Here is a 69,558-nt window from a genome sequence, read left to right on the forward strand (position 1 = left end):
GAGTACACTGCTATGATCTATGGTACGGTCTCCTGGGATTCTTTACTCTGTGCTCTTCCCAGGAGGAAGTTAAACCACCTCAGTACTCTCCTGGCTGCCTTTAGAATGTCTTCTGTGTTTGGAGGGTGTGAATGTTGCTGGATTGTAATCTTTGCTATCAGCCCAATGATGATTGGAGTTGTAAAAGCTTGCTAATGGCATTATAGAATGATCATTTGTTCTATACAAGCACTTTCTTCTGTTATCATCTGGACGAGTGACAAGTCTCATAGTTCACCTTCCTCTACGAATTTCTAAGGAAGTCATAAAAGGATTGTAGTAATCCAAATGACTTTATTTTTTCTGACTGCTCTGCATCTTCGTTGCTGTGTGCAGGCTTCCTCTAGTCACAGGGAGCAGGGGGTTCTCTCTAGTTACAGTCCTTCTTAATCCAGTGACTGCTTTTGTCATGGATCACGGACCCAAGGCTGAGTGGGCTAAGTAATTGTAGCAAGTGGGCTTAGTTGTCCCAAGGCATGTGGGGATCTTGGTTCCCAGATTGGCAGAAAGAGTCTTAACCACTGGACTGCCAGGGAAGTCCCTCCAAGCATTTTTAAATAATGCTTTCTGCAGCCTTCAGTATTCTAACCAGAGCTTTGGTGAGGCAGGGGCAGGAGGGAAGAGTCTCTCCTGCAAATAACAAGGATAGAAAAAAAGCTTACATGTGTGGGTAGAGTACGCAGAAAAATGTACAATGATGTGCAAGTTCAGTTCAGTTCAGTTCAGTCCAGTCGCTCAGTCATGTCCAACTCTGCCACCCCATGAATTGCAGCACGCCAGGGCTCCCTGTCCATCACCAACTCCTGGAGTTCACTCAAACTCACATCCATCGAGTCGGTGATGCCATCTAGCCATCTCATCCTCTGTCGTCCCCTTCTCCTCCTGCCCCCAATCCCTCCCAGCATCAGAGTCTTTTCCAATGAGTCAACTCTTCACATGAGGTGGCCAAAGTACTGGAGTTTCAGATTTAGCATCATTCCTTCCAAAGAACACCCAGGATTGATCTTCTTCAGAATGGACTGGTTGGATCTCCTTGCAGTCCAAGGGACTCTCAAGAGTCTTCTCCAACACATGCTTTTGAGTGTTCAACATCAACATACTTTTGATGTTCAAAAGCATCAATTCTTTGGCACTCAACTTTCTTCACAGTCCAACTCTCACATCCATACATGACCACTGAAAAAACCATAGCCTTGACTAGGAGGACCTTTGTTGGCAAAGTAATGTCTCTGCTTTTGAATATGCTATCTAGGTTGGTCATAACTTTCCTTCCAAAGAGTAAACATCTTTTAATTTCATGGCTGCAGTCACCATCTGCAGTGATTTTGGAGTCCCCCAAAATAAAGTCTGACACTGTTTCCTCTGTTTCCCCATCTATTTCCCATGAAGTGATGGGACCAGATGCCATGATCTTAGTTTTCTGAATGTTGAGCTTTAAGCCAACTTTTTCACTCTCCACTTTCACTTTCATCAAGAGGCTTTTGAGTTCCTCTTCACTTTCTGCCATAAGGGTGGTGTCCTCTGCATATCTGAGATTATTGATATTTCTCCCAGCAATCTTGATTCCAGCTTGTGCTTCTTCCAGTCCAGCGTTTCTCATGATGTACTCTGCATAGAAGTTAAATAAGCAAGATGACAATATACAGCCTTGACGTACTCCTTTTCCTATTTGGAACCAGTCTGTTGTTCCATGTCCAGTTCTAACAGTTGCTTCCTGACCTGCATACAAATTTCTCAAGAGGCAGATCAGGTGGTCTGGTATTCCCATCTCTTGAAGAATTTTCCACAGTTTATTGTGATCCACACAGTCAAAGGCTTTGGCATAGTCAATAAAGCAGAAATAGATGTTTTTCTGGAACTCTCTTGCTTTTTCCATGATCCAGCAGATGTTGGCAGTTTGATCTCTCGTTCCTTTGCCTTTTTGAAAACCAGCTTGAACATCTGGAAGTTCACAGTTCATGTACTGCTGAAGCCTGGCTTGCAGAATTTTGAGATGAGTGCAATTGTGTGGTAGTTTGAGCATTCTTTGGCATTGCCTTTCTTTGGGATTGGAATGAAAACTGACCTTTTCCAGTCCTGTGGCCACTGCTGAGTTTTCCAAATTTGCTGGCATATTGAGTGCAGCACTTTCACAGCATCATCTTTCAGGATTTGAAATAGCTCAAGTGGAATTCCATCACCTCCACTAGCTTTGTTCGTAGTGATGCTTTCTAAGGCCCACTTGACTTCACATTCCAGGATGTCTGGCTCTGGGTGAGTGATCATACCATCGTGATTATCTTGGTTGTGAAGATCTTTTTTGTACAATTCTTCTGTGTATTCTTGCCACTTCTTCTTAATGATGTGCAAGGAGGAATGTAAATCTTGACCACCAGCAACACGGAAGTGAAAACATCTCTATACATTGTTCTTAATTATTCATTAGAAAACATGTTTTGGAAAGGAGAGAGATTAATATATAGATTCTTTCAGAACAAATGATTTTTTTGGATTGGTTAATATTCTGTATGCTGATTTTCACTCTAGTGTGTCTTTTGAGCGAATAAGAGCCTTTGCCACAACTGGAATTGGGGGTTGGAGATGGGGATGTCGGGAAGTGAATAAAGCTCTTCCCAGATCTGACATTTGATCTAAGTATTATTTCGCCTTTTTCTGGAGTCTGGGCCCTGTAATCAGAAGGTCACAGTGTCATAAATCCATGTAAACAGGCCACCTGTGCCTTTGTGCTGGGCAAGAGAATTCAGTTATGCTCCCAAAAGAAGTAGCCAGCACAGTTTTCACCCCCACAAAGTTTCAGAGAGGACACCACTTTGGCTTTGGACCAGTGCTCTGAAAACTAGCCCATGCTTTCCAAACTAACTCGACTTTGTAATTCATGTATTTATAATAAAAAAGCCTTTAAGGTGTTCAAAAAGAAGACATTATTTTTTTGCAAAATGACCACATAGGTTATAAAATAATGAAAATTTGACAAGTATTTATTTTTAAATACAAGATCATTCCAGACATATCCTGAGTAAAATTGACTTTCCTTTAATCTTTCAAAAGGCAAAAGAAAAAAGGATAAAGAGCAGCAGACCTCAGAATAGGTGAAAACATTCAAAAAGGACTTTGGGGGAAGGTTTGATCATTGTAAGACTCTTGCTCCCTGTTGCTTTGTGTTAAGCTATTAACACTATCAGCTAATATTTACTGAGAATTTACTGCCTGTTAGGCACTTCAAGCTCCGTGGATTATCACACTTAATTCACATAATAACTTTATGAGATAGGTGCTAATATTCACATGTTTTAAAGATTAGGAAAACGAAGTTTCCAAAAGATAAGTAATCTGACCCACATCACTTTCCCAGTGAAAAGTACAACTGGGATATCAGTTTAGGGGAGTCTAATTCCAAAGTCTTTGTGATCAACCACAAGGCTATACTGCTTTCTGAGGAGCTGGGAGGGGAGACTCTAGCCAAGCACCAATCCTCTCTGCACCTGCATGCTAAGCTGCTAAGTCACTTCAGTCGTGTCCAACTCTGTGCGACCCCATAGACGGCAGCCCACCAGGCTCCCCCATCCCTGGGATTCTCCAGGCAAGAACACCGGAGTGGGTTGCCATTTCCTTCTCCAGTGCATGAAAGAGAAAAGTGAAAGTGAAGTCGCTCATTTGAGTGACTCTTAGCGACCCCATGGACTGCAGCGCACCAGGCTCCTCCGCCCATGGGATTTTCCAGGCAAGAGTACTGGAGTGGGGTGCCATTGCCTTCTCCCCTGCACCTGCATAGGAGTCATTCAACTCTGAGGGTGAGTTTCTGAAGGCAGGACTGCCACGCACAGTTCTTCACCCTGTACACTGCTCCAGGATGCCACAGCTGAGGGGAGGCCATCCACATGGTAGACGTGTTCCAACTTACAAGGGAGGCTCTAGGTATTCGCGAAGATCTAAAGGCCATGACCAGGTCCTGGGACGGCAGCACACACAGCTGTGCACAAATGAAACGGGGTAGGGCCCTATGGTCCCAGCCCCCCAGGTCCTCAGCCTGCCTTTTGTCCGCAGAAAAACTTTAGCCAAAGAATAAGTTTAATCAGAGAAGTGAGAAATGTAGAAACAAGGGAAAACACTCAAAGGAAACCAAATAATAATAATGTGCTCATTAAGAACAGTCAAGAGCCATTAGTTCCTTGTCAAGGGCTACAGGTAATATTCTGAGCCATATCCCATGAGCTTTTATAGATACCGAAACCCCCACCAGGTAGAGAAGTTAAGTACATGATGAGCAGACTGTAGCCATGACATAAGCTGCCACAATTCTGAAGTCCCCAAGAAATGGAAAAAAAAAAAAAAAAAACAGATCCTGGAACAGAAGATTAACTGTACTTAATCAAGATGACACTGGCCAGATCACTGATGACCAATTTCAAGATGACTATCTGAGCTGACCATGCTGTTTCTGCAAATAGCCCCTCCCTCTGTCTATAAAAGCTCTTACTCCTGATTGTCAGTGCCGGTGATAGGCCTTTGGACAAGTGTCCAGCTTCCCCAACAATTGCCTGCATCCAAAATAAAGCAAACTTTCCTTTGCACCAACCTGGCCTCTGTAATGGCTTTTGAGCGGCTCGCAGCCAGACCTGGGTTCTGTAACACAAGGACACTGGCATGCACAACTGCATGAGACCGTCTTGTCCCAGCCATATGCTAGGCATCCCCTGGGGGTATTTCTTTTCCTCTCCTATTGCTTTCAGTGACTCAGTTCCTATCCCTACTGTGTCTGCAAACCTGGAAGGGAGAAAGCATAGGCAATACATGCTGCCCCAGTGGTTTCCAATATGTAACAATACGCCAACTGCATCTATTTATTTTAAGGAAGAAGTGTCATTTCTAACTGCCTCAAGAATACTACCTAGTCTATCAGGGGTCCTGGTGAGAGCCTTGTGTCCCCTGAAGCCCTTTCGTTGTTGAGTGCTTGGGCTACGCCTGCCATTTTAATGTCAGTTTAAAGCCAAAAGAGGCAGACAAATTACATCTTGTGCAAGATATTTCCATGAACTATCTTCCACAGGGAAATATTGGGGTAATTTTGAAGTACGTCATCCACCTGGATAAGCGACACTTGCCAGTGTTCTCTTTCCATTGAGATCATCTCATTTACTCTATTGTGTTTTGTCCAGAGCATAAGCGGTAGCTGCCAAGCGTGCAGTTGAACTGGAGTCAGGGCCTCAAACTGCCTCCCCGTGGAAGTCGAAGGGGACCAGTCAGCTAGTAGGCACCAGCTGCCAGCCAGACAGCAGGGGAATTCCTTTCCTGAATTTTCTCTTCTGCCCAAGCTGTTGCATCACTTTACCCAGAAGAGTTCTGAATGAATTGGCTGATCTGGGGCATTCTAAAAACTCTGGGCCCTGGACTGGAGGGGACATAAGAGGTAGAAGGATATGTGTCAGTGCGTTTCCCTTAAAGCTACTGTCATCACCCCTGGGAAAGTTCTGCAGGAATGAGGGGTGGGAAGAATGACAGGGGGCCTGGACTGGCTCCCTATTATAAGAAATAAAAACCGAGGCCCAGCATGAAGTGCTGATGGGAGTGTAGAGTGGTGACCAGCAGCCCTATGCCTCACGCCTCCAGTTTCCAGTGCTAACTCCGGCTGCCTTCCAGCGCATCGGACAGCCAACTCAGCCTCAAGGTTTAAAGAAAAGAAACTAGAAGGTTTCCAATCACCAGCACGTCAAAAACAGAAAAGGAAAAGTCCAAGTGGATTTTATTTCTGGACTGAGATGGATCTAGAATCCCCAGCTAAGCCTGGAGATCCAAAGGTGAGACGAGGCTTTCCCCAAGGGGTTGGGGGCTTGTCTCCTGATGTGGGTGATGAGGGGCAGAAGCAACTGTCCCAGAACAGCCAGGCCTTGCTCCCAGGGGCCAGGGAAGGATTCTGGAGGTCAGGCCAGCATCTCCCTCCTATGGTGCTACTCTTCTCTCACTCCCACTCTCCCTCCCACCAGAGTGTAGGACTCCTTACAGTCCCCCGAGTGACTTAGAACCAACTAACGTTAAGAAGGGCTTCCCAGGTGCTACTAGTGGCAAACAGCCCAGCCTGCTGATGCAGGACACGTGAGAGACACGGGTTGGATCCCTGGGGTCAGGAAGATCCCCTGGAGAAGAGCATGGCAACCCACTCCAGTATTCTTGTCTGGAGAATCCCACGGACAGAGGAGCCTATGGGGTTACAGCCCTTAGGGTTGCAAACAGTCGGACACAACTGAAGCAACTTAGCACACACACATGTTAACATTAAGAAGGAGAAGGAAGCATGGAGCTCCTGCAGTCAAAGTTTTTGTGTGGCTGTGGAGAGGAGAGATGCTTTGCTCAAGGTCATTGCCATGGGCAACACGGAACCTCCTGAATCCTGGTTCTGTGCTCTTTCCTCTACACCTGCCTCCTTCCTTTCTCGTCTGCTGCCACAGGTGGGAGGACAAGAGAGAAGCAGGGCTCAAGGGGGCAGCAAGGACTTGGGGAGTTACACACCAGCCTGGGCTGAAGCTGGGGTAGAGCCCTTCCCAGTGGGACTGAGGGACAAGAGAATTCCCCAATGTGCCCTGTCCTCTAAAATGCAATGCACGATCCTAGAGGTATTTGGCCCCAAGCTACTGAGTTGGGGCTCCCTGTCTCCTGGAAAGAGGTTTGTTGACTTGGAGGCTTTCCGTTGGATGTTATCCTTGCAACCTCCAATCAAGGCTGATAACTCTTTGGAGGCATTTTATCTCACACCCCATGCTTCCTCATTGCCCCGCAGAGGCGGTTTTGCTCCTGTAGCCAAGAGATAGCTGCGCCCACTGGGGCTTCAGAGAAGCCAGGCAGTGCAGACTTTGGCCCCAATGTGTGCTGTGTCGGCACTTAGCACTTGAGAAAAACCTGCCTGGGGGAACCTGGACAGCAGCCCCAGAAATAGCCTGGACCTGGTGGATATTAATCAAACAACAGATTAGGTGCAGACACACCTGGGAGAGCCTCCAGATGAGAGCAGGAAGCCAGCAGCTTTGAGGGCAGGGAGGGCTTGAGGCTGCCATGATGGTGCCCGAGACAGGAGGCAGAGGGAACCTGTGAACCTTGCCAGATCCGACCACCCTGGGGGCTCCACCTGGGTACAGCTCGCAGAGGCTTGAGTGGACACAGCCAGGCAGAGCCATGCTGAGGTGACAAGGTGCCTCACAGAGCCGACCACGGACTCCGTCTCCTTCTCTCCGCTGTCTCCTCCCTTCACCTCCTGCCTCACCCTCCCTTCCCCCTTCTCCTGTTTCTCTGAACCACGCCCCCCCCACTCCCACCTTGTTCCCTTTTCTCCTCCTTTAGCCCAAGCCCAGTCTGGCCACTGGCCACATGTGGTTTTGTCAATTTGGAGAGGGAGTGGGGTGAGGGGACCAGATTATGACTGTATGAGATTGTTCTCAACATGAGCAGGACAGGTATTAGCGTGGGAAGAAGGAAACAATGGCTAACTGCAGTTTGATTTCTTTAGAAAAAGTATCCACAGGTCCCAGGAGCTGCAGGGAGTAGAAATATTCAAAGAAGAGATTTTTAACCACTCAAAAAGCATCCATGAAAACCCTCTGGGGACGACAAAAGAAGCATAATGTATTAACACAATCCTTGCCTTTTTTCCATCAGCAAGCAACAAAGGGCCACTGATAATGGTCAGTATGGTGTTTGTCAAAAGAATGAGAGGTTCTTGTTCATAACTTGTTTAGTTATGCTCAGTTACGTGCCTTGGGCACCTACACCAGGCTAGATCCCAATTCAGAGCCTGGAGGCTCAAAGTCCTACCTTCCAGGAGCTCCCTGGCCTGTGGGAGAGACCAGAGCAGGGGGAGATCAGCAAGGGCCAGGGGCCAGGGAGGGATTTCAAGAGCTTGTGGAGGAGAGACGGAACAGGACCCTCGGGCAGAAACGACTTGGCCTGAGAGTTGATTTTTAACTCCTGCTATTGCCTGGAGGCTCACATCAGTGAGAGAGATTTTTCCTTGTAGGAAGCAATCCTTCTGTGAAACAGAAGGGGAAGTGGGAGACTCGGCACCAGGCCCCCTGTGGACGCTTCTAACTCAGTCATTTAAGTGGCACAGCACCTGTACTGAGTCTCATTCCCCGGGAGAGGAAGCTGATCCCCAACACTGAGTAACCTTTCCAGGGTCCCACAGTTCCAACTAAGCCTTAAACTTCTGGCTTGGAGAGTTTCCACTACACAGATCTAGAGCCCCAGGCTGGCAAGCAGGTGCTGGGGCTGGCATGCCACGGAGGGAGTTTTTCCAGGCTTGGTGGCAGCGAGCCAGCCCAAATGTGGCGTGTCTGGGGCCATGAGGATGGAGCCACGCTTCTCTCAAAGGGCCGTGACATCCTGCTCTTAAATGAAGCTGATCCGGCCCCAGGGCTGAGCTCACCCCAATCCCTCAGTGAGAAGGTGACCAACCAGATCCCAGGGCTACTGGACCGGCGTCTCACTCATCTGCTCTCAGGCCTCCTCTTTGACAGTGGTTTTTTCTTGCAGGTCACCAGCCAGAGGGCAGGATGGAGAATGCTTGTCTTCCTCCTGATGTGCCTGCTACAGGGTGAGTCCCAAACAGCCAGATTCAGAGCTTGCACATCCAGACCAGAGCCTTCCAGGCTGCAGGCCGGTGAGCACCTCAGTGGCCTTCAGCAACCCCTCCAAAGTACAGGCATTCTCCATGGCTTTGGAGCGAGGGAGTGATTGGATCTGGGCCCAGGAAGAGGGTGGGAGGCGAGAGCTCACACGAAAAGGTGTATGTCCAGCCTGATGATCACTGGGATATTCAGTGTTTTGATCTGTCTCTGCCCTCTTCCATTCAAACTGACGACTGAAAGTCAGCTGCATTTTTGAGATATGGGTTCCAGGATAGCATCGCTCTATTAGCACTCATTCTAAAATAACTCAACTGCCAGGCCACAGTACCAGTCATGTAAAGACAAAGACCTTGCCTTAAAGAGTGCAGGGTCTACAAAGAAACCAGATGGGTAAATAAAAACCACATCGATGCATTTACTTCTTTAGTCAGTGCACACTTATGGAGGGCCTACCCTGTACCAGGCACTAGGGACAGATGGATGAAAGTCAAGTTGCAGGCTGGTGTGGTGATCAGGCTCAGACAGGGCAGCACAGTCCTGTCTCCATGCTGTGGTATCTGGTTTTATTCTGATGGTAATGGGGAGCCACTATGGAAGGCAGTAAGTCTGTGCCCAGAGTATCCAAGTAGATGCTTAATAAAAATGTTGAAAGAGTAAATTAACAAATAAATCCTGTGATAACACCCTGAAGCTGGGAAAGATTGAAGGCAGGAGGAGAAGGGGACAACAGAGGAAGAAATGGTTGGATGGCATCACCAACTCAATGGACATGAGTTTGAGAAAGCTCCAGGACATGGTGATGGACAGGGAAGCCTGGTGTGCTGCAGTCCACAGGGTCACAAAGAATCAGACATGATCTATTGACTGAACAACAAATAATAACACCAAAAATAATTTTGTTTGGCTTATAAACAAATCATATTTTAATGAATCAAAGGTAGCTAATATTGGAGCAAGAAACCTCTGTGATATAATCACACCACCTCTTTATTTTCATCTCTCACTGCCCCCTTTAAATTTTTTCAGTAGGAGCAAGCTTCCTGGCCCCCAAATGAAAACTCAGGCAGACCCATGATTTTTCAAGTCTTGAAAGTTCTAATTGAATCATTTTAAGTAAACAGTTAAATATTTTGGTCAACCATTTCATCTTCATTCAGAGATGTGCCCCCCGCCCCCCGGCCACCCCAGGCCTGCAGTCAGGAAGGCAGGGAGGGGTGTGAGGCTGCCTTCCCCCTCTCCCTTGGTCCTTCTCCCCCACTCGGAGGCAGCTGGCACCTGGGACCCCAGCAGGGTCACAGTGGCGGGTGGGAGGGGAAGCAGGAGGCAGGCTGCTCATACCTGATGGAGTGGCCTGGAACTCTCTGGCCTGCTAGGCTTAAGAGCTGGATCTTCCTCTTGTGGATGTCTTTGAGGACCCCTCCAGGGACCATCTCCCTACTGTGGTCCCTGCACACAGAAGACCCCATCTCAGATGGCTGCAGGCTGGTTCTCTACCGGCTGGGCCCCACCGCTGGGCAAAGGGAGCGCCCAGACCTTTCTCATCCTGTTGCTGGGGCAGAAGTGATCCGTCCCAGGCCCAAGCCGGCTCTCCCTGCTCCTGCCACATGCCCCTTACAACTCCTCACACCAAGTCAGGCTCCAGTCTGTGGTCTCCAACTGCAGGCCTCACTTCCCCGTCCCTGCCTGAAGCCACACAGCGGACACTGCTGGGAGATGATGGGTGAATGATAATAGGGGCATCACCTCCACAAGGGGCCCCTGGGAGCCATCACACTGACCCTAAAATGCCAGCCCTTTCTTTAATTCTCACAGTCACTAGTACAAAATTCCCCAAGCCTTTATCACATATAACTAAGAGCTTACATAAGAGTCAGGCCTCCTGAGTGGCACTAGTGGTAAAGAACCTGCCCGCCAATGCAGGAGACATAAGAGACGCAGGTTCGAGCCCTGGGTCGGGAAGATCCCCTGGAGGAGAGCACGGCAACACTTCGCTATTCTTTGCCTGGAGAATCCCATGAACAGAGCAACCTCTCAGGCTACGGTCCACGGGGTTACAAAGAGTTAGACACAGCTAAAGCAACTTGGCACGCACACGCAAGAGCTACCAGTTATCCACTGAACAAGTTCTTAAGGGTGCATGAAATTTGATATTGATAAAAGAAAAAAATGTGCATTGCAAAAGTTGATTAAGGATTCCTAATCAGCTCTCAACTGCAAAGTCAGAACACCCCATCCTGCTGATCAATGAGGCTCATAAATCCTCTTGCTCTGCCCCCTGCCCCACACACACATGTAGATCACACACAGATTCCAGAAATCAGAATGTCATCACTGTTGTCCTGAGATAGTCCTTGTTTGTAATTACAAAGATTCTTGCTTTTTATGATAAGTTGCTATGTAACTTTATCAACAGTGGCATAGTTTCGATGTGTCATTTAATTAAACCCACAGTGAGTATTGATTTATCTCTAACATTTATGGTCTTGACTCTTCCTATAATGAGACCTTAAGACACATGCAATAGGCAGGCCAGCTTTATGGGCATGTGCCCTGTGCAGTCACACAGGGCCTGGTTTATAAGGTGCCTGGTTTAATGCTCTACTATTTCCTTAGTTCGGAGAAGGCAATGGCACCCCACTCCAGTACTCTTGCCTGGAAAATCCCATGGACGGAGGAGCCTGGTAGGCTGCAGTCATGGGGTCGCTGAGAGTCGGACACGACTGAGCGACTTCACTTTCACTTTTCACTTTCATGTATTGGAGAAGGAAATGGCAACCCACTCCTGTGTTCTTGCCTGGAGAATCCCAGGGACGGGGGAGCCTGGTGGGCTGCTGTCTATGGGGTAGCACAGAGTCGGACACGACTGAAGTGACTTAGCATAGCATAGCATTGCCTTAGTGAACTCTTAGTAACTTTGGAATGAGAGGTCCTCCATTTTTATTTTGCACTGGGCCTTGCAAATTATGTAGCCAATCCTGGCAACAGGATTAAACTTTCTTGGGTTCAGAGGTGCTAAACACATAGAGCTTCCCTGATAGCTCAGTTTGTAAAGAATCCACCTGCAGTGCAGGAGACCCCGGTTCGATTTCTGGGTCGGGAAGATCCACTGGAGAGGGGATAGACTACCCACTCCAATATTCTTGGCTTCCTTGTGGCTCAGCTGGTAAAGAATCTGCCCACAATGCGGGAGACCTGGGTTTGATCCCTGGGTTGGGAAGATCCTCTGGAGAAGGGAAAGGCTTCCCACTCCAGTATTCTGGGCTGGAGAATTCCATGGACTGCATAGACTATGGGGTCACAATGAGTCAGACATGACTGAGTGACTTTAACTTTCACTTTCAAAGACATAGAACAAGTTGTAGATGCCAGGCACCCATATCCTAAAGCAAGATGTTATAGCACCGATACAGGACTGTGGAGAGAGATGGCAAAGCTGGTTGTTCCAGAAATAGCCCCCATATCGTTCCCCGAAGAATCATCATGGGTTGAAAAGAAGATCTCACAGTAAGAGCTTTCTGGAAAGAAGCAGTGTGATGTGCCCTGCACCACCTGTCCATAAGGGACAGAGGGCTCACCTCTTCCCCACTTTTAGAGGAGTAAGAGAAGGCACTTCTAGGAAGCCACTCAACAAGCTTGCTGTAGTCCCAGCAGTCTTCCGACAGCTCGGATCCAGCGGGGACCAAATGTGGATCCCAGATAAGGAGCTGCCCCAGGGCCTCCAGCAAGAGGGCCACCCAGGGGGAACTGTGACTTCAACCGAAGGGGCATGAGGCCCCAGGTCACAGGCTTGATGTCAAGGAGCTGTTAAAAGGCCAGCAGGAGAGGAGGCAGTTCCTGCCAGGTGGGAACTAACTGCAGCAAGAGGCCCCGACAGGGAATCTGGGAGGCAACAGGGAAGGACACGATGCTGGACACTGCCTTACCCAGAGGATGCCACCTGCAGGCCAGGACTCCTCCTGCCGTCCCCTCTCCCCTCCACGCCCAGCCCCAGAGGGGCCCCAACAGCAGCTCTGAGTAGAGAAGGGGGTCCAACAAAGCAAGGTACCCTGAGCAGTCCCCCTCCCAAACATCAGGCCTCCAAGCATAGCTGGAAGAAAGGAAAAAGGCTTCAACTGGATAAGAGACTGGAATTGCAACAATCATTGGGCTGTGTGTTTTCTTATCCAAGTGACACTACAAAAGCTACTGTACTTGAAATTAGGTCTGAGATCTCATCAAGGAGCAGAGACATCCCAGAGCCAGGGTAAAGAGGCGGTCAGTGAAAGGGCCGTAGACTGAGCTTTAGCTATGATCGCAGCCACTGCCAAAGCAGACGTAGTCACCGTTCTTCTCAGCTTTGACGGCAGCCCTTGGTGGTTTCCATTTCTAGAGAAAAGTGAGAAGTGTTGCAAGCACTGGTCTGAGAAGGTACCGCCAAGCAGGGCAGGATTCCTGTGCTTTCAGCACCCTCTCCTTTCAGCAGCAAGCACACGCTTCTGTTTTTACTATTTTACATCTCTCTTTTTAAAAAAATGTATTGAAGTATACCTGATTCACAATGTTGTATTAATTTCTGCTGTACCGCAAAGTGATTCAGTTATACATATACGTATATTCTTTTTCATCTCTTTTTCCATTGTGGTTTATCAAAGAATACCAAATATAGTTCCCTCTGCTATACAGTGGGACCTCCTTGTTCTAGTATCTCTCTTTTACATTCCATGCAAACAAATCACGGTCTTTTGTCAGGTGTTGCCTTGGCCCCCTTATAGGTGCTTAGGTGGCAGCTTTTTAAACATCTGCATGTTTTTTAAACATCTGCACTGGAGCCCAGTGGCTAGAACCCACACTCTGGGCAGACTCGCAGAAGATCAGCTGGCACAATGTAAGTTCTGTGGTGGTTAGCTGAACAGTGGTAAAATCATTCTTGCATTTTCATCTCTCAGATGGGGCCTTTCACACAGCTCCATTCCATCCTCTGGGGCTACTCCTGATCTAATGCTAAGCACTGACATTTCTATATTGATTCTTTTTAGCTTCCCCGGTGGCTCGGTGGTGAAGAATCCTTCTGCTAATGCAGGAGGCACAGGTTCGATCCCTGGGTCAGGAAGATGCCCCGGAAGAGGAAACGGCAACCCACTCCAGTATTCTTGCTTGGGAAACCCTATGGACAGTGGAGCCCGGAAGGGCCACAGTCCATAGGGGATCACAAAAGAGGCAGACACGACTTTAACAACAACAAAATCTCTACTTTCACAGAGGCACTTTCTGACCTGTTTCCTAATTCTAGCAGAGTCTGGAGCTCAGAGCTCCTCAAACGGCGACACACTCAGCACTCTTTCTCCATGGACTTTTTTCTCCCTCTGCCTGCAGCCACCAGCGCACTGACGGGCCCACGGCTGGTGTCTGGGAAGCCTGGGGGAGCTGTGACCATCCAGTGCCGGTACCCCAGCTTGGCCATCAACAGCCACCTGAGGAAGTACTGGTGCCGCCTCGGGCCCCCGGCGGGGGTCTGTCGCACCGTCGTGTCCACCAACCGCTACACGCACCTGCGCTACCGCGGCCGCGTGGCCCTCGCGGACTTCCCGAAAAGAGGCTTGTTTGTGGTGAGGCTGTCCCGGCTGTCCCCGGAGGACGAGGGGCGCTACCGCTGCGGCCTCGGGAACTCAAACAACGCGCTGTTCTTCAGCATGAACCTGACGGTCTCTCCAGGTCAGGGCCGGCGGCTGGCGGGTCAGGCGTGATGAATGCTAGGAAGGGGGAGAGACCGCAGGAAGCCCAGATGCCCAGGAGGGCGTTAAACACGAGGACAGTGATGATGAAAGGTGGGGTCATCCAAGGACCGAAGGTGCGGGCTTGCATTTCAGATGGAGGGAAGGTAGATACCAGGGAAATGGCCCAGTTGCGCCAACGGCCCAATACTAGGGACTCCCCGTAAGCGATCCCACCCTATTCCCCCTGAACGCTGTGGCACGCGTATTTGAAGTGTTCCATGAAGCTAGTGAGTTAGATAATGTGGCTCCGTATGGTCACATCTCTTTGTTCAGACATGCGGAGCAGGTAAGATGGGCAGGACCGAGCCCTTCCTAAGACAAGAGCCTCTCAGCAGGCGTCCGGCAGGGGCCAGGCCGGGGTCCTGTGCGGCCAGTTCCAGAGAGCTGTCCAGAGTCAGGTACCCAAAGTCCAGGTAAGGGCGTCCAGGCTGTGAGAGGAGGTGCAGGCAGACAGGAGTCCAGAGAGAGGACTGTTCGATTAGAGGCTGCTCTCTAACCATCTGCAGACGCTGGCCACTCTGCTGTGGCTGGAGTTTTTCTTTTTTTCTCATTTGCAGAGCAGTACATGAAGGGCTGTGGGCCTCTGGGGAAGCGGACACCATGGGGTCCTGGGGCAGTTGGATAGAGAACATGTGGGCATAAAAGAAGGAGACAGGAACATAAAGTGTCAATATTCGCAACAGACTGGAGAATACATCTGGCTTTTTCTGTTTTATCCAATATATTGGCCAAAGACTGCACTGCTTAGTGAGGGTACATTCTACACGGCAAACACCTCAAGCCTGATGTCCTTTGCTAAAGCCTGCAGGCAGCCCAGACAGCCTTCTCATTAGGCCTCCTTCTGCTGTTCACACAGGTCTTTCCAGAACCATCCCCACAGCCACTTTGGACTATGGTGAGCTCATCACAGGATCCTTTGAAATAACATCACCCCCGGCCACCAAAAGATGCACACGAGGAAACACCCAGACGACAGGAAGACAGAGGACAGGATGGGATACAGTTGCCCTGACTCCAGGAGCCAGGAAAACCACGGCTTCAGCCACAGGAAGGCAGATCCCAGGAGCAACTGCGGTAGTGGCTCCAGGGACAGGCAGCCAGGTAGAGGGCTCTGTCTGGGCAACTGTGCCCACTGTGCAGAGTCCGGCTTCAACAGTCAGAGGCATGACCGGTGCAACAGAACGGGGTCTGGTGTGGAGCACCAGCAATTCAGAAGCAACCAGGGCCAGGGCCAGCGAAAGAGAGAGGGAAACTACTCCTGGGGTTAGCAGGCCCAGCGAGGAGACAGACAGCGTCAGCGCAACCCCGGGCACCACTGAGACAGCCGCAGGGACCATTAGGCCATCAATCCTGGCCTCAGAAAGATGGATGTGGGAACCCCTCCAAGAGGAGACATCGGCTTCTGAGCCACAGAGCCTGGGCTCCATTGAAGGGACCATCCCGGCTGTGGCTGTGTGGACCTCAGAGCCAACCCGTATAGAGATGGCATCTGCGGAGGGAAGCAGTGAAGGTGACCTGGACACCCCTGCAGGAGACGGTGGTCCCCGCGTGATGCCGAGCCAGGCCCTGGCAGCGGGGCCCCCCGGGCTCCCGACCGAGGAGTCTTCCGTAAAGAGGTAATCCCCAGGCCCCCCTCCCCTGGGGCTGCACCTCTGCCCGCTCCCTCAGTGAGCTCAGCTTCATGTGCCCCTGGGTCTGCTCACTCCTCTCCTCCCCCTCTGTAGCCTCAGGACAGTTAAGGGCAGAGGTCACGGGGGGTCAGAATGCTCCCTCCTTCCAAGGTCCTCACTGGGAGAATGCCGTCTGAGTATTTTCACGTGACTGAGCAAACATCTAAGCAACAGAATATTTAGAATATTTAGGTGGGACTGTTGGGACTTTTCGTTTCTTAAAGATGAGGAAACAAAGCTCCAGCGGGTGGCAAGGTAGGGTGGTGGGGTGACTCACCGAAGCCACAAAGAGAGACTTTGCAGCAGAACCAAATGCCTAGCGTGGATTCCCTGACCCTGACTCAGTTCTCTTGGCCCCTGTGGCCCATTGGCAGGGACCCCACACAGGTGGTTGGGGAGGGGCAGGACTGAGGACTTGGGAACCGGGAGGCAGGGGACCGCGTCCCAGGTCAGCGACTAACCCGCCAGCCGTGGAACAAGGGCGGCCAACCGGCCCAGGCCTCCACGTCGCCTCTGTAAAATAAGGGGTGCGGCCCCAGGGCCTTGGCTTCCTGGGGTGCTCCAGGCCCCCCTCTCGTGTGCTTTTCTGACGCCCACTCCTGCTGCTTCCTCTGCAGCATTTCTCTGGAAGAGAAGAACTTCTCTGGGCTCCTGACTCCAGTCTCATCGGTGCTGTGCCTGCTTATGCTGGTGACCCTTGTTCTATGGAAAAGGAAGCTCCAGAGGAAAGGGAGCTGTGAGTGGGGTCTAACTCGCCCCAGGCCCGCAGAGGGTAGGGCTCGTTCCCCTCTGACACCCTCAGGACTGGGGCGGGTCAGGGCCGGGGCCAGCACTGCTGGATGTGGAAATGCTAAATGCTAGTCTGGGCCATGCCAGCCAAGCTTGGCCTTGGTTCCTTTATCTGTCAAATGGGAAAGTCATCTGTTTATTTATGTCCTGGTTATGTCCGAGAGCCTAGGGAGACGTTCTTCAGAGAATGGTGAGACTGTTGCTCAGTGTAGGCCTGCTGCTGCTGCTGCTAACTTGCTTCAGTCGTGTCTGACTCTGTGCGACCCCATAGACAGCAGCCCACCAGGCTCCCCCATCCCTGGGATTCTCCAGGCAAGAACACTGGAGTGGGTTGCCATTTCCTTCTCCAGTACATGAAAGTGAAAAGTGAAAGTGAAGGCGCTCAGTCGTGTCCGAGTGTTAGCGACCTCATGGACTGCAGCGCGCCAGGCTTCTCCATCCATGGGGTTTTCCAGGCAAGAGTACTGGAGTGGGGTGCCATTGCCTTCTCCGCAGTGTAGGCTTAGGAACCACGTGAACAATGCTAGCAGCAGACAGGAGTGCAGGGCCCAGAGGTGCAGCCAAACTATACCTACACCCTCTGCAGACCTCTTACAGCACCAGGCCCAGGTTTAAACACATCTAAAGCAACTGCTCCACTGTGGTTAGATGTGGCGAAGAAAGGGTGAGATACTGTGGGAGCAAGAAAAAGGAGCTAAGCTTCCCAGACCCAGGGCCCTGACGGCCTGGCCCAGTGTCTGCGGATCTAAGGGTCAGGAAGCCCTTGACGCTTGCAGCAGGTGAGGGTGGTTCTTGGGGAGTCGGGCTCAGCGCCCAGGACCCTCACAGTGTGCTCTGTGTCTGTGCAGCTCAGAAGACAGGAAGGTCCTCAGGGGTCACCTTGATTCAGATGACACAGTTCCCGGAGCTGGGCCTCCAGCCAGGCCAGCCACCCCCGGTGGGAAGGAAGAGGCTCCAAGTTGACCCTCCTCCCCTCCACGCTAGCCTGAGTCTCCCGGCGAGAGACCCAGGACCCTAAGGAATGGAAGGATAGCCACTCGGTCACTGTGGAAGAGGAACCAGGACTGAATACCATAGCCCAGCTGCTTCTCTTCCTTCCTCCACGTGAAGAGCTGGGGCAGAGGGAGCTGGCGGGGTGGGACTCCATCTAGGGAGACAAAGGCTGGGCCAAGGAAGGTTGAGCATTTTCCACGGCCATAAGTGACACTGTGACTCAAAGAAGGCTGCCAGAAAGAATCAGTTCACTACTGATGGAGGTCAGTGGACCTGGATAAGGCATGAAATTTCCATTCCTGGAGGTTTGAAAATAGGAGAGGCTTCCAATCAGAGTGCAATGTTAACAAAATTTCAACCATCACTCCTAGCCCCTGTAGGTGCCCCCTTTTCTGATGTCTCTTAGCACCCAGCCTACTGCACACGTTTGATTATTCATTTCCAGTAGATTCTAAGCTCTGGGGGCAGTAATTGCATGTTGTCCTTCTCACCATGTCCCCGAAGAACTTCAGCTCAGTAGAACCCCCAATAAATAAGTGTACTGAATGGCTGACTGGAGGGGCGTGGTCTCTGTGGCCTCTGGTGACCCTGCCCATGAAGATGCTCTGAAGCACTTTCAATGCTGGGGAGGTGCCCATAGATGATCCCACAGGTCCCTACATGGGGACCAAGAGAAAGAACACTTGTTCCCCATTCATCCCTCCCCATTTGGCCCCATACACATGATGCTGTAGACCTTTTGACCCAGTCAAGATTTTCTGGGATTTTCCTAAGTTCATGAAGGAGAAGGGTATTTTTCAGTAGATTCTCATCTTCTTCATAAAGCTCCTCTGATTCAACTGCTTATAAATCCCTGATGCCAAGGACTGTTGATAAAGCTGGAAAGCGGTTATGGTAAGAGGGGTGGATAAGAAAGAAGATAGCCAAGAGGAATTTTATGTGGATTCTGCTTTGCGACCATTTCATCACATGCTTGTTGGGGGTTTTGCTCTAGTCCCGGGTGTCATGTCTCGTCAGGCGTCACCTCTGCTCCTTCACTTTGCCGGCTCTGTCAACAAGCCGTCTGAGCTTCACGTTTGGACAGAGCAGCCCTCGAGCAATGGAAGAGAAGGGAAAGAAAGGCTCCAGCATCAAGTCAGGAATTGTCAGGTAGATACTCCCAGAAAGCTCAGCCCTGCCTCCGAAGCTGTCAGCAGCACCACAAATCCTGCCTTGCTGCCCCTGCAAAGCTGGGGCTGAACCCAGACACTGTCCAGAGAGCATAAATATGAAATGCTCTTCATGGTTTGGGAGAGAAAGGCTCACTGTTTTGGATAAGCAGTGAAGTTGCCTGCACCTAACCAAATGGATTACAGAACTTTAGCACTAATAGATCCTCAGAGATCAACCAGTCTAAAACCCACTGCCCAGGGTGAGATAACTGAGACCCTGTGGCAGCAAAACAGCTTGCTGAAAGTCACTCAGTTAACCCAGTTAGGACTGGCAGGATGAGGACTAGAAAAGGGAACTCATGACCTTGACGTAGCGCTTTCCTGACTTCACCTTTGCTAAACACCATATCAGAGCAAAACTCACCATCAAAACTCAGGAATCAAAGACACCACACCCCTGGCTCTAGACCATTTTCATGCACATGATCTCAGGGGCCTGCTTCAAACACCTGTAAGAGAGACAGAAGAGCCACCGTCATCCCATCCAACCGATGTGGAAACAGGCCCTCAGGGGTATAGAGTTCAACCACGGTCCCTCAGCTCATGGCATGCAGGAATGGGAGCAAATCAGACTATACAGGGTCCTATACACTCCAGCAGTGTTTTCCAGAGGCATCCACAAAACGCTAGCTTCTGAGGACTGTTACGAGCTATTCTGAGGAAAAGGTTTGGTAGATCAAAGAAATTTGGGAAACATGGCTTAAACCAAAAGCAGGTTTTGTGCAGGAATTTTGGAAGACTTTAATACACCAAGGTGCATTATGAATAGCCCTGGTGGGAGGGTCAGGGGACATTGTACGTGTTTCCTCGGGTTTTGGACTATCGTGTTTAGCTTGAAGTGACCTCACAAGACTGGGCTCCTCAAATCGCTCCTTGTTTGGGGAAGCCTGATGCACTGAATCAGGGGTCACAAACCTTTTCTATAAAGGGCCAGAGAGCAAATACTTCAGACTTTGCAGGCTGTAAAGCCTCTGTTGCAACTGCTCCACTCTGCCCTGGCAACCCAGAAGTGGCCAAAAACCATCCTGAAGTGAATAACTTTTGGCTGTGTTCCAACAAAACTATTTACAGAAGCAGGCCACAGGCTGGATCTGGCTCAAGAGCGGTAATTAATTTACAGCCTTAGTGCCAATCCCTGCATTAAACCGTAAAACCAACTGAGGCTCTCCACTTCCCACTCTGATATGAAGGATCTGACCCCAACCTCCTCAACAGCTTCCCTTGACCACCCTTTGCTGGCACCTTCCTCCTTCTGAGCCCTTGTAAGCCTCTATCTGGGATGCAGCAGTTGGGCATTCTGCCTGACCACCTGCCTGGGGGAGGGAGGGCACCTGGGGGCAAGAGTGTTGTCCAAGGGGTTGGGGTCAGGGGCAGCTTCCAGAAGTAGGAGAGGCTGCCAAACCAGAGTGTTCCAAGGAAAGCTGAGGTCCACCAGCAGGGAGAGCCAGTACAAGCTCAAAGGGATGGAGCAGAGCCAAGACCAAAGTCTTTGGAGCTGAGCAGAGATAAGATCTGAGTGAAATCTTGGCCAGGAAGGAAGTGGGGGAACCCCTAAGGCTTAAGGCACTCCTTTATGGGCTTAAGGTGCTCCTTTATGGGCAAACGGATAATTGGAGAGGGGCAAGGTCCAGGATTTAAAGGGCCAAAGGCAAAGGAGGCTAAGAAGGCCATGGCCACCTCTGGGAACTGTCAGCGCTCTGGTTTTTAATCTCTTATCCCCAGCTAGCTTGATACCCACATCTCTGGGATGAGAAGCAGGGGGACTTCCATCTCTGAAGCTAGAATCAGCCAAGTGTCCATAGGAAGTATCCAAGATACAGGGAAGCACTCCCTTTCCTAAGATCAAGCATGTTCTCTGGATTAGGGAGCAACCCTCCCAAGTCTCACCTTGCTACATAACAATGCTGCTGCTGTTCATTGAGCATCTCTACCAAGCAGGCACAGTCCCGGGTGTTTTCACGTTCTACGCTCACTTGATGCAACATTTCTATAAAGTAGGCAAGATAATCCCCATTTTACAGATGAGAAGACCGAGGAGACAGAAAGTGGCCGGGAGCCACTGAACACAAGGCAGCCACAAACGAAATCCTTGATCATGGCACTGCACCACCATGCTTGGACTTACAGCTTGCTTATTTTGGTCACATGCTTCCCTGTTTAAGATTCTAGAGAAGTCCTTGTTTTCCTCTTTTAGGCCTGTGTGTAAAAAGTCTCATAATCATTTCCAGTAATTTGTTCTCTTCAGTCACTGAGCTGACCTATTCCTGTCCTGGCTAAGTGAAGTGGAAAAGTTCAGAGAGCTGGAGCTAAGTGAGAAAACTTCACTGACCAGCCCTGAGGTCCTTACTGGCATTTGCAAAAATCCAGCTCAGATCCTAACCGCTTGCAGGGGTGTCCATCTGTCACAGGTAACTCAGGACAAGCGCTTGACTTGGCAGCCGACTTCTCATACCCTTCTCATACAAGGTTTGGGGGGTTACTTCCTCTACTCCAGGAGCCAGTGGGGTCTGGGAAGTACAGAATCAGCTCCCGTCATATACAGAGAGGGAGGTATTTCCACGAAAGGACTTACACTTCACTTCAGTCAAGTAGACATGTATTATGTGATTATTTTCCATTGGTGCAGATAATCCAGGGCTAAGAGCTTGACAAAGGTCGAATGGAGAATGGAGAGCCCATACTAAGGAAGTGCGTTCTCTGTGGGTGGTGCTGCATGCCAAGTCCAGGGCCACCAAGCCCTCCATGTTTCTGGAAGTGACACAGCGTGACTTACAGGCACTGGGCCTCCCAGGCCAAACTGCTCCCCTCACTGTCAACAAGGGGCTGAGCCATCACCCCATGGCCCACCCTCCAAGGGGACAGCTGAAACCCAGATGGGCAGCAGAGAGGTGCCAGCTGCCGGAACAGACCCGATACCGCACTCCTAGAGGCCCATAGGCATTAGGAGTACTGAGGCACTGGGTCAGGGGGCCGCTCTTTGCCTCCTGGTCCTGTTTGGCTGAAACATTCGCTGATTAGCATCCAGGGTTTTCTGTTCTGCCTCTTCCGGCCTCTGACCAAGTTCCCATCCTTTGCCTGTTTCTTGCCTTGATCTAGACCTACCAGTTTTGCTCTGAGCACAGAGGTTCAGTTAACAAGGGCCACCTCCTTTCCTAATGTTACAGATTCCTGGTTCCCCAACCCTGAGTATCTTAGAAGGAAGAGAGCCATGATGACCGTGACCGAAAGCATTTTCCAAGTTGTCCCATAATTTGATGATGTTGCACTTCAAACAAGAGTTCAGGAAGAGGGCACTGGGGAGTTTGCTTCTTTAAATCCTGGCATGGGAAGGACAGACTGGTTAGGAAATACAACTCTCCCCCACCCGTGTAGCACAGACAGCTGAAAACCAACTACAGTATATGTCACTGGAAAGAAACGGATTATACACCATTGTACAGATGGGAATGTTGAGGCTCGGATGGGCACAGGCTGCAGGGGGATCACAGAGGATGTGTTTTTAATGGCTGCCACCAGGCAAAGCTTCGGCTAAAGGCCAAGTTCAGACCAGGAACAAGGAAACAGCAAGTTTTCAGGAGGACCCCAGTGGCTTATGAGAGGGGCTGGGCCCTGCCACCTGACACTCCACCTATTGACTTTGGATGTCTGCTCTGAAAATCTTCCTTCTTCCGCCCCTCCCTGGCCAGGGGATAGAGGCAGTAGAGGGCAAGAGAGTGGTTTGGTAACTTCAGAAAAGATTTGCTCATTTGTTCCTGCCTAGCAGAATCAGAGAATAAAAGCTCTCTGGGGTCCCGGAACTGGCCTAGGGGAAACTGAAGGAACCTGGGGACCGAAGCTGACTTTCCACTTCCAGGATCTTTCACGCTCTGGTTCAACACTTCTAGCCCCCTCGGGCTCAGGCGTGCCCACCACCATCTCTGCCGTCACACCCCCACCAGTCACAACGATTGAGTACAGACAACCCCTGACTCCCGCCCCACTCCAGAAGGCCTAGAAGAAATGTCGTTTTCACTTTCTAATTAGGAATCAACAGAGCTAGGAAAACAGTGAGGGGCTGGACATCTGGGCAGTGACACAGGGAGGCAGGTTGTCAGGGAGAAGGAGGTGACTCAGTGAGCTCATGGAGACAGAGAAAAGATCTGAGGCCCCGGTGCACACACGTGGCCAGTCAGTCGCTCTCTGCGACACATCCAGTGACCTGAACCTTGAATCTGGTAGCAGCCCTCCTCCCCTCACACTCCCCACATGCCTGCCACCCAGCATGCCACTGTGACTTTTCCCTCATTGCGGTTGTTCTTGGCATGGACACAAAGCTGCCAGGTCATGGACGCTCTGCTCCAAGTCCCCTAAGAAGGGCCCTGTGGATCCCCTATGAAATCACCCACCAGCCAGGCAAACATTTATAAGGAAGCTTCCTCCTACCTACTTCCTGACAGGGAGGTTCACCAGAAAACCTCTGGACATAAGTCTGGGCTCAGAGACTCCTCCAAAATCTGACCCGAGCTAAGCCAGGCCTACCGGACGGTTCCAGTCTGGGGCTCCAGGCAGTGACCACACAGGGACCACGCTGCCAAGCTGAGCAAAAGTGAAGTCGTCCACATCCCAGGCCCTCTCTCAAGCCCCAAAGGTGAAATTAAAACAGCAAGAGCCAACGCTGTGCTCCTGCCAGTGGATGCCAGCTGGGCCAGGAAATACTAGATCATTATTTGCTGATGGCAAGGGCAGGCAACCTGGGCATAAATAATCCCAAATGGTCCACTTCCTTAAAAAACAGGGTTGGGAGAGGAGGAGAGGGGCTTGGTATTTAGCTTTTGCAGAGTCACTGTCACAATTCTCTTTTCCAGCGATTGTTACTAAAATGCTCTATAAATGCTTACCAAGAAATGCTCAATTTCAGGGCTGGCTGGCCTGGGATTAAACATTGACTTCAGACAAGGGTTAAACATTGACTCAGCTAAAGACCTGCACATGGGAGCAGAGAGCTGGCAGCAAACAGCAGCAGTAGGCATTTCCTCTCCCCACTCTTATCCTACTTGTCCCGCAAAGCTGCATTCATGAGGACTGTCCCCAGGGAGCGATGCTGAAAGGGCAGTGGAGACCTGGGGAAGGACCAGATAGCATAGGCCTCCCCTTCTCTGTTGGTGGCTGAGTCAGCACAGGATCTGGGAGCCTCACACTGGTAGTGCCAACCTGGGGGCCTGTGGACTTGGCCTTCTCCAGTCTTGGCGGGATCAATTCTTGGCAGGTGCAAATGGGAGCCCTTGGCTGCCTGGGAAAACAGACTTCCAAAGATTCATCCGGGGGAGTAAAGGCTTTGGGAAGTGGAGGAAAGTGCTCAATGTTGGGAGACCTTGGTTCTCGACCCATCCATGCCATCAGCTCATTGTGCAAACCTGGCCAAGGCCTCCCACTTCCCTGCCCTTGGTTCCTCATGGGTCAGCGGAGAAATCAGTTCATTCCAACAGCCTCTGCTGTCCCCATGCTGAACCATCAACACCTTCTAGATGCCAGCCACTGTCCATATTATACTTAATCTTCACACCATAGTAATGGGGTAAGGATAATTAGCCCCATTTTATAAATGAGAAAACCAAGGCCCAGAGACATTAAATAACTTGTCAAGGGGCCCCCTGCTAGGAGGTGGCAGGACTTGGATGTGAACCCAGGGAGTTCCAGGTCTGGAGTGTGGGAGCTTTCCCAAGGCTACACTGCCTGGCTGGTGTGTGGGGCTGATGACTCTTCAGTTAGACAAAAAGCCCTTAGGGAACAGGGATGCACACCCCTGCATGTCTCAAATTTCCCTGGACCTCGAACTTGCTGCAGGCGTAGTTTTGCAGTAGACTGATTGAACAACTGGTCACGGACACAGCAGAAGTTTGTGGTGGGCTGAAAAATGGCCTCCCAAAGATAGGTCCACCTCTGATCCCTAGAATCTATAAGTGTTACCTTATTTGAGAAAAGGGTCTTTGCAGATGTAATTCAGTTCAGGATCTTGAGATGAGATCATCCTGGATTATCTAGACAGACCCCAAAGGCCATCACAAGTGTCCTTATAAGAGAGGCAGAGAAACATTTGAGACGCACAGAAGACAATGTGAGCCAAGGACACAGATCAGAGTGGTGTGGCTACAAGGCAAAGAGGGCCAAGGAATGCCAGCAGCCACCAGGAGCTGGAAGAAACAAGGGTCCGGTTCTTCCCCTGAGTCTCCGAGGAAGCCCTGAGCCCACACCCTGATCTCCGACGTTTGCCTTCCAAAAAAGAACACTTTTCAGCTGTTTTAGGCCACTCAGGTTGTGGTCATTTGTTGAAGCCGCCACAGGAAACTAATATGATTCTCAATCAAAACACAGAGTCCTAGAAGCGGGAAAGCCTTGGAGGTCATTTGGTCCAGTGCCCAAGTTTAACAGATGAAACACCTGCAGCCCTGAAGGGGAAAGTGATTTGGCAAAGGTTGCTCAGTAAGTTAGAGCCGGGTACAGGCTCGCTGACACCCAGGCCAGGGCTCCCCAACTGATTCGTGCCAAGTCCCAGGGTCATGAAAGGCAAACGAGGAGACTTTCTCATTATTATTTTCCTCTCTGATTATTATTTTAAGAGGGAGGGGGAGCTCTTAAACAGATGAAGCGCTGTCCATCTTGCAGGTGTAACTCCTGCTTTTATCGTCATCAGTCTTGAGTCGGGCGGCCACTCTCCTCCCTCAGGACTGGGAGGAACGGCCTATGTCTTGGAGCCAGTAGGTTCCCGGTGGGGAAACAGCAGCGAAAGATAGGAAGCTGGGGGACTCCAGTCACACCGCTAGCATGTGGCTGAGCCCAAAATAGGACGCAGGGTTCTGACTTCATAACTCTTCCCTGGTTCTGCTTCTCATTTGCTTCTTTCCCTAAGCTGGGTCAGTAGGCAACGTGGACTTGGGGTACGTGTCGGGGCATGGGCACCATCAGCTAAGATGGTTTTGGGACTCCTGGGAACTCACCAAGACATGATCCAAGAAATGTCCCGTCATCACAGACTGTAGGGCTAGGAGAGGAGCCCTGGGCCCCTCAGGACACAACTCATCAAGGTTGTGTCCTAGGGCTGAGCGGGTCCCCCTTAAGTCGGACTCCAGACAACTAGACACAAGGTAGCCCTGCTTTGGGGGAAGTGGGTAAATGAGAATAAGAGAACAAAACCTACAAATAGCTTGACGATCGAATTCCAAAGAAGAGAGAAATAAGGAAAAACCTTTGAAAGGAGCCGTATAACCTGGCAGAACTAGAATTTTCCCCTCATCGTCCCCAAACCATCTCCACCTCCCCTCACACTCTCCCACTTCATACTGACCCAGGGGCTAGGGAAGGAGAATGACAGCTGAGCGGGGAAGAAAGATGGCTCAGCTATCGATGCGTCTCTGGGCCTGTAATCCCCCCGTCACCGCAGGGCTTAGTCCAGGGCTGCCACTGGAGAAGAGACTGACATTGATGGAGAGACCCCCAAGGGTTTGGGGATGCCAGACAAGGGGGCCTGCTCCTTGCTTGTCCTGTATGGAGCCCTGGGGTCGGCATCTTACCAATGTCCACTGAAGCCCCAGTTACGTGGGGCAGGTGAGCGCAGAAAGCTGCAGGGGTATTGGAGAAAATGAGGCTCTGAAGCACGGGATCTGAAAGTACCAGAAAAATGTGAGTGAGCCACACTGGCCCTGCACATACTGGAGGTCCTACCTGCAGGAGCCCAGACGCAGAGACAAGGAGACCCGGGGTGGGCAACAGACCTTTCAAGATGGGCTGGCGTAAAGGCCACCAGCCAGCAGGAGGTGTCATACCGAAGCGGACAGGGCTATTCCCTTCTAGAGCACGAGGCCCACTCAGAGCCAACGTAGGGGCTCCTTCCCTCTGTCTTGACAGTCACACTGGTGCAAGCTGCCCCCTCACCCAGACCCGCTCCCCCAGGGTTCACAGAAACACCAGAGCAGCAACAGGGGGACAGAAAGGAAAGCCAACCCAGAATGAGACTGAGTTTTAAATCAGGAGGAAAGTGAACGAGATATCACTGAATCGGACCAACTTTACATATAAGTGACTAGGTAACTTTTTTCTAACATCAGTCAGATTATGGCTTTAAGGTCTGAAAAAAAAAAAGCTGCATAATAGAAAACAAGGTTTATTTTCTCACCATCCAAACCCATGACCTCAGGCTGGTAGCCCACTGTGGCTGAGTGGCTAGCTAAAATAAGACCCAGGTTCTGCCTGCCTTGTGTTTTTTCCAGGACTCTATTTCCCCTTTCCTTCTTCCCCTTCTGGGGTCCGGCCTGCAGGATGCTGTAGACAGAGCCTGGGACAGCCTTGCACAGGTAGGACTGGGTGGGATTCTTGCATGGGGTGGGCGTGTGAGGGGTGGGGGGAGCACACGAGTGTCGGGGACAGGGCTCCACTTGTATGACTCGGACGAAGATCGTTTGGGGAACTCCTGGGAGTCCTAACCAGTTCAGGTCAGGGAAACCACCAAGGACTAAGAGAGTCAGGGAGGGAGGCTTCTACCGCAGCTCAGATGGTCAGCGCTCATTTTGCCGAGTGAGGCACCAAGCCCGGGTCCCAGCAAGACCCTGAGCTCTGCCATTCCCGGAAGCCCGGGGCAACCGGAGCCTCCAGCTCCTCTAGCATGTGAGAGGGGAAAAACACGGTCCCCTGGGTCCTGGGGGCTCTGGGACTAAATGAAAGGGGCTCTGCAGGAGACGCAGAAAGAGTGGACTTAATCCAGGAAGTGGGGGACGGGTCCCCAAGTGTGTGGAGATGTGAGGCTATTCCTGCCACCTGTACCCGTTCAAATGCATATCAACTCTGCATTCATATCTGGTGCTAGCCTCAGCCTGAAGGTTTGGTATCACTCTCTCTATTTTCCGGCTAAAAAGAAATAATGAAGGGAACTTGCCTAAGATCTTGCAGCTGGAAAGCAAACAGAACAGCCTCTCCATGCTTGATACCCTGTCTCCCATCCTGCAGATGCAATGATGGGGGACTCCCAAGTAACAGAGTCTCCCCAAGGTCAAGGAGAAGCAAGTGGAGCCAGGCAGGAAGGCGGAAAGGAAAGGAAAGCAAGGGCTCTGTGGGAGTCACGTGCCGCTGGCCGGCCGCCATGCCCATGGGAGAGTGTCCCTTTAAGAGCCCAGGTGTGGGTCAAGCACCACAGTTTCAGTTTTGGCAGCAGCATCCAGCGTCCTGCCGGAGGCTTCTACAAAAGCCAGGGCTGCGGACTGGTCAGCAGGCGGTGCTCCCAAAGCTGACGGGATAGGAGGAAGGAGCTCAAAGTAAGTGGGGCTGCTCTGGGGTCCCCGAAAGGATGCCATCTGGGAAGGGCCCTCTGTACGCACGACCCCCGATCTCCAAAGAACGGGATGAGGGGAACGTGGCCACCGCCCGTGTGCCCAAGCGTGTCATGGGGGAGCTGATGGGCACAAGCCCGGGCGCATCCCAGAGAGACAAGTGAGGACCAGGGGTGAACACTCAGCAGGTGGGAAGAAGGGATGTCTGGGCTTGGCACATGGCATTCTGCTCAAAATTTTGTCTCTGAGTTCCCTCCTAATTCCTCCATAATTTAACTGGGACCTTAGGCAAGGCACCTAATTGCTCTCTCAACCTCTGTTTCCTAATGCGCAAAATGGGCATAAAACTAAGGCCGATCACTTATGGTTGATTCAAATCAAAAAAGATGTGTGAAATCGCTTTGAAAACTCCAGAGCAAAATAACAGTTGTTTTGGTGTTTTCCAATTCAGTTCAGTTATTCCAGAACTATTGAGCATCAGACCGACGCGGATAGGATAATGCCTAAGCAGGTCCTGGTACAAGGCAGGTACCCTTCTAGTCGTTGAATATTTCTCCCTTCAGCTTTCTGGTGGAGGCACACGAAGTCCATTTTTCTGGGTTTCGAAGACATCCTGAGATCTTTCTAACTTCAGCCCCGCTTTGCTCTCACAGATCCCTGCCACCCCAAGGTATAATGTGCATCACCGTTTCATCCTGTACCTGCTAAGCTGGGAAAAATGAAGTCCTTCCCAGGAAAGTGAGTTAGGCGGGCAAAGCCCCCTGCCAGGCGCAGGCAGCATTCTTCAGTCCTCAGGCTCCTGCTGCCTCTGCAGCCAGGAGACCTCAGCCTGCAGCTCTCTTATCCTGACAGCATCCCAGGCCAGCCAGGGAACACTCAGCACAAGCGCAGCTGCTCTGCAAGCTGCATCCCTCACCAGCCCCACTGCGCGCCACTGCCCCAGGCCACCTATGTGGCCCGCGCTGTTTTGCACCACAGCCTTCACTGTCGCTTTCCCCCTTCACGAGAGGAATTACAAGTCCCTGAACATCTGGAGTTGGGATGTGTCAGTTCATGGGTTAGTGTAGAAGGCAGCTGTCTATGCTCAGAGCCAGTTTTGAAACTCTCCATCCATCATCCCTCTCCCTGCCCTTGGGTGTGGTGATGTGGCAGACAGAGCAACGAACCAGGAGCCAGGAGAGCAGCTGGCTCTGTTATCTCTGCCTGTCTCTTAGAACCTCTGGACTCTGTGGCCTTATTTTACAAATAGTGTAATAGCAGCAGCTTCCAGGTAGAAAACACACTTACCCTTGACTTTCACAGCTTCATCTTCTTCCTACCTGAAACAAACCCAGTGGGAGTCAGGGAGTCACAGGAACATAAACCTGTATTACAGTTGAGGAAACTGAGGTTGTGAATTAATGTGAGTGGTGTAAGGCCACCCAGCAGGTATAAATGACAACATTTGGGTACAGTCATTTTGTTATGGTCATGGGGATATTTTGACATCACCTAAAAAAACACGATACACAACTTTTTAAAAAGTATCACACGCATGTGGTCAGCAGAGACCCCCGCACCTATGTCTTGCCCCCTCTCTGGGTGGGCGGGGGCTGGGAATCCCAAAGACCCTGGCATTGACACAGTGTGATGGACTGGAAAGAAGTTTTGGAGGCCATGTGTCTGGTTACAGGAAACAAACATAACCTGCCGTACATATGGTAAGTGCTGAATAAATAGCAGCCATTATTAATTTTCAGGAAGAAATTCTTCTGTTGGCACCTACCTCTGAGTTCAAACAGAGTCTTTTCACAGGAACCACCTTTCCTATGAAAAGCAGAGAGGAGAGAATTGGACTAAGTTCTCCTCTAAGACTTGATTTCCTGCTTCTGCACCTTCTGACTGCTTCCTCTCAACTTTAAGACCCTCTGCAGGACAGCACTGTAACTAAAATCTTGTATGCTTGATCCAGAGTGCCTGAATCTGGATCCCATCCCAGTCACTTACCTGCTGTGTAACTTTGGGCAAGCGTCTTACTTCTCTGGACCTCCACTGTCTCATTTGTGAAATGAGTTTACCCATTGTACCCTACCTCCCAGGGTGACTGTGAGGACTAAATGAGTTAACAGATATAAAGCGCCTGAAAGTGACTCCATTGTGCCAGCTATAATCAGAATCCCTCACTTGTAACCTAGTCCCTGGCACATGTCTGCTCCTTCCGGCCGTGACAGTCCAATCTGAACAGCTTGCCCCCAGCCTTCGAAGGATGCTCAGCAAACAGACGTCTGTTCTCTCACTCTGAGACAGGAAAAAGAGAAGACTGTGTTGACTTTAAAGAGAATGTGGGAAAAGGACTGTTATTTTTAAGCCCGATACCCTACTCAGGACTTTACATATGTTGCCTCATTTAATCCTTATGGCGACTCACAAGACTAGATGCAGTTGCCAGTTTACAGATGAACAGTGGGGCTCAATGGATTTAAATAGTCTGCCCCAAATCACACAATCCCCAAGTGAGAGAGCCAACAGCCAACCTGAGGAGTCCGTACACTGTGCTACTCTCTAAGTGCACAGCACGCGTAGAAGTCAAGTGCATAAGCCCCTCACCCTCCTGTGCTAACAGGTAATTGCAGTCTCTTACGGTGGAAGAGCACTTTACACTATGGGGATGCCTCTGTGTATTAACCATAGTCCCCCATCCCAAGGTAGCCCCGCAACTAGACGAGTCAGGGACGACAATACCCATTTTCAGATGGGAGAGTTGAGCCAGCACATTTTGCCCAAGTGGGAGAGCTCTTCTGGTAGCCTGTGACAGAGCAGGACTCTGGACCTCTGAGTCTCTTCCACCCTCCCTTGAGCTACTGTCCCTTGAGCACCCAGAACAAAGAAGGCATTGGGCAAAGTGAGAGAAATCAGCCCTGACTTTGTCCTGCTCAGAGAGGGAATGAGGCCATAACCATTCCCAGTCTGATTGGTCTTTTCTGAACAGCTGGTCCTTGCCAGGCACTCCCCGGAGAGCAAGGCCTTCTGGAGATGGGGAGATGGATCTCAGTTGACCCTGCTTTCCAGAGCTTGCCATCTGGTAAGGTGGGTGAGATAAACACCCACAGACCAAGCTAGGATGGGATAGAGTCAGTGACAGGGCTTCTCAGTCTCTGTTGAAAGGCCATCTGAAAATCTACAAGGCTTATTCCCAGAGCTTCATGAAGCTTGGATTCCATATGTTGAATTTCTGCTGAAGTCTTACATGCCTACTTTTGACAGGGATGGGGCCAGTATGTCTTGGATCTTCCTAGCTCACGCCTTCTTTGGGGAACCTATGGCTTTTCTCTCTATTTCCCTGCTCTCGGGAGCTTCAGTGCCTTTTCTCCAACATTGCCTGTGCTTGGAGATTCTCACATATTCCAGGGCTTACGTAAACTATATAACCTCTCTTACAACCCTGTCTGTCATTACAAGCCTGAGGCCCTTCCAAACTCCACGGACTGCCCTCCCTCCCCTAGTGGTGCTGTGGTTTCCAGGCTCGCCCTCGTGTGTGCTCAGCCTCTGCATCCACGGGAGAAGAGAGTGATAGGTCCACACGGACTCGAGCAGCGCCTCTCCTGGCCATCAGTCCAGGCCGAGGAAAGCCCCTTCCCCAGCCAGGCCGGCTGCTCCCTGCTTCTCTGAGCCCCAAGATCCCTGCTGCCCCAAGTTCACACTCACAGGAGCCAGAAACTTCCAACATGGCTTCAAGCCCCACGTGGTGCCTGCTCTCTCTTCCCTCCAAAGCCCCAAGGACCGTGAGAGCCTTAACTGTCCCTCTGCTGTGAGCCAAGCTGGTGACAAGCCCAGAGTTACTGAAGGCCATATGCTCACCAGCAGCCAAGCCAGGCCCTGGTCCAGAAGACCCTCTCCCTCTGATAGAGGAGAAAGCCTGAACTGAGATGGACAAACATGTGACTCTCAATCACAAGAGCGAAGATCAGTCACTCCGACTGAAGGCGAGCTAGCTAGAGTAATTTTATAAGACGGCAGACTCTATTCTTCAGCAGAGCCTACACCTAGCCCCAACCTGCAACTGTGCAGACATACATTGTGAATATACGAGGGGCAGTAACTTGGTAAAATGAGAATGATCTAGAATACCCCAGCCTGACTACTGAAAATACAACTTCTATTTTAAGAGCCAGGAAAGGTGCCTTCATGCATGATATACTAACCTATGTATATCTGGGAGAATAGGTCCCTCTGAGCATCCAAGGAGTGATAGGGTACCAATTTGATCCCATTCTGTTGTAAGTCTTGGGGCCAGAATCTCTCTAACCCTTAGATTTCCTATCTTCCCAGGAAGATATTCTCTATCCCTTGGGTTACTATGATGGTGGATAAAGTCATAAAGCAAAGAAGGTAGCAGAGCATCTTGTGCCAAGTAAATAATATGCTCTCTCTTTCCTTCCTAAAGCAAATCCTTTGAATCCAGCTCCAGCCCCATGGAACTGGGGCCTCCCTGACACCCGAATCTCCCAGGTTTGGGAACAAATATGGTTTTAAGACTTTGAGAGGAAGGGATTTCTAATGATTTGCAAAGCCAAGGGTCTTTCAGCTGAGAGCAGAGAAACTGTGCTTTAAGTGAAGTTTTGAGCAGAGACTTCCTGCTCCTGAGAACGTGGGGGTGTGGGGATAGTCCAGTCTCCACAGGGAATGGACTGTGCGCTTCCTACCAAGGTCAGCTTCCACAAAACTTGCCCTCTAGCTCTGCATGCCTGGTGATCTCATCCCTGATGGGAGGTTATGCAAAGGGTTATTGGGCACATGTGAGCATCCTCCCCCTGCACGGACCTTCACCACTAGCCAAGCATGTCCCAAATGAGAGGTGCCTGGGGAGGAAGTCTTTGGAAAATGTGGCCTCTGCCTGCAGCAAGCCAGGGCAAGTGGCTGTTACCAGTACAGACTAGGGATTGTCTCCTCCAACTCATCCTATGGGAAGACCCACTGCAGTCCAGAGAAATTTTTGCTGATGTCAGGGGAGAACAGAGACGAGAACCAGAGAGCCCCTTCTGGTTGTGGCTCCTTAAAGCAGATGGCACGGTGTCCTCCCACCGGCCACTGCGCCCAAGCCCAGTGCAAATGGCAGGTGGCAGGACTCTGCAGTGAGCCCATCCCAAAGAGACAAGAGAGACTTCCCAGCCCTGTGACCCCCACTCCCACCTGGGAGTCAGTCCCACGTCCACCTGGGTGGTCCTGCAGCCAGCTTCGTCCTGAGCACATCCGAGCTGGAGCTGACGCTGGCATTTGGCTAAGGCCACACTCCAGAGGTTAATCATTGGCCTGGTATGAAAAGTCCAGGGCAATTAACCGGAATCAAGAGAGGCTCAAGCTGCCACCCGACACCCATATTTGTCCCTACCTCCCCAAACCCGCTCCCCCAACTCTTCCGAAGAACTGGAGAAACAGAATACCTTTATCTCCACAAGGAAATAAAGAGGTGCTTTGCTGGGAAATTCCCTCACAGAAAAGAAGGAACCAAGATAAACAGCTCTATTGCCTTTGGCTCAAGCTAGCGAAGGGCGTCTCTGGGAGCAGGAGCGAGGCCAAGGCAGGAAGGGGGGCCTGGGAGATGGGTGCCCGCACTCCCTGCTGCCTCGAGCCTCCTTATCTTTATGGGTGCTCGTCACTGCCCAGCACATGTTAACACAGCTTTCTCCTTTCCCCCTCTCATCGTCAAGTCCGTTCCAAAACTGAAAGCCTGGCAAGGTCCATGGGAGAGTGGGGACTCCCCTCTTCACTTCCATCCTCCTCCAGGCTGCAGTCAGGGTCCAGAGGACGGCAGGGGTCAGGCCGGGCCCTGGGACTCTCAACCTTCCCCAGCCCTGGGCTGTATCCCCAGATGTGACAAGGGCCACACGTGCAACACCCTCTGAGTGGCCTCACCTTGGATTTTCCATCTTTGTCTGTCAGCCTCACCAAGCAGGAGGCGGTCACACCTACATGTTTAACCCTGACTCCATAACGGAGTCTCTGGGAAATCCTGGGCATGTCACTCAGCATCTCACGATCTTGATTTTTCTTATCCAGGAAGTGGTTGTAATTATATCTGTCCTGTCTCATTTAAAGGGAACTTCTAGAGTTCCAGTGAAGTGGTGTAAATGACAACATTTGAAAAGCAAAGAGCACCCCACAGATAACAAGAATAAGCATGAAGGATAAGCACCTCACCTTTGAGATGGAATATGGGCAGGGAGACAGACTCAGAGCTTGGACTCTGGGGGTCAGATAAAGCAGGGTTCGGTCTTCCCCACCACCTCCACCCCCACCCTACCTATCCCCACATTTAATCCCCCTGTGTGGCCTTGAGGAAAGCCCTTAACCTTTAAGCTTTCATCTCCTCCTATGTCAAGTGTAGATAAGAATGCCCACCTCTTAGGAGTGATACCAACTTTAAATGAGATACTGGAGGTGCATTTTTTCACAGGTACATCATGGAATGCAGTGCGAGGACTGTTGGCAGTGGTTGCGACCACGCGGCCTCTGTGCATCTCTATTTACTCATGTGACAGGCCATAAATTATGCCAGCCCCCTCCACCTCCCAGGGATGTAGGGAGGGCAGCTGGAGCAGAGAGGTGGAGACACTTCTTGGTAGTAACCAATGATCTGGGGAGCTGTTCCTGAGATCTTACAGATCTTGCCCAGGATGGTGCCTACTCCCAACCCCACACGGGTGGGGAAACAGAGGAAATGATGCAGGTGTGTCCCTATCCCAAAGGAACTGGCTACTTAGCTGAGAAAGTGAAAGTCTACCTATCCCTACTAAAGAACAAAAGGCATTGTGAGACGACGGGACTTTGAGCTGTGATGGGAAAGGCGGGGCCATTCATTCTTTGATAGGTTTTATGTCCGTTGCTGGAGACGCAGAATTGAACAGGTGTTACAAGGGCTGGAAGGTCAGCTAGTCTTGGACAACAAAGGCGTTTCATCCCCTCGTGCCACTGTCTTTCAGCAACTACACAGGACGGTGGCTGGCGGCAGAGACCCGCGGGAGCCCCCAGCGATGTCGCGCCTGTTCCTCGCCTGCCTGCTGGCCATCTTCCCAGGTGCGTCAACCAGGCCCCGGCCCGCTCCATCCTAGTCCCCTGGGCCCAGGGATCGGCCCGTCCCCAGGGACGTCCAGGCAAGGCTTGCACCCCCTCGGGGAGCGACCACAGACACTGCAGGGAGGATGGGTGGGCCAGCGTTGGGGCATCAGGACTAAAAATGGCACTCTCTTGCGTCTGGCCAAGGGTCTTCACTGGGAATAAGGAAAACGAGACCTTGACCTAGAACCAAGCCTCACTTTTGAGTTGCTTTGGGGTTTGGGAGAAATGACTTATATTTGTGCCTGTTGACATTTTTATCTGGAAAAAAAAGAAGAAAAGAATCTACAAAGTATTTTAGAAATATAGGGAAATAGCAGATAACAAATGAAATAATGTAGCACTCCACAAGGATGGTTTTAAATATATATATATAATATACATATATTTATATATATTTAATATACATAAATATATATAAATATATATTTAAATGTATATAAAATATATATAATATATAAATATATTATACCTATTTAAATATATATAAATATATGTATATATGCAAGAAATATTATACATATATGTATACATGCAAGGAGACCACTAAATAGGTTTGCCATTTGTTTTCTTAATGCGGCTATCATTAATGAATTATGATTAAAACCTTAGAATTGTTTAATAATTGTGCAATGTAGCAATTGCCTGGCTGCAGCGCCTGGTAACTAACCCACAGAAGACACATGTCTCAGGAGGAAAAGTTCCTCAGCATGGACTGTCCAGACCCCCTCAGGAGGCTTTCCCTCCGGCAGCCTCAGAAAGCCCCTGTCTCTGTCCCCACAGTGGTCTCCATGAAGAGTCCCATCTTCGGTCCCGAGGAGGTGACCAGCGTGGAAGGCCGCTCAGTGTCCATCAAGTGCTACTACCCGCCCACCTCCGTCAACCGGCACACGCGCAAGTACTGGTGCCGGCAGGGAGCCCAGGGCCGCTGCACGACCCTCATCTCCTCGGAGGGCTACGTCTCCGACGACTACGTAGGCAGAGCCAACCTCACCAACTTCCCGGAGAGCGGCACGTTTGTGGTGGACATCAGCCGTCTCACCCATAAAGACTCGGGGCGCTACAAGTGTGGCCTGGGCATTAGCAGCCGTGGCCTTAACTTCGATGTGAGCCTGGAGGTCAGCCAAGGTAAGGGCTCAGGCTCTTTAGATTTCTGAGGAGAGCGAGAGGGAGGAAGGATTTCCCGAGAGGGCAGGGTGTCCTGGCATGGGGAAGGCTGTGGGTCCATCCAGAGCCTTCCATTTGCACAGTAGAAGGTGGGAATGAGACAGATGGGACCTACTTGGACAGGTGGAGGGCGGATGGGCCACTCTAGGTCTTAAGGGCCTGACACGGTTCTGGTTTTACTAAAGCTCTAGCTTAGAAGAGTGTGAAGAGAACAAGTTCTCTCCTCATATTTGTTGCAGGTGGGACCGGAGGTCCAGGAGCAGGGGGAGATTCGTAGGCATCCTTAAGTTCTGCTGTTAGAGCACCCTTCACATCAAGACCTTGGCCACCAGACTTCTTTTAACATGTATTCTCTTACCTGATCTCCAGTAGTCCCTCAGAAGTCTCTGCATAAATTAAATGATCAGTTCTTATCCAAAGACCATAAGATTGGATGTAACAAATGACACAGGCACAAGTGTCGAGAGAGAACAGAGCAGGGAGAGACGAGTGCCAGCTTGGGAAGGCTTCCTGGAGGGGGCAGCAGAAAAGCTGGGCTTTGGAAGACAGATTCTGACACTGTGTCTCTGGGAAAGAGGGCCCTCCGGGTGATAAGCATACCCAGCCCTCATCAGAAACATTGAGGAAGTGAACCGTGTGGAAGGCAGCTCAGCATCCTATGATGCAAGAAAGAAAACCACAACTTGTTTCCCACCCTTCACCCTGCAGATTCTGCACAGGCAAGTGATACCCACGTCTACACTGTAGACCTGGGCAGGACCGTGACCATCAACTGCCCTTTCACGCGTGCGAATTCTGAGAAGAGAAAATCCTTGTGCAAGAAGACAATCCAGGACTGTTTCCAAGTTGTCGACTCCACCGGGTATGTGAGCAACAGCTATAAAGACAGAGCACATATCAGAATCCTAGGTACTGACACATTAGTGTTCAGCGTTGTCATCAACCGAGTCAAGCTCAGTGATGCTGGGATGTATGTCTGCCAGGCTGGGGACGATGCCAAAGCCGATAAAATCAACATTGACCTCCAGGTGCTGGAGCCTGAGCCTGAGCTGGTTTATGGAGACTTGAGGAGCTCGGTGACCTTTGACTGTTCCCTGGGCCCCGAGGTGGCAAATGTGCCCAAATTTCTGTGCCAGAAGAAGAATGGGGGAGCTTGCAATGTAGTCATCAACACGTTGGGGAAGAAGGCTCAGGACTTCCAGGGCAGGATCGTGTCCGTGCCCAAGGACAATGGTGTCTTCAGTGTGCACATTACCAGCCTGAGGAAAGAGGACGCAGGGCGCTACGTGTGCGGGGCCCAGCCTGAGGGTGAGCCCCAGGACGGCTGGCCTGTGCAGGCCTGGCAACTCTTCGTCAATGAAGGTGAGACCTGAGAGGCGGAAAGGGGAGAGGTGGGCAGTCTGCAAGTGAGAGCCCAGCTTGGCCCCTCTGAGTCTATCTGACAGCTTCTGTCCGTTGACCGTATCTGCTCACTGACAAGCCCTGGACCAGATGCTCTGGGCGCAGCACGAGAGCCCCAAGGCTGTGCGCGATGGCCTCTGCCTTGTGCTATCTCTTAACCCTTCTTCTCTGTTACCAAAGGCCTTTGATGGCCACCCCTGATCCTTAGGAATGAGGGGAGTGAAGATCCCGACTGTCTGGGTTTGAAAGAGCCATGGGAAGCACTCTACGTGGAGTCTCCCTGACCCCAGAGCAGGATGGCAGCTCAACCATCACATTCCGGTGGAAGAAGCCTTGGCTTGTGTTGGTCTCATAGCTTTCCCAAGTCAATGCCCCGGCTTCCAAAATCTCCCCTCCAACATCTCTTAGGGCTACTTGTTATTCAGCGTGATCTGGTTGAATCCCTGCCCCTTTCCACCCTGGGAGCACCCTGTAGTGAGTTACCGTCTTGAGAAACTGAACCAGTACTTGTTAGTGGTCACTACACTTGAGGCTTTCCCATAAGGGGCTCCCATTCCCTGTCCTTCTTTCTCCTTCCAGCTCAGTCCTCACCACCTCCCTCAGCAATTTCAGTCACCTGGGACTCTCCCAGAACCTCAGCTTTAGTTTCTTGAAGATAGACCACGCTTCTCTTGGATATGGCCTTTGCGGCCCTCAATAATTAAATTTATCTGTGCTACATAGTATATATTTTAAATCAAACTGTTCTAAATGTATTTTCTTAATTTGGAGGAAAAAAAACCCAACCTGGCCATCTTGTGGGACGAGCTAATAATAAAAAGACAAAAACTATCTAGAGGGAGATTTTATAAGAAGCCCAAGGTGAAAGGCTGATGGTCACTCTTTAAATGCCTTCCATTCTCTGCTCAGAATAAGGTGGGGAAGGAATAGTGGGGGAGGTCCCTGAAGACGGGGAGAAGGCTCCTGCGCCAGGCTCTGTGACATTCGGAAAGGCTTTTTCACTTTCTGAGGCCGGTAAGGGGATTGCTCTACACCTCACTCTCCACCCTGGCTGAGCCCACGGGGAGGAGGCTGCCCAGCCCACTCTGAGTTCTCCCATCCCATCTTTGTCTGTGCTTCCAGAGACGGCAATCCCCGCAAGCCCCTCCGTGGTGAAAGGTGTGAGGGGAGGCTCTGTGACCGTATCTTGCCCCTACAACCCGAAGGATGCCAACAGCGCGAAGTACTGGTGTCACTGGGAAGAGGCTCAAAACGGCCGCTGCCCGAGGCTGGTGGAGAGCCGGGGGCTGATGAAGGAGCAGTACGAGGGCAGGCTGGTGCTGCTCACCGAGCCGGGCAACGGCACCTACACCGTCATCCTCAACCAGCTCACCGATCAGGACGCCGGCTTCTACTGGTGCGTGACCGACGGCGACACGCGCTGGATCTCCACAGTGGAGCTCAAGGTTGTCCAAGGTAAAAGTTGAACTTGGGCAAGAGGGAAGGGAGGCAGCTCCGGGACCCCTCCAGTCAACCTCAGCATCACCCCCAGCCACTCTGCCTCCCGCCTCCCCCACCTCCAAGCTGCTGGAGAGAGCCCACCCGTTCATCCCGTAACCAGCACCCTTCCCCGACCTGTCCATACCAGCAATAAACACCCTTTCCTGCCCCCACGCTCTTCAAACCACCACACATAGCAACTCCTGTGATCAAGAGCATCAGCTTCTATGACAGTCTGTATGGCATCAGCTGAAGCAGAGTTCAGTTCTTTGTACTGAGTCTTGCTGCTGTTGTTCAGTTGCTAAGTCACGTCCAGTTCATTGTGACCCCACGGACTACTGCACACCAGGCTTCCCTGTCCATCAGCAACTCCAGGAGCTTGCTCAAACTCATGTCCATTGAGACAGTGATGCCATCCAACCATCTTAGCCTGTGTCATCCCCTTCTCCTTCTGCCCTCAATCTTTCCCAACATCAGGGTCTTTTCCAATGAGTCAGCTCTTTGCATCAGGTGGCCAAAGTACTGGAGCTTCAGCTTTAGCATCAGTCCTTCCAATGGGTATTCAGAGTTGATTTCCTTTAGGATTGACTGGTTTCATCTTGCTGGCTAAAGGACTCTCAAGAGTCTTCTCCAGCACCATAGTACTGAGTCCAGGAGAGCAGATAACAGCAAGGAAACACACAGAAGCCCTTGGCAAGGCCCGTGGTCTGTGATAGACTGGAAGGACTCATAGTGGACACCAGTAATCTATTACATGGTCACATAATTGTAAGTGCTTTTTGTTCAGTATAGTGTATTTATTTAGCATGCTGTCCAAAAAGGAACCGGACTGTGGACAAAGCACCCCCACCCCGGCCCCCAGTCACATGCCTGCAGCATCACTGGGGCCAACTTCTGCACCTGTTTCTCCCTCCCTGCTCCAGGAGAACCAAGCCTCAAGGTACCCAAGAACGTCACGGCTTGGCTGGGAGAGCCCTTAAAGCTCTCCTGCCACTTCCCCTGCAAATTCTACTCCTTTGAGAAGTACTGGTGTAAGTGGAGCAACAGAGGCTGCAGCGCCCTGCCCACCCAGAACGACGGCCCCAGCCAGGCCTTTGTGAGCTGCGACCAGAACAGCCAGGTCGTCTCCCTGAACCTGGACACAGTCACCAAGGAGGATGAAGGCTGGTACTGGTGTGGAGTGAAGGAAGGCCCCCGATACGGGGAGACGGCGGCTGTCTACGTGGCAGTGGAGAGCAGGGTGAAGGGTGAGTCTACGAGGGCCAGGCCCGCATGCCCCAGGGGACTCCAGAGAATATTGCCTGAGAACATCTCCATCAAGGGTGGCCCCAGGTTTGGCTGTAAGAGGCAGGGGCCAGGGGAGGCCTTATGCCCCTTCCTGGTCTCATTTATCCTTCCAAAAAGGGCATCCCAAATAAACATACAGATTCATAAAAAATAGTGCATTTGTCAATTAACCTCAGTCTCAAGACAAATCCCATAGTCACCCCTTCAGGCCACCATGTAGCCAGTCCTATATGGAGAGGTCTTCTACATGTAGACATGTCTAAGTCACTGTTATACCATATTCTGCCAAAGTCGGCTCCAGAGAGCCAGATAACCTTCATGCACAAGGTCTGGTAAGGAAAATCCAGGCAATCTCTTCCAGTAAGATTGCATTTCAAACTGCTTCTAAAAATATCCCATGAAATGTCTTATCCCTAACGAGAGGATATTTTTGTGTGCGTGCATGCTCAGTGGTTAAGTCGTGTTCAACTCTTTGTGACCCCATGGACTGTAGCCCGCCAGGCTCCTCTGTCCACGGGATTCTCCAGGAAAGAATAGTGGAGTGGGTTGTCATGCCCTCCTCCAGGGGATCTTCCCAACACAGGGATTGAACGTGGATGTCTTATGTCTTCTGCACTGGCAGCCGGGTTCTTTACTGCTAGTGCCACCTGGGAAGCAGGCACTAGAGATCAGGGATTGAACAGGTGTCTCCTGCATTGGCAGGCAGATACTTTACCGTTGAGCCACCAGGGAAGCCCAAGGAGTATGTTTAGTGCCTCTAGAAATGAGGTTATGGCAGCTTCCAGTTGTCAGGCTCACTGAAGGGACCGCTTGCTAAGCTGCCACCGACTCTTTGCAACCCCGTGGACTGTAGCCCACCAGGCTCCTCCGTCCATGGGATTTTCCGGGCAAGAATACTGGAGTAGATTGCCATTTCCTTGTAGTCAAGAGGCCCTGGGCAAACCCTGTGAAGAATCTCCCTGTCAGCCCTTGTGCACAGCTGGATCTAGGCACGCAGCCTTACAATAGAAGTGAAGTTGGTATGAATAGGGCAGAGGTTGTCTGTGACAGGCTGGAGAAGAGCGTAACTCCTCTGCTTCTGGTGTTCTCTGAGACCCTGTCCGAAAAGGCGTGAGATCTCCCCAAGATCCTGGGATTCCTAATGAAGTCCCGCTCTGCAGACTCCCTAAACTCAAGCCCCTCTCTGCTCTCCCCAGGGTCCCAAGGCGCCAAGCAAGCGAAAGCTGCCCCTGCGGGGGCGGCAATACAGTCGAGGGCCGGGGAGATCCAGAACAAAGCCCTTCTGGACCCCAGCTTTTTCGAAAAGGAAAGTGTGAAGGACACTGCTGGTGGACCCGGAGCACCTGCAGATCCTGGCCGGTGAGGAGGGGTCTGGGGACCCCCACCTGGAGAACATTCGAGAGTCCAAGGACCTGAGGCTGGGTCACCAGGTCCCAGGAAGAGAGCCCGTCCACCTCTTGACAGTGGGTGCACCCACGCCACCTTGGCCTGTGGTCTCTGCCCTTCTGAGGCCGGAGCGCGGTCCACCATTCAGCTCCATCTCCCAGTCCTGGGATGCAGGGAAGGCCCAGTGCTCGCTTTTGTCCTGTCTGAGAGGGCTTCTTAGAAGGACGGAGCTTGGGGGGCTGTATCCGGAGGAGGGAGTGGATAAATCTGGTTGGCTGGACCCAACCTGCCAGCCCCTCCTGGGACCCCCAGTGTCCCCTGCAGGGACTAAGTTAACCCTTCCCCCAGCCCTACAGGATACAGCGGGAGCTCCAAAGCACTGGTCTCCACCCTGGTGCCCCTGGCCCTGGTCCTGGTCGCAGGGGTCGTGGCGATCGGGGTGGTCCGAGCCCGGCACAGGAAGAACGTCGGTGAGTCCCAGGGCGCTGCCTGCCCGCCGCCTGCAACCTCCAGCCCTCAGTCCTGGCCCCACAGCTCCAAGGGGTCTGCCGGGGTCCATCCTCTCTCATCCACTCAGAGGAAGGGTCCGGGCAAAGTGAGGCGGGGGACAACCAATGCACACGTGCCCGAAACTTCCATTAGGTGCTGCCGTCCAAATGCCGACTCTGGAAGCGCATCTTCAGTCGCTAGGGGATCTAAGCTCACAGGGAGGGGCTCCGGGAAGAGGAGGGCAGGGTCCTGGAAACCTGGGCTTCCAGCCTGGGGGTGAGGACCGGTCAGCTGGGTGGCGCTGGGCATCCCCTTCATACCTCTGGTGTCCATACGGCTCAAGACAGAGATGAGGATAATCACTTCCAAGGGCTGGTGCGAGGGCAAAACGAGATCCTGTGCTCTGGAAGGTCCCAGAGTGATGAGCAGAGGCCAGGGGCTGCTGGGTCTAGGTTTCTGTGGACAGGACCTGGCGGGGAGGCTCGGGTCATTTTCATTCTGCCTCGGGTCCTCATCAGAGACAGCCGTCAGAGACCCGGCCCCGCTCCAGCCCTCCTGCAGGGATCCCTCGGGGACCTTCCGCCCCCAGCCCTGCACCAACCCCCCTCTCTCCCCGACAGACCGGATTTCAATCAGGAGCTACCGGACAGATATCAGCATGTCGGACTTTGAGAACTCCAGGGATTTTGAAGGACGTGACAACATGGGAGCCTCTCCAGAGGCCCAAGAGACGTCTCTCGGAGGGAAGGATGGTATGTCCCTCCCTGGAGGACTGCCCAGGCCCCGGGGGACAAGCATGAGCCCCGACTCTGCCTCTGGAGCAGGAACGGGGGGCCAGGGAGAGCTGATCCCCCCTCTCCTGCTCTTCACACAGAGTTTGCCACCACTACCGAGGACACCGTGGAGAGCAAAGAACCCAAGAAGGCAAAGAGGGTGAGGGCAAGGAGGGAGAAGGAGGCCTCTTGAGGGTGATGAGGAAAGGCAGCAAAGCCTGCAGTTAGACACGGGGAGAAGTCGTCTCCGCTGAGGGCTGGTGCCAGGGCAGGGAAGGGGTGTGTCTTTCTGGCTGCGGGGTTGATGTGGCTGAAATCCAGGCAGGAGGTGAGCTGCACTGATGGGCTATCAACAGGAGGAGGGAGGGAGGTGGTGCAGGGGCGTGGGGAGGGGACTAGGGGGTGGTAGGACAGCGGCCACATTAAAGATTCTGGCCACAGGGTGGGCAGGTCAAATGGCATTCCCTGGGGATCAAGGAGGTGCTCTTCCCGGGCCATGGGACTCACAGACTTAGCTCAGCACCCTCACTGGAGGATTTTTGGGGCCCGGCATTTTCGCTGGGCCTGGAAGACTTTGCTCATGGGGGGCCCCTTCCCACCCCAACCAAGATCCACGTCAGTTGAAATCCTACCTGCCTTTGGGTCACAGGTTAACCTCTCTGCTTATTATCACTGATGCTTATTATCACGTCCACACCCCCTGGCCACAGTAGAGACCCCAGCATCTGGAACAGTGAGGGGAACAGGTCGGTCTGGGAGACAGCCATCCCCTCCAGGCTGGTGGTGTGTCTCTGAGCCGGTAGAGGAAGAAGCTGTGAACCTCTGTGGCTAATGCCAGGCTGGGTCACCTTGGCCACGACTGTGGGCAGGGCTTCCGGGGACGGGCTCAGGGCCCCAGAGGTGGTTCCACTCCATGTGTTGGAAGGAGGTAGTGAGACCGAGGCAGGTATTTTTAGAAGCTGCAGTTTTCCGTTTCTCATGATCAGTCCCTCAAGGTGAGCGTGGCGGCTGGAGTGAGGAGGGTGGGCGGACACAGGCTCGAGCTGCTTACGACAAGATCATGAATTTAGGACACTTAGTGCGTCCCCTCCCCTCGACCCCCACTGTCCCGGAGCCGCGGCCCCCAACACTGACTCCTCTCCTGTCACCCCCCAGTCGTCCAAGGAGGAAGCCGACGAGGCCTTCACCACCTTCCTCCTCCAGGCCAAAAACCTGGCCTCCGCCGCAACCCAGAACGGCCCGACAGAAGCCTAGACGGAGCCCTGGGCGCCCCTTCCCTCCGCACGTGGCAATCACGCTCCGAATCACGCTGATCCTCAGGGCCCTCAGCTCGGGGGGCTCCACTGCCTGCACTCACACCCTGCCTAGGCTTCTCCTGTCTGTCCTCAGAGGGTGTGCTGGTCACTTCTTGGTGGCATCCAAGCCTGGCTTACTTGTTCCTATTGGGGGTGAGGTGGTACGAGGAGTTCCCACCTGCAGCTTATTCGAACGAGAGGACTAAAGGTGTGGAGGAGAATTAAGATCGCAGAGAGGCCTCTCAGAAAGAAAAGGAGTGGGTGGGGAGACAACCGCAGAAAGGGGGCCATTCAGCGCTTCCCTGTCCCCTTATTTGGGGATGTCAGTGGAATCCTCCCTTCCACCTCATCTCTGCACCTCTCCATCCCCACTCCATTCCATCTTCTCTTCTTCTTTCCCTCATTAAAAATGTGCATTTGGTTACTCACTAGATTCCAGGGACTCTGCTAGACACTGGGATAGGTAGGCTGCAATCCCAGGCGGCAGCCTTCTGCAAACATCAAGGAGCCCCTGGAGCCCACAGCATCTCTTCACATGTACACTCACTGACCTCTGCCTCTGCTGGGAGAAATCATAAAGGGTCTGCAGCCCTGAGGCCTTAGGGATTATGTAACACAGGCATACACACAAGGCACCATCAACACATTCTTACCATTTCACAGGTGAGAAAGCCGAGGTCCTGAGAGGTGGAGAGGTTTGCTCAGAGGCAGCAAGTGAGATGTACGAGTGTCAAGCTAAAGATTTGACACCTGCTGTCCCTACAGGAGGGCCTCCTCTCTCCAGATGAGACAGCATTCCATAGGAAGGAGAAGAAAAATGTAAATAAGACTGGTCTTTCACAGGCCCCACGTCAGGGAAGATACCCCTTTCCCTGTCTGTCACTCACAGAGACCTAATAGGATAAGAGAATGGTCAAACACTCAAAACCCCCGAATGTGAAGAGTTCTGAGTGGAAAGGGAGAAAAAAGGGGGGATTTGATGGTGCCAGGGAGGGGCTGATCTCCAAAGAACTAAGGTTTAAGTTTTTTTTGTTTTTTTTTTCCTTCTAAGCTCTGCACTTCAACTAGCATCTATGAGCTGGCACTTGCTAACAAATCAAAAATGTGAATTAATTAATAATTAAAGACCATGATTTCCTCCAAGGAGGCTCAGACTGCATCTGTCCCCATACCGTCTGTTCCCCAGGCAATGCTTTCAGAGCAGTTTGCTCTTTTAGGCACCCCAGGACACAAGTCTAAACCAGCTTTCCCCGACCTCCAGCGCTGGGCTGAGAGGGGCTAGTAGGTGGCCTGCGAGTGGGACCAAGATTATCTTCAACAAAAGGATAGTTTGGGGTCTATACCAGTGGTCAAGACCCCAAAGCTCTGTGTTATAGGAGATAATTAAGACTGAAAGCAGGTGTAACCAGCACTCCTCTTAGACATTAAAAAATATCTTGGTGTGGCATCCATGGAGCACTTGACCTTAAATCTCATACCTCCCTGGGTTTTCCGCTAAGATCAAGAGGCTGTTAATTAACAGCCCAGATAACCAAACTCAAGTAACCAAATGAATAAACTCCCTCCACAGACTATCAACTAGAAGCAAGCCAGATGATATGTGTTGGGCTTTAGAATAGTTGACCCAAAGTCTCTTGGGGGGCAGAGATTAGATAAAGGATCCCCTTGTTGCCTAAGGCCATTCCGAGGTTTTGGTGCTGAACCTTGTCATATCCTACAAGCCCTCATGTCACCACGAGACTCTTCCTCAGGGTGTCTGTGTGTGGAGAGTTCTCTGTGGGAGAGAGTCCTTCCTGACCTTCTACCCCACCCGATGTGGGGCAGAACCTGGTCTTGAACGTAATGTTTTCCATGCTGTGTGCTTCCCCAGTCTGAGATCTCAGCATTTTGGGAGAATTAAAACTGCACGATGTGTCATAAGCTATCGCTGTTTTACCCTCAGGAAGCTGGTCTCTGACCCACCAGAGAGTCATGTCTGAGGCAGAGGGCTAAGATACAACTTCTGTGTTAATGCGATATCCTGCACACCAGTGCTCAGCTCAGGCAGCCTATCCCGGTCCCCAGAATCAAAAGCCAAGAAATATCCCTAAAGCTGCAATCGTCTCTTGTTCTGAACTGACACTGTCAGGAGGCGACAGCAACTTTAGTACTACGTCCTGCCCCCAACCCACCTGCTCCTTCTATGAAGAAGGAAGCTGGTCTATGGCCTCAATGGGATCGCTAATAAGTTACAAAAAATCACCAAATTGCAGGGGAGGTTGGATGGGATATTAATTTCCTAGGCCTACTCTAGAAAGTGCCATGAACTGGGTGGCTTAAAACAACTGTAATTTATTTTTTCACCATTCAGGAGTCTAGAAGTCTGAAATCTAGGTGTCAGCAGGGTCAGTTCCTTCTGGGGGCTCTGAAGGAGAATCTGCTCATGTCTCTCTCCTGGTTTCTGGTGGTTGCCAGCAATCCTTGGCTTGCAGTGGCATCTCTCCACTCTCTCCCTCCATCATCACCTGGCCTTCTCCCTGTGTGTTCCTCTGTCTTCACATACCTTCCTACAAGGACATCAGTTATTGGATTGAGAGCCCACTGTAATCTGGTTTGACCTCATTCTAGTGAATTACATCTGTAAAATTCCTGTTTTTAAATATTTAAGGTCATATTCTGAGGTTCCAGATGGACATGAATTTTGGAGGCACACTAGACAGCCCAATACAGGGGGATAACAATCAACTGTGGGATTGATGATGATAAACCATAAAACCACAGTGTCCAGCAACCACTCAGAGAACTACTTCAGTATTTCTGACGGCAAGAGAATCTTCCTCAAGTTCTTGAATCATCTTGAATTTTTTCTTTTAAAAATCCATTATATAATAATGATTATGCATTACAAAGTCCTAATAGTGGTTGCTGCTGCTGCTAAGTCACTTCAGTTGTGTCCGACTCTGTGCGACCCCATAGACAGCAGCCCACCAGGCTCCCCTGTCCCTGGGATTCCCCAGGCAAGAACACTGGAGTGGGTTGCCATTTCCTTCTCCAATTCATGAAAGTGACAGTGAAGTCACTCAGTCGTGTCCAACTCTTAGCGACCCCATGGACTGCAGCCTACCAGGCACCTCTGTCCATGGGATTTTCCAGGCAAGAGTACTGGAGTGGGGTGCCATCACCTTCTCCTAATAGTGGTTGAGAATCTGTTTATAGCAGTTGATTTCTGTTTGTAAAACTATACACATTCTGTGCTTAGTCGCTCAGTCGTGTCTGACTCTTTGTGACCCCATGGACTGTAGCCCGCCAGGCTCCTCTGTCCACGGGGATTCTCCAGGCAAGAATACTGGAGTGTGTTGTCATGCCCTCCTCCAGGGAATATTCCCAATCCAGGGATTGAACCCAGGTTTCCCTCATTGCAGGCAGATTCTTTACCCACTAAGCCACCAGGGAAACCAAAAAAGACTGGAGTGGGTAGCCTATCCCTTCTCCAGGGGATCTTCCTAACCCAGGAATAGAACCGGGGTCTCCTGCGTTGCCATTGGATTCTTTACCAGCTGAGCTACCAGGGAAGCCAAAAACTATATATGTATATATGTATGTATGTATATATGTGTGTGTGTATACAGCTAATATTTATTAATATTAGCACTATATGTATACATATATATAGCTTTACAACTTAGCTATAGATAGTGGCTATATAATTTTATAGATAGATAGATAGATAAAATTTGTCCAAGTCTTTCCCAAAACTCAGGACAGGGCATCTCCCCTAAACAGCAGAGAGGACCTGCATGATGTGGTCTGTGAAGCTGGTCCCCAAGGCAGAGAAACAGGTACAGTTCCCCTGTCCCCACACTTCTATGAAATAATTCTGCTATGGAGCCTGTACAGCAAAATAATAAATCATATCAGAAACACTAGATATCTAAGTAGACAGGCATACTGAGAGAGAAGACATAAGACTGAGACCAACGGCCCCCATCTAGCCAGGAAGCTGAAGCCAGAAGGGAAGGAAGATAGGCTGTAAAATTTGAGGAGTTCTAGAAGCTTATAAACCTCTCCTAAGGCAGATAAGGAAACCGGCAGCCAATCCACCCTTCAGTTCAGTTCAGTCACTCAGTCATGTTCAACTCTCTGCAACCCCATGAATCCACCCTTACTAGAGCCAAAAGTCTTTGTTTAAATGTGTGAAGCTGCTGCTGCTGCTGCTGCTAAGTCGCTTCAGTCGTGTCCGACTCTGTGCGACCCCATAGACAGAAGCCCACCAGGCTCCCCCGTCCCTGGGATTCTCCAGGCAAGAACACTGGAGTGGGTTGCCATTTCCTTCTCCAATGCATGAAGGTGAAACGTGAAAGTGAAGTCGCTCAGTCATGTCCGACTCTTAGCGACCCCATGGACTGCAGCCTACCAGGCTCCTCCACCCATGGGATTTTCCAGGCAAGAGTACTGGAGTGGGGTGCCATTGCCTTCTCCACACCTCCTCCCTAGCCATCCTCAGATCCCTAAGACTTGCTTTTAACAACCCAGTGTGACGTTGTTTGGGCCACACATGAGGTGACACTCTCATCTCGCACATCCCCATGCTGCCCGGCAGGCCCAGCCACAGGCCAGCTGAGCTGTCATCTTCATGGACACACACTCACATGCAGGGCACAGTCACACTCACACTCACACTCACAACCAGGCACCCACGCACTCACACGCTCATGACCACACACTCACAACCACACACTACTCACTTTCACACTCACAACCACACATACACACACATATACCACACAGCCATATACTATACACTCACAACCACACACCACACACAATCACATACCATATACAACCACACAACCACACACTCAGAGCCACAACCACACACCCCACACAATCACATACCACACACAACCACACACACACATTCACAACCACAAACTCACAACCACACACTACTCACTTTCACACTCACAACCACACACTCACACATTCACATACACATACATACACACATACCACACACAACCACATGCTACGCAGTCACACTCATAACCATACACCACACACAATCACATACCACACACAACCACACACTCACACTTCACAACCCCACATTGCTCACTTTCACACTCACAACCACACATACACACAACCACACACTCACACACAGCCACAACCACGCACCACACACAATCACAAACCACACACAACCACATACCATACTCACACAACCATACACCACACACAATCGCATATCCCACACAACCACATACCACCCACTCACACATTCACAACCACATACCACACATAATCACATACCACATACAACATAACACACACTCACAACCACACACTCACAACTACACACATTCACAACCACACATACAGTCACACATCACACACACACACACTAACATCACACATAAAACACTCCTGTGTCACTCTTTGCTATCACCCAGGCACATATCCCAGTCACACACCACTCATGCTCATCCATCACACCCCTCAGGGTCACACCTACAGTCTCTCACACACACATTTCATTCATTCACTTATTCTCTCTCCCTGCAAGGCATCCCAGGCCTCAAGCCCAGCACATGTCAGAGCCCAGCCGTGCGGCAGCCATGTGGTTGGGAGGAGGCCTCCAAGGAGAGAGGCTGACAGGACAGCCTGGACCTGAGCCTCACGGCTGCCCTCCACAATTTGGTCAAGGGTGGTTGGCGGAAATCACAAGAGCAGCTGCTCGGGGATGTGGGGGCGCAGAACCCTGCCACCCACACTTCCTTTGCACCTGTCACAAGTCTCACACTCCACTTCCACTGCGGATGCTGTTGTTTGTGTTCTGATGAGCCTGTGACAGGCCTGAGGTGTGGGGGCCAGTGGGGGTCAGGAGGAACTTTCCAGAAAGGCGTGGAGACAATCTGAGTCCCCTGGGGGCCCAGGAGGTCGCCACACCTGGAGGTGGGGACCCTGGGAACTGAGCTATGGACAGCCTCCAGGGATGAAGCCAGGGAACCCTCTGACCAGAGCTCTTCCAGGTCTCGCATGAGGGGCTCTATAGACACCCGCATGGCCATGGTTTCTGCAGGGCCTCAGGGACTCCATGGAAGAGGGGAAGGTGGGCACCACCCCCACTTCATTCACAAGAGGACCGAGGCCCGAGCTAGGAAGCACCAAGCCAGGACCTTCTGACTGGAGCTTCTGACAGCCCGGGCTTCTGACTGGAGCCTGAAGTTCCTCCCAGGATGCCTCACAGCCAACGGCCTGAGCACCTGGACCCCTGGACACAGCCTCAGAGCATCTGGGTCCTGAGGGACTGCTCTGCCAGGCAGCTCTGATGCTAGGCGGGCTCACTGCATGACCTGTATGCAGGAGAGCAAGCCAGGGATCATCCAGCCCCACCTTCATTTTCTAGATAAAGAAATGGAGGCTCAAAGGAAGGCAGTGAGTTGCTCAAAATCTACATTTAATATTCCTCCATAGTAGGTCTCCCAAAAGAAAGCAAGAAAAGTGTTAGAAAGTGAAGTTGCTCAGTCATGTCTGACTCTTTGTAACCCTGTGGACTGTAGTCTACCAGGCTCCTCCATTCATGGGATTTTTCCAGGCAAGAGTACTGGAGTGGCTTGCCATTTCCTTCTCCAGGGGATCTTCCCAACCTAAGAATCGAACCGAGGTCTCCCACATTGCGGGCAGATGCTTTACCTTTTGAGCCACCAGGTCTCTTAAAGTGAAGTGAAGTCGCTCAGTCGTGTCCGACTCTTTGCAACCCCATGGACTGTAGCCTACCAGGCTCCTAAGTCCATGGAATTTTCTAGGCAAGAATACTGGAGTGGGCTGCCATTTCCTTCTCCAGGGGATCTTCCCAACCCAGGGGTCGAACCCAGGTCTCCCACACTGCAGGCAGACACTTTATCGTCTGAGCCACCAGGGGGGACAGGTCTCCCAAAGCATTTATCAAATGTGTTCAAGGGCTACAACCAGCACCTTCTGATTTCAGGCCCAAGCTTCTGTCCCTACAGCCATCCTCAGAGGGAGAAAATTGGCAAGAAGGCTCTTTCATGCTGAAGACAGGCATAAAGCAAATAACTCTGGCTCACATAAACCCCACAAAGCATAGGAGGACCCTCCAAGGCATAGAAATATGAGGCCTGTTAGTTTCTAGCAGTCTTTATTAATAGAAGCTGCCTCGAGGCACTTTGAACCCTGGGGACCCATTCTCACCCAACATAGCATGATTTCTCAGTTTCTGGCTTCCTCTGTGGTTTGCTGGTATTTTCTTTTTCCGTCTAAAACTAGTAAGCAAACAAGATAGGTTGTCATTTCCTCTTTTCCAAGCCCCACTCCTCGTGGGGGCCCAGAAATCTCTTTTGAGCATCAGACAGCACAGAGCTCCGAGGTGAGCAGCGGGCCTCTGTCCCCCTCTTCGGGGGGCCCTTGGATGGGACCTTGCTCTGGAAGGAGCCATGGACCTGTGGCTTTGGGCGCTTTACTTCCTTCCAGGTAAGTGCTCTGGAGAAACACCTTGGACGCCGTATGAGGACTGAATTGGTCACAGGTAGGGGAGTGGCTCAGAGAAGGCAACAGCACCCCACTCCAGTACTCTTGCCTGGAAAATCCCATGGATGGAGGAGCCTGGTGGGCTGCAGTCCATGGGGTCGCGAAGAGTCGGAAACGAATGAGCGACTTCACTTTCACTTTTCACTTTCACGCATTGGAGAAGGAAATGGCAACCCATTCCAGACTCATTGCCTGGAGAATCCCAGGGACGGGGGAGCCTGGTGGGCTGCCATCTATGGGGTCGCACAGAGTCGGACACGACTGAAGCGACTTAGCAGCAGCAGCAGGGGAGTGGCTGGGTATCTCTGGCTCTGAAGCGTCTGGATGAATTTATTGTAAACCAGTACCTGGGGCAGGACAAGGGTGGAGGCCGTCCCAGCTCCCAGCTAGCACCCCTCTCTTCTCTCCAGACACTCCTCCTGAGCCCTAAGGTGTCGACTCACAGGCCGAAGGCGTCCCCTCTCCCAGGTGTCAGCCTGTTAATCTGGGATTTAAAAGCCTCCAATATTCTCTCTTCTACCTCTACATTCTTTCTTTGGTTCTTTTATCGCCTGAATTTTCAAAGTTCCAATCGAAGACTCCCTGGTCCATTTGGTAGGCCTGCTTCCCCAGGTAGCTCAAACGGTAAAGAATCTGCCAGCAATGCGGGAGATCTGGGTTCAATCCCTGGGTCGGGAAGATCCCCTGGAGAAGGAAATGGCAGCCCACTCCAGTATTCTTGCTTGGAGAATCCCGTGGACAGAGGAGCCTGATGGGCTGCAGTCCATGGGGTCACAAAGAGTTGGACACAACTGAGCGGCTAACACTTTTAATTCATTTCCAGAGCTTCATATCTTGATTTACAGCCATCTCTTGGGCACCCCCACTTCCACATCTCATCAAGATCAAAAATACAACTGGCCTGACACATAACCTCAGATTTCTCACTGGTCACCACCTAAATCAGCTACTCTGTCTTCACTATCTATGATATCAGCTGCAAAATGCCAAAATAGCTTTTTACCCACCTCTCCCCTTTAACCCCCAATCAGACTTTGACCCAACTGATGGCCAATTCATGTAGTTTGTAGATTCACACTTACCAGGATAGGAAGAAATGGCAGCCTCTGCTAGAGACAGAACAGAGTGAAAAGAAAAGGAATACAGGAGCAGCTTTTAACTACCTCCCTACTTTCTGCAAGCCAACAGCCTGTGGCTCCAGATCCACCTTACTTCTTCTTGCCTCTGATCATAACATCATCCTTCCCAATGACCTTCCATGCCTCCTACTGCAAATTGAACCAAACTCCTGAAATACCAACTCCTTCCTTGGCCTCCGCCTTTACACGCTGAGCTTATCGTTCTCCCCAGGACTTTCCTAACCTCCAGCCAGCAGAGCTCCCTGAACGTGCGCTGGACTTCCCTGCCACCATGGCCTTGCTCCTGCTGCTCCTTCTGCCAGGAGTGCCCTACCCCCCACCTCCACCACTGATGGGGCCCTTCAAGCCCATCTCAACCTCCACCTCCTTCTCTACACTTTCCAGAGCCCCTTCTTTGGAACCTTAATATATTATTGATTCGGTGGTAAGTTTCTTGGGGGTCAGAGTAGTTGTTTATTCATACTTGCTTTCTTTGTGATGGCTGGAGTTTTGAAGAAAGGCAAATGTTTGAGTCAAATGTTGGAAGTCCCTGAAAGCCCAAAGGAATGAAGTTTTAATGAAATAGACTCTGTGACAGGTAGTAGGACATGGGTGAGCACAGCAGATGGTTAACCAAACTTAGGCCTGAGAGGGAAGAGGGACTGGGTGGACGTGGGAGATGTCTAGAAGTGAAGGGCACCCGAACTGTAGTCCAGCAGTCTGTCCAGAGCGCTATGACTCTTCTAGCCAGAAGGGTCCTTGCTCTGGGCTTTGTCCTTCTCCACTGGTGCCAGTCCCCATGGGGTGAGGAGTTCAAGACCCCAAAGGACATACTTACCCCAAGCCCACATCCACACCCCCTCTGCTAGGCCTCAAATTCCCTGTCCAAATGACTCTGAATCCACCTTCAGTGACTCTGCAATGCTACCCTGGGTCTTCTATTCTAGAGTTATGTCTTGGCCTGTAAAAGTGGCTACAGGTGGATGTTTGGGAAGGAGATGGGGTTTATACATGCAAGCTGGGTCATTCACCAAGTATATGCCAGGACTGTTCTGGAGTGGGCAGGAGCTAGGGTTGAGAACTGAAGGGAGAGGGGCCAGAAGCTGGAGGCAGAAAACTTGGGGCCATTTTCCCCTGCACTGCATGTGTGAGAATGGACATCCAAGGAGAGCATAAATTTGTCAAGATGTTGGAGAGCCCCAGGGACAGAGGAGCCTGGCGGGCGACAGTCCATGGGGTTGCAAAGAGTCGGACACGACTGAGCAACTTAACAACAACAACAGTTTACTAGCTTGGTGATTAACTTTAAACTATTCAGACTATGATGAAAGTGAAAGTGAAGTCGCTCAGTCGTGTCCAACTCTTTTCGACCCCGTGGACTGTAGCCTACCAGGCTTCTCTGTCCATGGGATTCTCCAGGCAAGAATACTGGAGTGGGTTACCATTTCCTTCTCCAGGGGACCTTCCCGACCCAGGGATCAAACCCGGGTCTCCTACATTGGAGGCAGATGCTTTAACCTCTGAGCCACCAGGGAAGCCCAAGACTGTGATATTTAGGCCTTATTTGCATCCCTGCCCCAGGTCCTACAAATATGGGAGTGGCCCTGGTCCCAGAACCCAGTGCATGAGGCACAAACTACAGGCCACATCGCTTGGGGCCCCAGGTGGAGGCCCACAAAAGACAGCAGGATAGGAGGTCGGCTTTCAAACCTACCTATACCTTGACCTATAATAGTAAGAATGCACACGCTTGACGCTGTGACATAGGACAACAAACACACATCTAAAACTTACCCTTAATTCTTTAATATGAGGATGACTCTGGGGCTTCAGCACTTGAATGGATGTTGACACTTTCTTCGGAGATAGGAAGAGCTTGTACAGGAACAGGTTTTGGAGGAGGAATCAAGAGGGTTTTTTTTTTTTTTCCTTTTACCATTGTAAGTGTGAAATATATCTTAAATGTTTGAGTGAAGTCCAAGTGGAGGGATCCAAAAGGCAAGTCTGGAGCTCAGAGGTACAGACAAGGCTGGAGATCCACGAAGTGCTGAGATCTAGACAGAGTTGGCACTAAAAGGCACGGGAGTCCATGGGCTCTTGCGGGGAGACGCGGCGGGACAGAGAGGAGGACAGGCCCAGTGCCAGGCCCTGGGGTGGCCCAAAACTGGTGGAGAAGGAGCCATATATAAGGAAGGAGGCAAAGAAGTAAGTGAGGAGGAGAAGCAAGCGAACAGATAAGTAAGGAGATGGCAAAGGACAGCCATTGAGAGAGTGACGTCAAGGAAGCCAGGAAAGCATTTCCGGGCAGGAAGACTCTATCCCACCAAATGCTGCCAAGAGGATGAGGAAAAAAAGAAGACAAAGAAGTGACCAATGTGGCAACAAGGAAAGTTTTAGTGACCTTGATTGGAGCAGTATCAATGGAATATCGGAGACAAAATTCTGACAGATGTAGGTGGAAAAGGAATTAGGAGACGTGGAATTGGATTGCAGCTGAAGGGGAGCGGGAATGTCAGTGAGGGGTTGTCCAGTGTGGGCATCATCAGGGCATGTGTGTGAGCCATGTTAATGCTGGAAGAGAGGAACCACCGAGGCAGGCAGAGAAAGGCGGTGATTGCAGGAGAGAGGCTCTGTAGGACGTGATGGGATGGACTCAGGATCCAGGGCAAAGGACTGGCTTTTGAGAGAAGACAGATACTCCATTCACAGCAACAGGACCAAGGCAGACAGCAGGCCTGGACACACACAAGTCAGTGTGTGCAGAAGTAGGAAGCCGCTTGGGATGTTTCTCATCTTTTTTTTTTTTAAGAGCCCTGCTCCATCTGATAAACATAAAGCTCTCAGGCAGGTCAGCTTCCTTCTTCCAGAGATCCTGCTGTGACTGGAGTTGATAGGGTCCTCATCACCTCTCCTGCCTAGAAAATCACCACCCTGCAGAATCCAGTCTATTCCCAGAGCACAGCCACAGCCAAGGCCTTGGGGCCTAAACCTTATTTTGTATTACGAAAACAAGATTTTTTTCCTATGTTTCAAACATATGCTGTGCTGTACTTAGTCCCTCAGTCATGTCTGACTCTTCGCAACCCCATGAACTGTAGCCTGCCAGGCTCCTCTGTCCGTGGGGATTCTCCAGGCAAGAATACTGGAGTGGGTTGAGTGGGTTGCCACGCCCTCCTCCAGGGGATTTTCCCAAACCAGGGATGGAACTCAGGTCTTCCCCATTGCAGGCGGATTCATTACCAACTGAGCCACCAGGGAAGTCCAAGAATACTGGAGTGGGTAGCCTATACCTTCTCCAGGGGATCTTCCCAACCCAGGAATCGAACCAGGGTCTCCTGCATTGCAGTTGGATTCTTTACCAGCTGAGCTACCAGGGAAGCCCATTTCAAACATATATTTATATCCAATTACATGTTGAGAGTGACTTTTTATACCACATATATCCCTCTCCCCTACCATCATCACTGAAAATCAAATCACCGATTCAGAGATTAATGATACATCGCAGCTTCTCTAAAACATCAATATTAAACAGGTTGATTCCTTTATATGTACTTCTACTCCTCCCTTTCTTCCCTGGAATCACTTGGAAATGTAATCATAAGGCTCAAAATTGCAAAAATTCAAGGGCACCTGGGTTGCTTACGTAAAAATGAAGATTCATAAGCAGATATACTCACCCGTTCAAAGCAGATATAATCACCTTGCTGAAGGGCAGGACCAGGTCATCTGCATCTTAACAAGTTCCCCCACAGGAGTCTTACGTATACTGTGCTAAGTTCTAAACCTGGAGGTTGTATCTATCTTTTTTTCTATTTGGGAAGTCTGCTTGTGGTTAGAAGCTATTATGAACTCCAAGGAGAGTGGAATCTGGTCATTTTCACCTTGCCCATTAATGCTTCCCTGGGACCAGAACTCAGTGTACCCAGCAGCTTTCCTTGTGCTTCATCCATCCAAAGTTTGCCCACTAAGGATGTCCCAGTCAGTGCTGGTTGCTGTAACAAAGTGTCATAGATGTGGTTTCCACAATAGACATTTATTTCTCACAGTTCAGGAAACTAGAAGTCCTAGATCAGGGTGCTGGCAGATATGGTTTTCTGCGAGGGCCCTCTTCCTGGTTTGCAGAAGGCTACTATCTCCCTCTGTGCTCATGTGGTCTCCTGTGTAAATAGAATAAGGACACTGATCTCATTTTGAGGGCTGCAGCTTCATAACCTCATCTAACCCTGCTCCTGCTGCTACTGCTGCTAAGTCACTTCAGTCATGTCCGACTCTGTGTGACCCCAGAGACGGCAGCCCACCAGGCTCCCCCATCCCTGGGATTCTCCAGGCAAGAACACTGGAGTGGGTTGCCATTTCCTTCTCCAATGCATGAAAGTGAAAAGTGAAAGTGAAGTCACTCAGTCGTGTCCGACTCTTAGCGACCCCATGGACTGCAGCCCACCAGGCTCCTCCGTCCATGGGATTTTCCAGGCAACAGTACTGGAGTGGGGTGTCATCATCTAACCCTACCTACCTCCCAAGGCCCCACTCTGTAATACGGGAGCTTCAACACATGAGTTTTTGGGCAATACAAACATACAGTCCGTAACACAGGATCTGGGCAAGCCAGAGGGTGACCAGCAGTACCCCACTGAATAGAGATAGGCCACTGGAGGCGTCTGCATGTGTCATGACCCATCTCTGCTCTGTCTTGCCTCTGCCCATTTTACAACACCTCACCCTTGAGAAAGCAGCCAGCATGCCCTTTTCTGGCTGAGTTGGTCTGAAAACGTTTGAATGCTCACTCTCAGTTGCCAGGCTTTGCACACAGGTGTGTGTGGTCCCTCTGGACCTACGGGGGATTCCCCCAGCCCCTTGGTTGGGTCTTTGCCCTTTGAATGGGTCGCCCTTCCATTGGCATGTTCCAGTCACAGGGCTGCCTCCCTCGTCTCAGTTTCCAGGGTGTTTAAAGCAGAGGTAGGTGATTCGCATGAGGGCTTTCACATCAGCTCACACGTGTCTGTAGTGCCCTCTGCTTCTCCCTGCTGTGCTAACCAGCTGCACATCCAGATACTAATGAACTCCTGCGAACGCTCCCCTGCTAGCCCTTCTCTAGCCTCCTCCACCCTGTCTCATGCTCTCACGGTTGTTTCCTCCTCTCTCCAGATATCCCCATCCTTCCCTCCCCCTAGAATGTCCTCCTCAGCGCATCTAGAAGCCTGCAGCCCCACTTCTTCCCCTGACTCCTCGGAGCGATTCTAAATCTGTGCTCTGCAGATGAATTTCAGGAAGCTTGTGAACACCCCTCCCCTCCTCATGAACATGCTGTGTCCTCTCTCCTCTCTTAGGCTTTATGGGGCCAATTCTCATTGTCTAGAAGGGTTTCTCCTCCACCCCAGTCCCCCCAGCCTCACCCCAACACACACACTCCGTCCTCTGCATCATCTTCCCAGAAATATATGGACCCTTATTGGACCCACTTAGTTGACAATCATACCCTCTTCTCTAGCTTAGCCCCGCCTTCTCTCCACCATAAGCTTATTGATGTCAGGGACTCAGGAGCCACACCTTTCACTCCTCCCGGCTCCACACCAGCCCCAAGGCACAAACAAGGTGTGCACACATTCAAACACACTCCTGTTTCCCTCTGTATTCCCTCCTTCGGTGAGGATGACCATCATTCTCTTAGCCCTCCACACCCAATCCTTCAGGCCACAGCTTACACAGCCCTTCTCCCAGAAAGCCTTCCTCAAATTCCCCTCCGTGGCAGCCTGGATCAGGCACTCCGCTTGCTGCTTCCAAGGAGCCCTGTGTATTCACGCCATGGGATTTATTACACTTTGCTGTGGTGGCCATAGATTTGTTTCACTGAATAAGTGATTCTTTCTGTGAGGGAGGGATGGCAGCTAGCTTATCACATGAACGTGATTCAATAGATACTTGTTAATGATTGAATTAAAAAAAAAAACTGGAGGTGAAAGAGTTGTTTTGGTTGGATGGATCCAAGCAAAACAAAACTAGACAGGAAAACCTGTTGCAGTAAATTTCACCACGCCTCCAGGCAGCACACTGAAGTCACTCAGGGGCCACGTGCTGGTTGGGGGCGCAGTTCACCATGGCACATGTCATGGCACATGACATTGTGACTAGATTCTCAGGAGGTTGGTGTCTGGGACCATAGAGGTTCAGGAGGAGAGCTACATGAAGGCTTGGGCTGGGGAGAGACTGAGCCTCGGGTGTAGAGTAGGGACGGACATAGAGCCAGACCAAGGAGGTTAACAGGGTTGAGGATGGAAAGAGGCTGTGGGTGCAGCTAGGGCTAGACATGAGGGAGGCACAGGGCTGCTCACAAGGATGAAGCTGGATGCATGGATAGTATGAGGCTGCACTGGGGCCCAGGTTGGAAACAGGGCTGTGCTGGGGACGTGGCTGGGGATGGGGCTTCCTCTCACTAACTCCCTCTCCCTGCAGTAGTCGGAGCCCCGAAGGTCCTTCCAGAAGTAAAGATGGAGGGAATGCTGGGAGGATCCATTACCATCGAGTGCCCACTTCCTGAAACGCATGTGAGGATATATCTGTGCCGGACCATTGACGAGTCTGGAAGATGCACCACCGTGGTGTCCAGCAACAAATACGTCAGGGAGGAATTCAAGCACCGAGTCACGCTGGAGCAGTGTCCGGACAGGAATCTGTTCCTTGTGGTGATGACAGAGCTGACCAAGAATGACAGCGGGATCTATGCCTGTGGGGTGGGCGGGAACACAGACCGAGGCAAGACCCAGCAGATCACCCTGACTGTTCACAGCGGTAGGTGCCCCACTCGCTAGAGGCTGAGGACACCCAGGAAACGTTGCCCCTTGGGGAGGCGGGGCAAGCATGGGGCCGCAGCAGTCCCCACACCCTAACACTGCTGCTGTACCAGCTAGTCCAGCGGAAACTGGGATCCATGGGGCTGTAATCTCATAGAGTCAGTGAACTTCACGATCCACCAAATTTTCTATCCAAGCCGTGAGAAAGGAACAGGATCGGTGCGCCCCCGGGTGGTAACGTGCCCACCTTTCCCCCGGGTCACAAGCCAAGTGGGGGGTGGGCGTGAAATTGAGGAGAGGCTCTGAGACTGGAGGAAACTGGAAGCAAAAGGACATAAGCAGCCCCATAATTGGTCCCGTGAGAAATATCAGGGATAAATATACAGGAAAGACAATCATTTTTCAAGCCACAGTTGATGGCCAAATTTGTTACTTTATATGATCCTTTCCTTATTGCTCCAGAACCCCTCCTTTCTCCCTTCTTTCTCCGCTGACTTCCTCAGACATACACAGTACTCACTCAATAATCTAGATTCCTGACGGACTCTGATTTTGCAGAGAATGCCCACTGCGTCAGGGTGAAAGAGGATTTTTTTTCCAGGGAAGACCCCAGCTCAGTTACTTTTCCTCTCCTCTCATGGGCACCGTGTCCTCATCCCTTTATTGCCATCTACCCTGGCAATCTACCCTGAGTCAGCCTCAACTCACACCAGCAGTCTCTCCCCCGGGCCTCAGGCTGATGCTGGAGACCACCAATGGACTTCTCTTGCCTTTGGTAGTTTACGAGCCATCCTGGGAAGAAGAGCCGATGCCTGAGCCTCCAGCATGGTTTAATAGATTTCTACAAATGCACTTGCCTCCTTGGTTCCAGATGCCTGCACATGCCAGTTCTTTAACATTCATGTCCAAAGGTCAGTTCTCCGAAGCTAGGGCAGGGGAAGTGGGAGAAATTCTATGTTGTTGTGAAAGTGGACGAGGGGAATATGTGTTCAGTTCATGCAGTGGTTGGCAGAGCAGAGCTGAGTCTCACGTGTGTATTTCCCTATCTTGGAAGAGGGAACCTCCTTGAGATCTGCATTCCAAGGCTGTCAAGCCCATCCCTCAGCCACTTGCCACTAGTTGCAGTACTTACACATCACCACCAGGTGGGGCCGCGCATAATGAAGTTTATGCTCCATTCACAAAATCTAGCCCTTCTATGAATGACTTAGGAAACCAAGACTGGGCAGACATTTCCCAGCCAGAAGTCCTCCTGCCTTCTGCTCCCCATGTGGCTATCTTCCATTTGATGGCATACAGTAATTTAACAGCTGTATTTTGCGACAATAAGATTAATTATACTAATGATACTTTTACATTTCTATCACTTTTCTGTCTTGAATGCATTTTGACATACAATGTTTCTATCATATCCTCACATGTTCCCTGAGAGGTAGACACATTAATTGAATATTGTTACCCTAGAGGACTCTGCTGGCCCTTGAGAGGGGGATAATGTCACTGAGCTCATTACATACCCAAGGTTGTGACTGACAGGTGTGGAATGTGGGAGAATAGACAAACACATAGATATAATACAAGTCAGGGTGGGAACTGAACTACAGTCAAGGTTTTCTCCGTGGTTAAGAGGAGGGAAAGCTCTTCTGCCTGGGAAGTCAGGGAAGACTTCCTGTAGGAAATGGAGTTTGAAGCAAATATAGACAGAAGGGACTAGGTGTAGATGGCCTGTTCAGAAGGCATTTCAGGCAATGTGGATTGCAAGAACAAAGGTAGTCTACCTAAAAGGAAGGAATGTGTTCAGGAAAGAAATGGTTGACCCAAGGCTACCGGAGACCAGAGTGTGGATATGGAAAGTCACTTTGTCCTCCTCTGTCCTGCAGTAACCACACCAGCTCAAAGGACCAAGTCTCCTCGAGCACACCAGGCCTCCCCCAACCCCTCAGTCACCCACCGCCCCCGAGTTTTCAGGGCATCTTCAGTAGCAACTGCTGAGCCCACCATCTTTCTGCCAGCCATCACAACCTCAAAAACCTCAGCTCAGAAGGGGCTTCTCAGGCTCCAGACGGCCAGCTACAACCACCAAACCAGGCTTCACAGGCAGAGGTAAGATGCCTCCACCATTCGGACGGGGTAAAACTGGTCAAAGGAGACTAGAACTAGGAGATCCACCGAAATCTCCCTAAAATGTCTGCCAACAGAGACAATTCTTGGCTTTGTCTCTAGAAGTCACTGTGAAATACAGTATAGATATATTTATTATAGCTATACTAATGTTATGCCTATAACATTAACTCATTAGTCCTATTAACAAGTACACACATCAGTGCTCCAGCAGGAGATCTTGTAGAGATGAGATGAAGATCTTTCAGTCATTCAACATTTATGCAAATCTGTTTTGACGCTGCAGCTGCCGCTAAGTCGCTTCAGTCGTGTCCGACTCTGTGTAACCCCATAGACAGAAGCCCACGAGGCTCCCCCGTCCCTGGGATTCTCCAGGCAAGAACACTGGAGTGGGTTGCCATTTCCTTTTCCAATGCATGAAAGTGAAAAGTGAAAGTGGAGATGCTCAGTCATGTCCAACTCTTAGCGACCCCATGGACTGCAGCCTACCAGGCTCCTCCATCCATGGGATTTTCCAGGCAAGAGTACTGGAGTGGGATGCCATTGCCTTCTCCGGTTAACCATGTAGATCCTCCCCATAATTGTAGGAGTTTTCCTTTTAATAGATGAGAAGTTAATGTTTTATTGAGACTTAGCTCATCACTCCAATTGAGTTTAAATGACCCTAAGAAAAAACCTAAATCTATGGCCAGCCTCAGAGCAGGTATTTTTAATTGGCCAGGTGAGAGGATCCCATCTAGAATTATTATAAATAGATAGAACAGGACTGAACACTCATCTAAAACAAACTTCCTAGGGGGTATCCAATAAGAGCCCAAAAGAACAGAAATCCACCAAGGTAACCCAGAAGTAATAGGCACAGGTAATTGGCCACAACCCAACAATTGGATTGAGTTTTAAACTAGCATAGAATCATGCTATCATAGATGGCTCTGAGAGACTGCTCCTGTTTTGACGGGGAAGAACTAAATGAATATAAAATTAGCTACTAAACCATCAGTAATTTAAAAATTACTTTTGTGTGTTTCCTTTTACTCTTTCAACGTGGCTACTAGGAAATTTTAAGTTACCTGTCCGGCTCGGACTACATTTCTGTTGGCCAGCTCTCAATTAATGGATGGGGTGCAGCCCAGGAAAGTGCTGCTATCGACCACTAGGAGGCAGCATTAGAACAGATTCCAAAGAAAACCAGTCAGATCAGATCAGATCAGTCGCTCAGTCGAGTCTGACTCTTTGCGACCCCATGAATCGCAGCTCGCCAGGCCTCCCTGTCCATCACCAACTCCCGGAGTTCACTCAGACTCATGTAATACCTGCGAATTAATTTTTTGCCAAAGCAAATAGAACTAAGCTATTTGCTAGTTTAGTTTTAGCCAGAAACTAACCTGGCTTCCCAGGTGGCTCAGTGCTAAAGAATTGGCCAGCCAATGTAGGAGACAGGAGATGCAGGTTCTATTCCTGAGTCAGGAAGATCCCCTGGAGGACAAAATGGGAACCTGCTCCAGTATTCTTGCCTAGAAAATCCCATGGACAGAGGCGCCTGGTAGGCTACAGTCCATAGGGTTGCAAAGAGTCCATAGGGTTGCAAAGACTCAGACTCAACTGAGCAGTTAGGCACACACACAAGCAAAGGCAAACGTGAGCGAAGAAAGGCATTTCTGACATCATTTGGGCCTTACAATTAGGAAATTGAGCCCATGAGAGCAAAGTGGTTACAAACAGAACCAGGACTTCTGATTCCTAGTCTATTAAATCATAACAGCCTACTAGTGGAGAAGAATTCAATTAACTCAACCAACATGTTTTTAAATCCCCACTACATGCCAGGCATTGTGCTATGTCCTGAAGATGTAGAAAAGTTTAAAAACATGATATCTAGGTGTTATTTTACAAATACTAGTCTTGACTGTGATAAGTGTTGTAACTGGTATGAACAGAGGAAGTGGTGACACAGAGAAACAGTTGATTCTAGTTTACCCCAACTGGAGAAGAAAATGAGGACTTATGTAATGGATAAGGAAAGCAAGATTTCAACATGTAGAGAAAATGGAGGGAAGACCTTCTAGCAAAGGGAGCACCATCCTGTCTTCCATAGTTATCAGAAACTAACTCATTTAAAATCTGCAATCATCTTGTGAAGAAACTGAGGTGCAGAGAGCTGGAAGTGGAACTGACCTTTGTTGATTGCTGCTTGGGTCAGCTACATTAAGGTCTTTATAGCCACTATTTTATTTCATCCTTAAACTGTTCTGTGAAACAGGTTTTACTGTAACCATTTACTGGGAAATGAGGCTCAGAGAAGTTAGGAAACTGATTCAAGATCACACAGCCAGGAAAAAGCTAAACTTGAAATTTAATCCAGGTTTCCTGACTCCATAGACAGGCCCTTTTGTGACAAGGGTGGGGTTGGGGGAGGTGGGTGGGGTGAGAATTCTGTTATCCAAGGGACAAACCTGTGAACTGCCTTCAAAAGTTGGCCCTTGGGGTGCTGCCTTAAGTCCCCCTCCGTTTCTTACCTCTCCTTCCTCTCCCCGCTCCTCCCCTGCTCAGAGCCTCCAACCAGGGCCCGGGCGCTGCGTCTGGGATGGAAGACCAAGGTGTCTTCGTCCTGATCCCCACCATCCTGGGTCTCATACTCCTGGCGCTTCTGGGGCTGCTGGCAAAAAGGATCATTCAAAGACGGAAAGGTGAGTGAGTCAGGCCCAGTGACGGAGCTCCCAGAGAATCCAGCTCCCTCTGATCCCCCAGGGACACTCAGGACTTTGAATGAGCAGACTGAGTTTGAGGGGACTTGGGATGGGACTCGGTGGTCTGGACATGGGGATGGTGAGGGGTGCGGCCCGAACCCTGAAGTGGAGGGCCAGCCTGTGCCACTTTCGAGCGGAGCACTCTCAGGTCAGACGCTGCCAAACGGCGGGGAGGGGGCCGTCTTTAGTTTTTTGTAAGACTGGGCGAGTGCGGGCTTCTGACACCCTCCTTCCTCCTTCTGTCCCTGCGGCTTGGTCGAGAAGCTCTCTCCAGGCGGGTCCGCCGACTGGCCGTGAGGATGCGCACGCTGGACGCCTCCCAGCGGGCCCTGTCCCGGCGGCCGCGCGTGTCCCGGCGGCCGCGCACCCCGAGCAATATCTACAGCGCCTGCCCTCGGAGGCCCCGCGGCGTGGACGCGGCTGGTGAGCCGGCTGGCAGGCGGGAGGAGGGCAAGGCCGGGCGTGCAGGCAGGCAGCGGGGAGAAGGTCGGCTTGTGGGGGCGCGAGGCGGGTCTGGGCGGTGGGGGGACGAGAGGGGTTGGGGGCGGGATGGGGCTGGAGGGGTGGGGAGGGTGGGGTGCGGGAGGAACGAGGCGGGGTGGGGGGCGGGGCTGGAGGGGTGGGGCTGGAGGCGTGGGGGTGGGGGTGGGGTGGGGGGTCCTGGGGGACGAGGTGGAGGCGGGGGCGGGGCTGGCGCGCGAGCTGGAGCCGCAGAAACGGCGGCTTCATTTTCTAGATAAAGAAATGGAGGCTCAAAGAAAGGCAGTGAATTGCTCATTTGAGTGAATTTGTCCTTTGCTTTATGTCTTATATTATGTCAAAAAGACCTTCTTGGTTTCCTAGTCATTGATAGAAGAGCTAGATTTTGTGAATGGAGCATAAACTTCATTACGCGTGACACCGCATAATGTAATATCTGGCAATATCTGTGGGATCTTGTGGTGCTCTGACCTGGGGTGGGATGGGAGCAGGGTGGTGGGGGTTGGGGGAGTGGGAGCCGGGTGGAGGAGGTGGGGGCCGGGCCGGGGCCGGCGCACGAGCTGGAGCCGCAGAAACCGCGCGACGCACAGCGAGAGCCTGGAGACCCGCGCCTCCAGGCCAGCCGCGCACAGCCGGGCAGGGTCCACCGCCCGGGGGCTTCCCGCAGAGCTGGGGGTCGGGGGTGAGCCCTGGGCCCCGCCTTCATGCCGCCCTCCCCTTCCCCATCAGGTGGAGGGGCCGCATCGCCCCCAGTCCCCGGAGCGCCCGCAGCCTCCGCCCAGCCGCAGGTAAGCCCCGCCCGCCGCGGGTAAGCCCCGCCCCACTGCAGGTAAGTCCCGCCCCGCCTCTGATTGGCAGCTGCGGCTCGAAAGGGCGGCCCCAGACCTGGGCGTGGCCCCGCGCGCCGTTTGCGGAGGTTCGGCTTCTCGGGAGGGCGCGGGCTTTCCCAGCCGCTGCCGGTCCCTGCGTCCGAGAGTGAGTATCCGTTTCCTCCTTGGACGGTGCACGTAGACGGCTACCCAACAATTGTGGTAGACTTAGTTACTTGGCTTCTGGCCAAGCATTCCTCATGGGATAAATGGGAGCTTAAGAAGAGGATGCTAGATGTCGACTGGGAAGGGCTTTCCTGTGTAAGAGATTGAGTTTCCAGTAGGTCTTAAGAGGGTTACCGGGTTTCATCTGAGGAAGTACTTGATAGTAAGCCCTCTAAGATAAGAGGAGATTGTTTACTGAAGGCAATTAAGCCTGGCCAATGGCACCCCACTCCAGTACTCTTGCCTGGAAAATCCATGGATGGAGGAGCCTGGTAGGCTGCAGTCCATGGGGTCGCTAAGAGTCAGACATGACTGAGCGTCTTCACTTTCACTTTTTATTTTCATGCATTGGAGAAGGAAATGGCAACCCACTCCAGTGTTCTTGCCTGGAGAATCCCAGGGACGGGGAAGTCACGACTGAAGTGACTTAGCAGCAGCAGCAGAGACATAGATGGGCTTCCCTGGTGGCTCAGCTGGTAAAGAATCTGCCTTCAATGCAGAAGACCTGGGTTCAATCCCCTGGCTGGGAAGAACCCCTGGAGAAGGGAAAGGCTACCCACTCCAGTATTCTGGCCTAGAGAATTCCATGGACTGTACAGATAAGATTCAACACTTTGAGTGAGAAAGATTCCTCTTTAAATCTAGGTGTGGAGTAGGGAACTCATCTTTTTTTTCTCTCTCTCATCTTTCCATTGATGAGCATTGGCAGGTGTATGAAAAAATGTTAAGCTATTCATCCTTCTTTGTCTTCCCCAATTAAGAAGAGAACATTTTATTCTCTAAAGCATCCACAGTAGCAGAAACATTATTGCTTCCGGAACCAGGAAAACTAAGTGTGGCAAATGTCCCTGATTTAATTAGGGTGTAGGCTAAGCTGATGCAGCAAACGCTAAACCCCAGGGCTTGCAAGATGGAAGCCTGTTTTCCTTGAAAGTGAAGACAGGGAGCCAGGAGGAGGTGGCCTGAGCCATGGGGTCATCCAGGGCTGCAGATGCCTTCTAACTGTTGTTCCACCATCCCCTGGAGTCTTTCCTCATCCGTGGTTGATGCTCAATCACTAACACCATGTATGCATCCGCACATGGGAGGGAGAAAGTTGCTTTTTTAAGACCAGGAGCCTGAAGTGTCACGTATCAGAGAACCACTGGGCACAGCTTAATCACATGGTCACACCTGCCTTCAGGGGGCGCTGAGAACTGTATCCCTGTGGGTCTTGCTTAAAAGGGGAGAGTGATGCCTGGGAACAAGCAACAGCTCTGCCCCCATCAGGCCCAGCTTCTGGAGCTTGCCCTTGCTCAGCCCTGCTGGAGGAGTTCTCAGTAGCGTAGGTAGGCCCAGCAGTGCCCATCAACTCTACCCTTTGTTGCTCACTCGCTAAGTCACATCTGACTCTTTGTGACCCTATGCACTACAGCATGCCAGTCTTCCCTGTCCTTCACTATCTCCAGGAATTTGCTCAAACTCATATCCATTGAGTCCTTTTCTCTGAAACTGTTCTGTGACCACACATGGCCTCATGTGGGCCTGTCAGTTCAGTTCAGTTCAGTCGCTCAGTCGTGTCCAGCTCTTTGCGACCCCATCAGTTGCAGCACGCCAGGCCTCCCTGTCCATCACCAACTCCCGGAGTTCACCCAAACTCATGTCCATCGAGTCAGTGATGCCATCCAGCCATCTCATCCTCTATTGTCCCCTTCTCCTCCTGCCCCCAATCCCTCCCAGCATCACAGTCTTTTCCAGTGAGTCAACTCTTTGCATGAAGTGGCCAAAGTACTGGAGTTTCAGCTTTAGCATCATTCCTTCCAAAGAAATCCCAGGGCTGATCTCCTTCAGAATGGACTGGTTGGAGCTCCTTGCAGTCCAAGAGACTCTCAAGAGTCTTCTCCAACACCACAGTTCAGAAGCATCAATTCTTCAACGCTCAGCTTTCTTCACAGTCCAACTCTCACATCCATACATGACCACTGGAAAAACCATAGCCTTGACTAGACGGACCTTTGTTGGCAAAGTAATGACTCTGCTTTTCAATATGCTATCTAGGTACCTGTACCTTGCTTAAATTTTACCCTTCCTCCCTGCTTGAAATTCACACTCCTGCTATCAGGGATTAAAAAAAATCCTGATAAAACAAATTCACAACAAGGTGCCTCTGATAAATGACTGAGTAGTTTAAGCCTTCACAGGGAGCGACTTTTTAAAAATGGTTAAGTCAGATTAGTCTCAAATGATGAACCGTAACAGGCAGTGGGAGATACATTTTTGAAGCAAGCTGCTGCCCATTCCCTCTCTGGTAAAGTACAGAAAGGAACAGCTCCTTTCAGTGAGCACTTACTCAGTGCCTGCTCTGTTCAGGGGGCTGAGCTTCTAGTTCTCAGTGGTTGTGTTAAAAATATGTGACTCTCCCTGCTGCAGCCTTCCTGGGTGGATGTCACAAGAGTTATGCCACACTGGGGTCATGCCATAGCCCTGCCGTCCGAGAACTGATCCATCCCGAAGGCAGATGATCCTAAAGTTTCTTTCCGGGGAAGTGGAGCTCCACACAGCTTGCTACCTTCCTCCCCTTCAACCGCCCACTCCTTCCTGGAATGCACTGTCCCGTCACGTCACAGCCTCTCCAGGGAATGAAAGCCCTATGGAGGTGCAGAGGATGACTCATCCTCCTTCTGAATAATTCCCTGAGAAGATGCATATTTATTCCACAAGTCACATCATCTAATCCAGAGGGGGAACTCCTCTGGTGGCTGGTTCTCCTTCAGACCCATGCTTAGTCACATGATTTTTGTCTGAGCCCCATTTAAAACACTTCCTGCCGTATTAGATCTAAGTGTTTTCCAGTTATGTAGAGCGTGAGGCACCACCCTGAAAATCCCCAGGGCTGAGCCGCCTGATGGAGCTCAACCACCTCTGTGTTTTGCCTTCTGGAGAACAGCAACCACGCACACCCCAAGCCCCACCCCACCATTGCCCACTGTGGATACTACAGTCACCCTACCCAAACCCAGGGATGA

The 69,558-nt window shown here is 51.1% G+C and overlaps 3 protein-coding genes across 7 annotated transcripts in view; all 3 read left to right on the top strand.

Moving 5' to 3' along the window:
- The first annotated feature begins 5,463 nt into the window (after nt 1–5,463).
- FCAMR (Fc alpha and mu receptor) lies at nt 5,464–18,402 on the top strand. 2 transcript variants are annotated; one of them, XM_086342886.1, is made up of 6 exons: nt 5,464–5,834; nt 8,557–8,617; nt 14,004–14,342; nt 15,261–16,020; nt 16,692–16,846; nt 17,712–18,402. In XM_086342886.1, the coding sequence occupies exons 1-6, from the start codon at nt 5,796–5,798 to the stop codon at nt 17,879–17,881; spliced, it is 1,524 nt and encodes a 507-aa protein (XP_086199012.1). In that variant the 5' UTR covers nt 5,464–5,795; the 3' UTR covers nt 17,882–18,402. The 2 variants fall into 2 exon arrangements, with proteins under 2 accessions (XP_086199012.1, XP_086199011.1); XM_086342885.1 differs by lacking the exons at nt 5,464–5,834; nt 8,557–8,617 and having other exon boundaries at nt 13,247–14,342.
- Nucleotides 18,403–28,228: 9,826 nt separating this feature from the next.
- PIGR (polymeric immunoglobulin receptor) lies at nt 28,229–45,875 on the top strand. Of its 2 annotated transcripts, XM_086342888.1 has the most exons (12): nt 28,229–28,348; nt 29,233–29,250; nt 35,334–35,416; nt 36,239–36,583; nt 37,331–37,984; nt 39,146–39,478; nt 40,426–40,749; nt 41,986–42,148; nt 42,524–42,645; nt 43,285–43,416; nt 43,539–43,597; nt 44,593–45,875. In XM_086342888.1, exons 3-12 carry the CDS (start codon nt 35,374–35,376, stop codon nt 44,689–44,691), a joined length of 2,274 nt encoding a protein of 757 aa, XP_086199014.1. In that variant the 5' UTR covers nt 28,229–28,348; nt 29,233–29,250; nt 35,334–35,373; the 3' UTR covers nt 44,692–45,875. The 2 variants fall into 2 exon arrangements, with proteins under 2 accessions (XP_086199014.1, XP_086199013.1); XM_086342887.1 differs by lacking the exon at nt 29,233–29,250 and having other exon boundaries at nt 35,323–35,416.
- Nucleotides 45,876–52,020: 6,145 nt separating this feature from the next.
- Nucleotides 52,021–69,558, top strand: part of FCMR (Fc mu receptor) — a 19,370-nt gene continuing 1,832 nt past the window's right edge. The window contains exons 1-7 of one of the 3 annotated variants that reach the window (XM_086342891.1): nt 52,021–52,205; nt 59,834–60,169; nt 60,951–61,082; nt 62,052–62,274; nt 64,843–64,979; nt 65,304–65,462; nt 66,249–66,307. In XM_086342891.1, coding sequence (XP_086199017.1) covers nt 52,169–52,205; nt 59,834–60,169; nt 60,951–61,082; nt 62,052–62,274; nt 64,843–64,979; nt 65,304–65,462; nt 66,249–66,307 — 1,083 coding nt within the window. In that variant the 5' untranslated portion in view covers nt 52,021–52,168. The other 2 variants (XM_086342890.1, XM_086342892.1) reach the window with 2 other exon arrangements.

Source organism: Bos grunniens, chromosome 16 (genome assembly GCF_055505025.1).
Source record: "Bos grunniens cultivar Pamir isolate PY7600 chromosome 16, Bosgru_T2T1.0, whole genome shotgun sequence".
NCBI lineage: Eukaryota > Metazoa > Chordata > Mammalia > Artiodactyla > Bovidae > Bos > Bos grunniens.

Coding starts and splice junctions, on each gene's coding strand:
- PIGR (XM_086342888.1), top strand. CDS start 35,374: ATGTCGCGCCTGTTCCTCGCCTGCCTGCTGGCCATCTTCCCAG. Junction 35,417..36,238: donor CCTGCTGGCCATCTTCCCAG/GTGCGTCAACCA, acceptor CTGTCCCCACAG/TGGTCTCCATGAAGAGTCCC. Junction 39,479..40,425: donor GGAGCTCAAGGTTGTCCAAG/GTAAAAGTTGAA, acceptor TCCCTGCTCCAG/GAGAACCAAGCCTCAAGGTA.
- FCAMR (XM_086342885.1), top strand. CDS start 13,742: ATGCCCCGGAAGAGGAAACGGCAACCCACTCCAGTATTCTTGCTTGGG. Junction 16,021..16,691: donor GAGGAGTCTTCCGTAAAGAG/GTAATCCCCAGG, acceptor CTTCCTCTGCAG/CATTTCTCTGGAAGAGAAGA. Junction 16,847..17,711: donor TCGCCCCAGGCCCGCAGAGG/GTAGGGCTCGTT, acceptor GTGTCTGTGCAG/CTCAGAAGACAGGAAGGTCC.